General features: G+C 41.5%; 1 protein-coding gene, 1 long non-coding RNA gene and 1 other non-coding gene across 8 annotated transcripts; 1 reads left to right on the top strand and 2 right to left on the bottom strand.

Annotated features, from left to right (window-relative positions):
• Window positions 1-17257: 17257 nt before the first annotated feature.
• LOC136541583 (uncharacterized) lies at window positions 17258-29502 on the bottom strand. Of its 4 annotated transcripts, none has more exons than XM_066533520.1 (15): window positions 29097-29502; window positions 28375-28509; window positions 28180-28259; window positions 26998-27081; window positions 26115-26214; window positions 25855-26003; window positions 23844-25752; window positions 22423-22733; window positions 21567-21885; window positions 19632-19787; window positions 19382-19520; window positions 19020-19096; window positions 18741-18862; window positions 17904-18012; window positions 17258-17820 (listed from the first exon to the last, which is right to left on the bottom strand). In XM_066533520.1, the coding sequence occupies exons 1-15, from the start codon at window positions 29307-29309 to the stop codon at window positions 17647-17649; spliced, it is 4077 nt and encodes a 1358-aa protein (XP_066389617.1). In that variant the 5' UTR covers window positions 29310-29502; the 3' UTR covers window positions 17258-17646. The 4 variants fall into 4 exon arrangements, with proteins under 4 accessions (XP_066389617.1, XP_066389619.1, XP_066389620.1 ...); XM_066533522.1 differs by having other exon boundaries at window positions 21567-21882; XM_066533523.1 differs by lacking the exons at window positions 26998-27081; window positions 28180-28259; window positions 28375-28509; window positions 29097-29502 and having other exon boundaries at window positions 25855-26034.
• A 746-nt stretch (window positions 29503-30248) lies between these two features.
• Window positions 30249-35295, bottom strand: LOC136545493 (uncharacterized). Of its 3 annotated transcripts, XR_010781052.1 has the most exons (6): window positions 35186-35295; window positions 33336-33422; window positions 32703-32750; window positions 32286-32436; window positions 31310-31461; window positions 30249-30617 (listed from the first exon to the last, which is right to left on the bottom strand). It is a non-coding gene; the product is annotated as an uncharacterized lncRNA (long non-coding RNA). The 3 variants fall into 3 exon arrangements; XR_010781050.1 differs by lacking the exon at window positions 31310-31461 and having other exon boundaries at window positions 32270-32436; XR_010781049.1 differs by lacking the exon at window positions 31310-31461.
• Window positions 35296-68507: 33212 nt separating this feature from the next.
• Window positions 68508-68616, top strand: LOC136547640 (small nucleolar RNA R71). The gene has a single exon (XR_010781605.1). It is a non-coding gene; the product is annotated as a small nucleolar RNA R71 (small nucleolar RNA).
• Window positions 68617-72089: the final 3473 nt, after the last annotated feature.

Raw genomic sequence — 72089 nt, 5'->3', positions numbered from 1 at the left:
GTAATTGCATATGGATAGATTGCTAGTGCTCTAAATGAACATGATCTATACGATGATGAATGATTCTATGGAACTAAAAGTATAACATGATTTATAACAACTGTTCCATAGGGCGAAGGTGCAAATGACTTTTGACCATGTTGCTCCCGGCCCTCCATAAGGACTTATCTATCGGCAAAAGCTGGGATTGACAGTGCAACCGGGAGAGTCATATGGCTCTGACTTTAGCTCAGTAATAGGATCTTTTGTAGCTAGTTAGAGGTTACCTTTTTGGTGCAAAAGGGGCTTGCCACGTTGGGTATAGGACTGCCTCTGTTCCTATGAGTATAGCCGCGATGGATATGTGCCATAGGAAAGGGGGGTTCCTACATCTACCTGCCAAGGAAACCTAGCGGCCCTAACTTGTTAGAGAAACCTATGAAATGGCTTCATAGTGTACCCTGCTCGCTCACCTTGGCAGTGACATGGGAGTAATTAACCCGGGCATATGGGGATCACGACTCGCGGTGAATGTGCACCACCTCTGCAGAGGATAACAAACTATTATAATAGCCGTGCTCTCGGTTATGAGTGGCCCGAAAAACTCACAGAATAATTGGTTACTTGTTATTGATCATTTAAGTTGTTCTATGATGATATATGGTACACTTGACCCTGATATATGTTCTTATAGGATTATATGGGAGCTTAAGCATAATTTGATAATATCTGATAATAAAAGTGTGTCGTACTAAAAATGCTAACTGCAGTAAACCAGAGTCAACCCTTTTTGAGCTTCATAACCCCATGTTAACTTGTTAAGTACGGGATGTACTTACGCTTGTTTATTTTCTTTATTTGGATAAAAATCCCGGATGGGTAACAGATGACAACGGGTATGAGGAATTCTCGGAGGATTTTTAGGCTTGTGGTCAACCAGTTGACCTTCCCTATGATGAAGCCCATGAGAGCTTTATTATCCTTTTATTTTCCGCTGTGTGATGTAAGACTAAGTTGTATTATGGATCTGATGTGAGGACACCGTGATGATACTTTATGTAATTTATCAGCTTGTGTGTGTGATGGATCCCTGGGCACACACGAGTTTTGTGCATTCAATTTTATCCTTAAAATTGGGTGTGACAAATTGGTATCAGAGCCGTATTGACTGTAGGACGCAAGCCTAGTTAGAAAACGGTCGTTTTAGTATCCTTGCTCCTCTGGTTTCTTGCTTACTGTCTTATTCTTGTTATTTTATTAAAACCTTTATGCTTTTCATACCTTAATCTATTATTTAAAATTTTGATTCTAATTCTATCTCACTTTAAATCTATAGATGTCTCATAACCCGAAGACTGCTCGCCTCAGCACTGCCGGCTATCGTGCCCTGTTCACCCCACGTGCTCCACAGGTGGAGAAGGAGATTGTGATCATCTTTGACGATGAGGAGATGGCTACCCCGACGTCTACACCTGCTCCTACTCCAGTGGTCACGCCGGTCTATCCTGTCGTAGCCACACCTGAGGAGTCGACGGCTACTTCCCCTACACCTGCACCATCTCTAACTGTTCCCGTGGTGGATGAGGAGATTGGTTGGAAGTGCAAGTACTACTTCAAGCCAGTTCTAGAGACGGCCTACTACTACACCCTCCTCACTCACGTGCTGGACAACTACTACCCCAACTTGCACGCCTCCATCAGCTACCACTATGCCGAGTACCAGCATCCATTGGAGGCTACCTTCTGGAAGGTAGAGCTAGTGGTCACCGCCTGGAACGACATCAATAATGGACATGAGGTGGAGACTATCCACTGTGCCCCTGCCAAGAGAGCCCATGCCTTGGATGGCATGGAGGATGCAGCACAGAATGCCTACATCCACTACCATGGTCGTCGCTTTGAGGCCATGAGGGAGGATCACTTCAGGTTCCTTTTTCGCAATGATCATGAGGGTGTTTGGTAGATTTTGGCTCCACCAGAGAGTGACCCAACTCTGGAAGCAACGGTGCAGCATGTCCACACTATGCAGGGGGTGGATGAGGAAGTTAAAGGAGAACTGCGTGCATCTCAGAGGGCTCAGAGACGCCTCCAGAAGCAAGTGGATGAACTTCGAGCTCAACTTGGACAGCCTTTGATCTACAAGAAGAAGCGTCGGTCCTTTACCATGATTGACACCGCTCCATAGGTGTTAGGTGCCTTGATCTAGATTACCACGTCGTTAGTTCGTGTTTCATATTTAGTCTTGTTTGGTCTTGTGAACTTGGATGATTAGATGTTTAATTTGTGAACTTGGTTGATTTGGTATTTGTTTGATTGCTGGAAGATTGTGGGCATGTCCACAACTTCCTTAGATTGGAACCTTAAGTTTAGAATGAAATCTTAATGCAGATGTTTCGCTTTATCTTATCTCTGCTGTGCTGATTTCTGGAGTAGCCCGTGTTCTTTATCTGGTATCTCGAAATCTGGGCTGTCAAAAATTCTAAAAATTTTGTGGAGATAACTAGACTTCTATATCTTTCAAATGTCTCTGGAATCACGTCAATAGCTGTTCAGGTTTGTGAGACCTAGCTGACACAAGTTGATGTTCCTGCGCTGTCTGGAACCCAGAACAGTTTCAGTTTAACTCTATTTTTGACCATGTGTGTGTCAGAATCTGTAAAAGTGATCTAAATAAAAGTTGTAGCTGATCTCCTAATCTTTCTAACAAATCTTGGTGCACCTCTGTTGGATTTCTAAAACTCGAGTTATAATAGTTTTACTGAACTACTGAATTTGAATCTTGTCCAGAAAATTCTCAGCATTGTTTCTTATCTTTTGTAAGCTCTCTATAATTTGGAAAATCTCTAAATTTTGCACATTTATTGGAAAACAGATGGTCGCAAGAGGAGGAAGAGGCAGAGGACGTGGTTGTGGATGTGATGCTCTCATAAATCCACCACCACCGCCACCTATGACCATGGAACAAATATTGGGAATGCAAGCGCAGCTGATGCAAGCTATGATGCAGCGCTTGGACAATGAACCTGCAAGAGGACCACCGCCTGTTTAGGTCAGAGATAAGCGTGGAGAGTTTATGAAAGGTCATCCACTGGTGTTCACCCATGCCTCAGATCCTATGGAGGCAGATGATTGGCTGCGTGCTGTGGAGAAACAACTGAACATAGCACAATGCAACGACCTTGAGAAGGTGTTGTACGCTTCTGGGCAACTCCAAGGAGCTGCTCAGGATTGGTGGGAATCATTCCAGTTTGGATGTCCCAACAATGCTCCTGCTATCACCGGTAGGAATTCAAGGACAATTTCCGGTCATACCATATTCCCGATGGACTAGTGAAACTGAAGCAAGAAGAATTTAGGTCCCTCAAGCAAGGATCCATGACTGTGGTGGAGTATCGGGACAAGTTCGCACAACTATCACGCTATGCTCCAAATGATGTAGCGGACGACAAGGATAAGCAACGCCATTTCCTCAAGGGACTCTATGATGGACTGTAGCTCCAGCCGGTGTCTAATACTTACCCTAACTTCTAGTCTTTGGTGAATCGCGCTATCATGATTGACGATAAGCGTAAGGAGATGGAAGCTAAGAAGAGAAGGCTCCAAGGGCAAGCTTCTAGAAGCAACACTCGCCCACGTGCTTATCCCCAACAAGGTTTCCAGCAGAGGAATCATGGACCAACTCACCAGGGAAACCATGGTCAGTACCCTTAGCAGAACCAGTTCCAGCAACGCCCTCAGTACCAGCAACAGTTTGGGAATCAGCGTCCCCCGCAATAGACCAGCAATCCTACAATACACCAGGGAGTGTCCAACAATACTCCTATGAAGAGTGGTGCACCCAACAATCCCAACGCCTGCTATCGCTGTGGAGAAGTAGGTCACTATGCTCATCAGTGTCCTAAGAAGCAGAACCAATAAGCACCTCAGAACCAGACCAGCAATCAGAAGTTCAACGCCCGACCACCTCACACTGCGAAGGTGAACTATGTGTCATCTGATGTAGCTCAGGAGACACCTAAGGTCATGTTGGGTACGTTCAGCGTCAACTCTATCTCTGCTACCGTACTTTTTGATTCTGGTGCTTCGCATTCTTTTATCTCCCAAGCTTTTGTTAGAATGCATAGCATACCTTTGTGTGCCATGAAAAACCCCATACTAGTAAATTCCCCGAGAGGTAGTATGCCAGCTTCTTATTAGAGCCCCTCAACTAGCATTTCCTTAAGAGGGGTAGACTTCAAAGTGAAGCCTATTGTGTTGAGAACAGCGGGAATTGATCTTATTCTGGGAATGGATTGGATGAAACAACACCGGGCAGTGATTCAGTGTCAGGAGAAATCTGTGGTTGTGACATCACTCAACGGAGATAGAATCTGTGTAGAAGTGGTAGTGTAAGCTCAGCCTACAGCCATAGTGAACCAGCTAGATGGTGAAGTCAAAGAACAAGATCATGTCGTGGAGGAGTTCTCGGATGTCTTCCCCGATGACTTGCTAGGTATGCCACCTGACCGAGACATTGAATTCATTATTGAATTATTACCTGGAATTGCACCAATAGCTAAACATCCATATAGAATGGGAGTTAATGAATTAGAAGAGCTTAAGAAACAACTAAAAGAGTCGCAAGAAAAAGGTTTCATACGCCCCAGTTCTTCCCCGTGGGGGGGCACCTATGATCTTTGTGGATAAGAAGGATGGTAGTCAACGGATGTGTGTGGATTACTGTTCACTTAATGAGGTTACAATCAAGAATAAATACCCTTTACCTAGGATTGATGATTTGTTTGATCAGTTGAGAGGAGCACATGTGTTCTCCAAGATTGATCTCCGCTCTGGGTATCATCAGCTTAAGATTCAAAACTCGGACATACCCAAGACAGCATTCACTACACGATATGGATTATATGAGTACAACATGATGTCTTTTGGATTGACCAATGCACCTGCATACTTCATGTATCTGATGAACAAGGTGTTCATGGAATTTCTAGATAAATTTATGGTGGTATTCATAGATGACATACTAATATTCTCCAAGACTGAAGAAGAACATGCCGAACATATAAGGTTAGTCTTGCAAAAGCTTAGAGAACATAAGTTGTACGCTAAGCGGAGTAAGTGTGAGTTTTGGTTGAAGGAAGTCTCTTTTCTGGGTCATGTTGTCTCCAATGGTGGAATAGCAGTGGATCCAAGCAAAGTGCAAGATGTATTGAATTAGAAACCACCAACCACTATAAGTGAGATTCGTAGCTTTTTGGGATTAGCTGGATATTACAGGAGGTTCATAGAAGGTTTTTCCAAACTTGCTAAGCCTATGACAGCTCTATTGGAAAAGAATGCCAAATTTGTATGGTCTGATAAATGCTAGACAAATTTTGAAGAGCTAAAGAAGAAATTGACTACAGCTCTAGTATTAATTCTGCCAGATTTAAACAAGAACTTCTCTATATATTGTGATGCATCCCGTTTGGGCCTTGGATGTGTGCTTATGCAAGAAGGAAGAGTGGTGGCATATGCATCTAGACAACTAAGGAAGCATGAGTTGAATTATCCTACTCATGACTTGGAATTGGCAGCTGTGGTTCATGCTTTGAAGATCTGGAGACATTATCTAATTGGACATAAGAGTGATATCTATACTGTTCATAAGAGTTTGAAGTATATTTTCACCCAATCAGATCTGAATCTGAGACAACATCGTTGGTTGGAATTGATTAAAGACTATGATTTGGAAGTGCATTATCACCTGGGAAAGGAAAACGTCATAGCGGATGCACTTAGCAGAAAGAGCTATGCCAATGGACTTTAGATAACATCTATGTCAGTAGAGTTGTGTGCTAAAATGGAGTATCTCAACTTGAGCTTTGTCACTAATGCAATGGAATTGGTGATAGAGCCTACATTGGAGCAAGAGATACGAAAAGGTCAATTGGAGGATAAAAAACTTAAGGAGATAGCAGAGAATGTAGTGCTTGGAAAGGCACCCAGATTCAGAATGGATGAGTATGACACTCTTTGGTTCGGAAAAAGGATATGTGTACCTGAAGTGAAGGCTATCCGTGATGCAATTCTGCAAGAGGCCCATGAGTCTGCTTATTCTATACATCCAGGAAGTACCAAGATGTACTTGGATCTCAAGGAGAAGTATTGGTGGTATGGTTTGAAGAGAGATGTGACAGAATATGTGGCTTTGTGTGACACTTATCAAAGAGTGAAAGCTAAGCATCAAAGACCTGCAGGGTTGCTACAACCAATGAAGATTCCTGAATGGAAATGAGAAGAAGTTGGTATGGATTTTATAGTAGGATTGCCCCGCACTCAAAGAGGCTATGATTCAATATGGGTAATAGTGGATCGACTCACCAAGGTTGCCCACTTTTTACCAGTCAAGACTACCTATACGGGTGCAAGACTAGCAGAGTTGTATATGGAAAGAATAGTGTGCCTACATGGTGTTCCCAAGAAAATTGTGTCGGATAGAGGCACTCAGTTTACGTCGCAATTCTGGCATAAAGTACATAGATCTTTGGGGACAAAGTTGAATTTCAGTTCTGCTTACCACCCACAAACTGATGGTCAGACTGAAAGAATCAACCAGATTTTGGAAGATATGTTGAGAGCTTGTGCATTACAGTATGGTGATAGTTGGGATAAGAGTCTGCCATACGTAGTGTTCTCGTATAACAACAGTTATCAGAAGAGTCTCAAGATGGCACCTTTCGAGGCGCTGTATGGGCGCAAGTGTAGAACGCCTTTGTTTTAGAATCAGACTGGAGAAACTCAAGTGTTTGGACCCGATGTCCTTAGAGACGTGGAAGAACAAGTGAGAATGATTAGAGACAATTTGAGAGTGGCTCAGTCCCGACAGAAGAGTAACGCTGATACTCGTAGAAGAGAGCTGACTTTCGAAATTGGTGAGTATGTGTATTTGAAGGTGTCGCCAATGAGAAGTGTGAGAAGATTCAATATGAAAGGAAAGTTAGCACCAAGGTATATTGGACCTTTTAAGATCCTAGAGAGACATGGAGAAGTAGCTTATCAGTTGGAATTGCCTGAGAGTTTGTCAGGTGTGCATGACGTGTTCCATGTTTCCCAATTGGAGAAGTGTTTGAGGGTACCAGAAGAGCAAATTCCTTTGGAAGAACTTGCTGTCAAGGAAGATCTTACTTATGAAGAGTATCCGATAAAGATCTTGGAAACTGCCGAAAGAGTTACAAGAAGCCGAACTATAAAGATATGCAAGGTGCAGTGGAATTGATATACAGAGGATGAGGCTACATGGGAAAGAGAAGAGGATCTGAGAAAGACTTATCCCCAACTGTTTGAGTAAGCAATCACCTGAATCTCGGGGACGAGATTCATCTTAAGGGGGTAGAATTGTAACACCCTAAAATTTGCAATCTTTTAAAATAGCTAAATTGATTTATTTATGCAAATATGTGTGCATTAAAATATAGGAAAATAGTAAATTTTGTGGAATTAAAATTAAATATAAAGTTAGAAACTTCTTGATGCATACATGCTGCTGCATATCTAATTTTGTGATGATTGATCTTGATTCAAAGTTCAAATGAATTCAAAACCTATTTGAAAATGCTTTTGGAAATCTATTTGGAAAAAGAAAAATGCAAAATTCATTTTCCCCCTCCCTTCTTCATTTCGGCCCACAGGCCTTTCCTCCTGCGGCTGAGCTCGCGCGATGCGCCCTGCCAGCCCAGCTCGCCTCCCCCTTGTGCGCTGCACGGGCCAGCACCGCCGTCGGCCCAACATCGCAGCAACTGCCCTACCTCCCCTTTCCCCAGCCGCTGACGCTCGGGCCCCGCCTGTCGGCGCCGTCCCCTTCCTCCCGCGTGGCTCAGAACCGCCCGCCCACGCCTGACGCTGCTGCAACCGCCACCCACGTCGTGCGTCGTGGGAGCGCCCCCCGTGCCCGGCCTCTTTTTAAGTGAAGCCGAGCCCCCCCCCCCCCGCACGCCCCCTGCTATTCCCCGCTCCGTTTTCACCTCGCTCTCGCCTCGAAAGCCCCAGCAACCGCTGCACGGAGGAGCACCGCCGACCGAAGATCGTCGTCCGCGTCGCCGCCTTCCCTGAGCCGACTCCGTCACCGAGTTCCCCGCTGTGAGCCTCCCCTTGCTCTCCTCTTTCTCCCTAGCCTTTTTCTTTGGCATTAGATGGTTCCTAGCGCCGTAGCCGCGAGCGCCGAATGCTCTTGGACGCCGTCCATGACGACCGCCGCCACAGCAGCACCCTCCGGCCATCTTTTTGGCCAGCCATGATCCCCCGCTCCTCTGCTTCTTCCCGGTGCCCTCGGATATGCATTCCGTGGCCCATGGGGCCCTAACCGAGCTCGCCGGCAAGCTTTCGCCGCCGTTCATGGCTGAGCCGCCGCGCTGCCACTGTTCTGGCCAGCCATCTTCTTTCTCTCTCCCCCGGATCCATTTCTGGCCGCTCATTTCTAATCCGACAGCCACCAGTGGAAGATACCCCTTCGAGGGTTATTCTTCTAAAGAGCCCCTCGGTTTTCATCTATTTGAACCCGCAATCCATAGCGTATTTCCCTGAATACGCATTCTCATTTTGAAAGCGTAAAGTTCACTGCTTTAGTCTAAAATACATTTTTAGTATTTACAGAAATGTCATTTGAAATGTTTTGCTTATAAAATTGTCGTTTTAGCTCCGAATTGATCCGTTCAAATCGCGTTAGCTTCGTAATTTCATAATCTACATGTTAGAATCACTGTTAGTCAAGTTTGGAACATTTTAATTTCCTGGTTAGATTTAATTAAATATATTGCTATAGGAAATCCTGTTTAAATCATAACTTTCGCATTTTAGCTCCGTTTTTCGTGAACTTCGCGTTGACGTGATTGTAGCGAGACGTAGATTATTTTCACAAACATTTTATCTTGTTTTCTATACTGTTGGTGTACTGTTCTAATGATAGGAATGTTTGCTTTGCATGAATGCTTTTGGAATGTTGTATGTTGCTGTGTTGGTCGCGTTCAGACGGTGAGGAGAACGTTGGAGACCAAGAATTCTTCGATGACCAGCAGGACCAGCAAGAGTTTGTGAACCAAGGAAAGTATAGCATGGGCCTACCTTGTTGTCCTATTACACTTTAGTCAATTACTCATGTGCATGTGTCTAATTTTGATAACCCTAAGGACATTCTAGACACTTGATGACTTGTTCCCTCGACTCCTATGGGGTAATTGCATATGGGTATATTGCTAGTGCTCTAAATGAACATGATCTATACGATGATGAATGATTCTATGGAACTAAAAGTATAACATGATTTATAACAACTGTTCCATAGGGCGAAGGTGCAAATGACTTTTGACCATGTTGCTCTCGGCCCTCCATAAGGACTTATCTGTCGGCAAAAGCTGGGACTGATAGTGCAACTGGGAGAGTCATATGGCTCTGACTTTAGCTCAGTAATAGGATCTTTTCTAGCTAGTTAGAGGTTACCTTTTTGGTGCAAATGGGGCTTGCCACGTTGGGTATAGGGCTACCTCTCTTCCTATGAGTATAGCCGCGATGGATATGTGCCATAGGAAAGGGGGGTTCCTACATCTGCCTGTCAAGGAAACCTAGCAGCCCTAACTTGTTAGAGAAACCTATGAAATGGCTTCATAGTGTACCCTGCCCGCTCACCTTGGTAGTGACATGGGAGTAATTAACCCGGGCATATGGGGATCACGACTCGCGGTGAATGTGCACCACCTCTGCAGAGGGTAACAAACTATTATAACAGCCGTGCTCACAGTTACGAGCGGCCTAGAAAACTCATAGAATAATTGGTTACTTTTTATTGATCATTTAAGTTGTTCTATGATGATATATGGTACACTTGACCCTGATATATGTTCTTATGGGATTATATGGGAGCTTAAGCATAATTTGATAATATCTGATAATAAAAGTGTGTCGTACTAAAAATGCTAACTGCAGTAAACTAGAGTCAACCCTTTTTGAGCTTCATAACCCCATGTTAACTTGTTAAGTACGGGATGTACTTACGCTTGTTTATTTTCTTTATTTGGATAAAAATCTCGGATGGGTAACAGATAACAACGGGTATGAGAAATTCCCGGAGGATTTTTAGGCTTGTGGTCAACCAGTTGACCTTCCCTGCGATGAGGCCCACGAGAGCTTTATTATCTTTTTATTTTCCGCTGTGTGATGTAAGACTAAGTTGTATTATGGATCTGATGTAAGGACACCGTGATGATACTTTATGTAATTTGTCAGCTTGTGTGTGTGATAGATCCCTGGGCACACATGAGTTTTGTGCATTCAATTTTATCCTTAAAATTGGGTGTGACAGGGGCTCTCCCCCTCCTCTTATACTAGTGTACAGGTCAGTTTGGGGGCGGAATATTCAGGGGAATCACCGTAAATCAGCCTCCTTGGCTTTGAATGCACCGACAGGAAGAAGCTAGGCTCAAGAGGCGGCAGGGGGTGCACCCGCACCCTGGCTAGCCCGCCTCTCCACCGCCTTCGCATGGTAGGCCTCTGGTTGGGCCGGGAGTGCTTCCACGTCAGTTTGGTGCCTAGTTTGGCCAGGTAGGTGGGCCTTTCTTCTAATCCTTTGCGTAGTTCTACTTTACGCTTTGCTTGATTGCACATTTTGACTGTGTTTTCCACTGTATCCATGTATATGTCCTGCAAAACACTAATCTTCCAATACATGTGGAAACATGTTAATATAAATAACATATGTGCGTAAGTTTGCTAGTTTCTCCTCTTTTTGTGTCTTATTTGGCGGTCAGATTTGGTCATTAAGGACCACCAACAATATTATCGGTGCACATAGCCCGAAAACATTGCGATGAAGGTGGAGGCAAAGCCTTGCCTACACACCTCTTGAAGCGGCCTTGAGCTCGCGACGCTGAAATGTTGTAACGCTTAGAAACACAAACTACGGTTTATAACCGGACTTGTGTAATGACCAAATGGTCCAAGAGGGGGGTTGAATTAGGCTCCATAAAATTCAAAGCAACAACCTTAACCTATGTAAAATATAAACCCCCATAGCATGGTGGAACCTAAGTTTTGCTACAAAAGGACACTATGTAATCCTTAGGGCTATCAATCTAAATAAGACCTTAGCAAAATTCACACTAAGAGCATTATCCTTAGAATAGAAGCAAGAATGAAACCAACGCTAAGCACTCTAAAGGGACCATGAAACCAACCAAGGAATGAAAGAAAGTAATTGCAAAATAACCATAAAACATTAGGTTGGCATCAAGACTATCCTTAGGTACTTACTAGGTACTCAAGGCCATGGGTTATGATTACAGAAGAACCAAGACCAAACCATGGTGGGAGTATATGAATGTTGGCTATATGTCTGACTCTAAGTGCTATAGGGTTGAGATGGCGGACTAGAGGGGGCTGAATAGTCCTTTCTAAAAATAATCACGCCGGCTAACCGAAACAAATGTGGAATTAAAACTATTGGTCTAGCCAAGACTACACCCCTCTATCTAAGTTCACAAGCATGTTATAAAGATCCTAATTAGGCAACAAAGGTGCCGGGCTAGCTAGAGCTCACCTAACCAATTCTAGGAGCAAGGTCACACAAACCTATGCAACCAATATTTCAAGCAACCGGGAGAGCTCCTACACAATCTAGTAAGCAAAAGCACAAAGCCCCTAAGCTCACTAAGAATGCTCAATAACAAGGCTACACAAGCCAAATTAGAGAGTGCAAATTATTTAGCTACACAAACTAAGCAATGTGACTAACAAGGTTACTCAAACCAAATTAGTCATGCAAGGGAGCTACTTCTATGCTACACAAGCAAGAAGGTAACTAGCAAGCTATACAAGCTAACTAGTTACAAGAGCAACTACACAAGCACAATGTATATGAAAGTAATTACAAGCTTGTGTAAGGGGATTACAAACCAACGGGAAGAAAAGGATGACACGATGATTTTTATCCTGAGGTTCACGTGCTTGCCAACACGCTAGTCCTTGTTGTGTCGACCATTCACTTGGTGGTTCGGTGGCTAAATGGCACCACACCAAGCCCACACGTTGGGCACCGTAAGAACCCCACGAACCAAGTGAGCGTAGCTCAATGACATGCTCTACTAGAGTTGCTCTTCACGGCTTCCGAGTGTCAAGCACAACACCCCTCACAATCATTTCTCTGAAACACCGCACAATCTTCTTTGCGTGCTTTGACGGAGACCACCACCAAGCCATCTAGGAGGTGGCCACCTCCAAGAGTAACAAGTACCACCAGCTTGCAACTGGATCACCTAGTGTGACTCGATGCAACCTCACGATGCAATCGCACTAGAATCACTCACTCGTAATCGGATTGCACTCTAGCAAGCACAAGTGAGTTGGAGGGATCCCAAACACTCTCAAGCATGGACACAAAGTCCCCCCTAGATGCTCAACCTCAGCCATGACCGAGACACCCTTCTATTTATAGCCCCAAGGCCAAACAGAGTTGTTACCCCTTCACTGGGCGAGGTTCAGGGAGACCGGTCGTGCAGCATGAGGTGACCGGACGTGCTGCCCCAGCGTCTGATCGCTAGATGCACACCACACGTTCCCCGTGTTCAACGACGACTGTGCTATCCCAACGGTTACTTCGCCTCGCGCCAATGGTTAAGTGATGACCGGACTCGCTCAAGGCTGATCGGACGCACCAAAGCAGAGTCCGGTCATGCGAACCCGCGCACTCATGCGCTCAGCCAACCCCTGACCGGACACGCCTCCACGACATGATCGGACGCGCCCTAGCCAGCATCCGGTCATTTCTAGAGAGCTCCCAAGAGGGCTAAAACACGACTGGGCACGTCTAGTCAAGCATGACCGGATGCGCCACCACGTCTGTTCGTCACTACACGCCGTGCCGGCCGAGGAATAGTGGCAGCGTCGCGTCTGGTCTCTACTAGGGGCAAAGTCTGGTCGCCTCAGCCCAGCGGCTCAGCCTGAGGCCAAGGACCGGACGCGTCTGGTCCCTCCGTGGACCGCATCTGGTCACCCTAGTGACCTTCCTCTCGCCACCATTTCTTCACCAAGTTGATCCACAACAAATCCAACTTCTTCTCCTTTGCAAATGTGACAACACCACCAAGTGTTCACCATCTTGTGCACGTGTGTTAGCTTTTTACAAACATTTCCCAAAGAATTAGTCACTCAATACACCATGCCACTCGATCCTAGCAACGATGCAAAGTTAGATCACTCGAGTGGCATTAGATGACCGATATACAAATAAGTTTGCCCCTCTTGATAGTATGGCCATCTATCCTAAACCTGGTCATAAACTTCTCTACACACCTATGATCGGTGAAATGAACTGCCCTATAGGTTATACCTTTGCCTTGTGCATTCCATTCCATCTCCTTCAATGTTTATGCAACACATGCACCAACCTTGATTAACAAATGATATGATCCACTTCATATCATCATGTGACCTTGTTGGTTCATTGATCTTGACCTCAGTTGCTTTTCACCATTGCCTTCATCCATCGGCGCCAAGTCTTGATCAAGCTTCACCGCCACGCGGTCCATCGCTCCAAAGCCTCCAACTTGCCCTTCACGCTTGCAACCGGTCCATCAAGCCAAGTCTTATCTTGATCTTCTCCACCTTAGTCACATGACTCAATGTCATGTCTCATATGCAATGAGCTCCTTTATCACAAGTGTGAGCCTTGCAACATGTCCAAGCCATTTCACCTCTATGGCATGAGTTGCTCACACAAGTGTTCCTGTGGACTAATCACATGTGTATTTCACTTAAACACATATTAGTTCACCTAGGTTGTCACTCAATTACCAAAACCAATCAAGGACCTTTCAAGTGCATATAGCCCTTTAGTGGGTTTTGGTTGATTAAATGACAACACGATTAAAGGTCTAACAAGTTTACTAAGTTTTGAAAGCAAACTTGAGATATGAAATGTTGTATCATTTAAAGTGTATCAAAGGTTCAATAATAAAAGCAAATTTGAAAGCCAGAATGATGTATTGTTGTGAAGTCAATACTAGTTCAATCAGAAGACAACAATGTAAATGGAATTATTGAAAGAGCGGCGACTTTGTGGGTTATATGAGACGTAAGATCTTGCATATGGAATTGTCTCAATTAAAGAGCTTACTCAAGGAAATCAATAATGACGAAGATGGATTTCACTATATGGATTTCAATGTATGCTTAATGGAGATTCAAATCGTTGTCTTACTTGGGATGGCTTGAAAGGGTGGAAGATAGCGGCTTCAAAGGACCAAACAAGGGTGAAGGGCAAGCGGCGACTTGGGCACCGAAGGACCAAGGCTATGGTAAATAAGAGCATACATGCATTGAGTCTTGTCACTAATCAAGCTATGAAAGTTATATAGTGAGGAGAATCAAATCATTGTAGGGTCATTTGAAGAGGTAACTTGATGTCATTGATTAAACTCATATGAATGGAGTTGGATCAAGTCACATGCTCAAGGTAGGCTATGCTCAAGCAAAAATGAAGATGAACATCTTGGCACCCTCTAAGGATGAAGATTTCAAGATATGGCATTGATCGAAGAAGTAAAGCTCAAGAGGTTTGAATTCATTTTTCATTTGAACTTGAGTTAATAGGTATGTCGTACTATTAAGAGAGATGCAACACGATGATAGTTGATTGTCTAAGTGCTCAAGACAACCCATGTGAGAATTGAGTGAGAGCCTTGAGGGAACTAATTTGGTTTGATGTGGCAAGTCATATTGGACTGGACCAGTATGCATACAGGACCGGTATGAAGCAGCCTGTGTTGTTTAGGTTTCAGAATTTCTTAGGATTCCGATGGAATTCTGATTGAGGTCTCTTTGGTCGAATTAACTTTCCTTAACCGGAAATTCCGATGGGGGTTCAGAATTTCTAGAGTATGGGTTTTGTTTGAACTAACTCATGTCCGCGACTGGCCCCTTTGCGGTGGGCATTGGTGGACTGCGGTGGGTGGGCGTGAGAGATCATGGCAAAAGCCTGATCAGCGATGTCCGCGGAGGTCGCTTCGTCCTTGGAGGCGTCCTTCTCGTACCTCTCCTCCTGCCTGGCTAGGATTTGTGCGTGAAAACCCTCCCATGTTGGGCTTGCGACGGTGGCGCCTTTGGCATCGTTTCCTTCTTGAAGACGTCGCGAGGCTTTCCAGCTTTGCTCCGCTATTCCGCTCCTGCTGTCTGGCCATGGTGGTGCTTCGGGTTGTCCCTTTGGTGGTGCTCAACATCAAGGCTTTGGGTTGGTTGCCGAGTTAGTTGTTCTTGCTAGTTTTTTTTAGCAGTGTGGCATCTAGAGTTGCTTTAGCTGTGGATTTGTTAGCTGGGCCGTTATTTCGACCAAGTTGGCTTAGTGTGAGCAAGTGATTGTTAGATGTCGGTCTTTCCGAAGTGGTCGAAGTTGTTCGGGCTGAGTGTTGCACTCTTCCTAGTTGTGTTTATATATATATATATATATATATATATATATATATATATATATATATATATATATATATATATATATATATATATATATATATATATATATATTATTCTATGTTAGTATAGATATATTGATAGATAGAATGATCTTTCAATGGTCAGTAGTACGTCTAACCCTCATTGTTACAAACACTGATATTCTTATTTTTGACCCCTCTAACTGTGCTAGCAACGCGTGCACACCGGCCTCTCTCAAACTCAGGCCTCGGGTAAAGCCTGCAAACAACTCGTGAGAAATTTGTAACCCCATGAGATTGAGAAAAATAATCTCCTATATCTAGTTAAAGGGGATTGGGAAAATCTTATCCCCTTTACATCCATGACACATGGAATCCACCCGTCACTGAACCAATTTATTTTATTGAGAAAATTTTATCCCCTTTGCATCCACTAACACATGGAATCCACCCGTCACTGAACCAATTTATTTTCTTCTGCCCAGTGCCCATCGGTCTCTTCCGTACTCTCCCTGCAGCACAATTTCCTTCTCTTCCGTACTCTCCCTCAGTCTCTTCTTCTTTTTGGAAAATCTCCCTCGGTCTCTTCCGTACTCTCCCTGCAGCACAATTTCCTTCTCTGGATTCAGAGAAGTCAGAGAAACCGAGAAGAAACAGTGGAGAAGCCGGATAAGCAAACGACAAGCACAAGAAGCCACTTCCAACGAAATCCGCTCCAAGCGATATGAGCCGTTGGATCGAAGATTCAATGGGGAAGAAGAATTGGGGTGACGTGGAGGCTGCTTCTAGGCGTGGAGCCTACGCTATTGTAGACGATGCCTACTTTTCACGTTGGATTGTGTTCCAAATCACACACCAGCAAGGGCTAGCACGCACGGGGTTGCAAACAACCCGATACACGCAGCAAAAAACTCTTGGGATTGACTAAACCGATCTAGAGCCCATCCAACGCCGCAAAATCCTAGGAACGCCTCCCGGGAGGACCCGTCGGGAGGAGCATGCCTAGGGTTGTTCTAGGACCAGCAAGGCAGCCTAGAACGCCGATGAATCTCGTGGAGAGATGCAACGAACAGCAGGGGATGGAAAAGGGTAAAATTTGTAGTAGTAGATGTATTTTGACGATTAGATAGTTGAGAACTCAATCGGTCATGATCCTCTCGTTTATATAGAGGGGGTGGTTTTATCCAAGTAGAAAACAAGTCCCCAAACGTAATCTCTAAGTTTCCTACCTTCAAAATAAGTCCAAGACCGGCTTGGAAGTCAAACCGGCTCGGAGCATAAAACAGGGGAGTCGGCTAAGCCGACTGGGCACAGAAAATTACTGGCAAAAAGTTTCCAAAATTCACAATTAATTTATCCGGACTCCAATTGAGGTAATCCATATATATATTTTTTGATCAGCTCGACGAGATGAACACAATGGTGAAGTCCATTCTTGCATTTGATGAAGTTTGGGGAGTCGGCTAAGCCGACTGAGTCAGGCTTGCCCGGCTCGCTTTCTTCGCGAGTTTCTTTGGATGTTTTGTGGCGCCAATTGATCTCGGACATGTCCATGACGTCTATATAACTTGTTGGTAGTGCCCAAAATCACCTTGGGACATTTTTGAGTGTAGGCGTCGTGGACACTGGTGGCTCCCCAACCTTATAAGAGTTACGATGCTCTACCTTGCCGACAACCTTAACTAAGGGCTCGCCTCTACCTGACTCGCCATTGTGCTCTTGGGCAACCTGACTCACGGCCATACCTCACCGCTCGCTCGTCATCATTGCGTCATTGCGGCTGGTGCATCACTAATAATTGGTAAAAGGATGTGATAGAGAGCAGGACGACCGATGCAATTCATTGTTTTCCTTATTTCTCATTGAGCATACGACCAGCTGGCACAAGAGACCTAAAAAACCTTACATTATTTACGAAACAAACAAAAAGAATATCATTTCTATGCAGAATGCACCATTACAACAGTCCACCTAAAGCGGCCGATTGTATATACACAAGGGGTTCGACAAATTTGTTGCCTCCACAGGATACTCGCCACCATGAGATTTTCCAGTATTAAGCTCCAGTTGCATCATCAATCAAACGTTCTGGTAAATATCATGGCAGACTTGGGCAACCACAAAGGTCACTCAAACCTCAGTTGTGACCGTATCTCAAACAGTGAAGGTCAACCCGCTCTGATATCCAAACCTTTAGTAACTGTGATTGAAGAAACCCTCAGTTAAGAGCATAATGGATGCGCTCTAATGTTCGCAAAACCTCGAAAACCGAGAGGGGCCTATGTGGCCCCTTCCCTGGCAAAGTATGAGCAAGGATGGCTTGCTGCTGTTCACCGGTGAGCTCCAAGAATTGCACAAGCATATCACCGTCAAGAATGGGAGGCACTACTGACTGCAGATCACAAGTTACTATAAGTTATATACCACAAACTTCTAAATTAGGCAAAAGTTAAAGATATAATAGTGACATCTTACAGGGGTACCACGCTGACGAAATTCTGCATGATCATTTCCCAAGACTGGTGCAGTTAATGGGTGTACTGAGAGTCTTTCTTGGACATCTTGCAAAAGCTGATGCTCCTCACTGCAGTATCAATTTACGCATTTCAGAAACTGCATAATAATCCTTAGAGCTGTAGACGAACGTGAGTAGTTCCTTGTCCACAAATGGTGTATACAAAAACTCAGCATAAATGCACATGGAATAATTTACAAATGATTGTTGACATAAGCAGTTCTCTTTCTTGGATGAGTCTTATTTTTATGCCATATAAAAACATTCGAAAGAACACAGCGAGATTTGGGAAGAACCATATGCCCGTGATCTGCGTAGATTAAGAGGGGGAATGTAGAGATATAAACCATACTGCTCTAAGAATGATAATCTTCATATTTACATTTACCCTAGCAAAATATACTTATACAAATTTAAGCACTCGAGATCCATATATCTTTACGCCCAGTGTGAGTTACTTCAAAATGGACTGCAGTAAATCACTAGTATTCCTGACAGAAGTATTAACTAGCATGAACCAGTACATCTGCAAAAATAGGCAAAATCTCCTGCCTCAAGCTTAATCTAACGTTTCTCACAATTCAGCTTCTTAGCAAACATTAGGTGTTCATATGTTCTACACTTCATTGAATGTGGGGACCTGCAATCTTAGGAGAGTTAGTGGGTACGGCACAATTATCCTAGTCACAACCTAAGTCCAGGTCTCCAAATTGGCCAGCAGATTGGAGATAACTGGTCACTAACACTGAAAATGTCAGCTATCAGGCAGCATGGGAATGTTTTGTATCATGATATACCTTGTAAGTGGAATCATAACAAAGAGACTCCCCAGCATGGTACTTGCCACAATACAGTCGTAAACTGTCTCAAGCACTGGGTCAGTATCATCATCAATTGGAAGCCGATACCTGAATGCAGCCTACAATAAATCATAAGCATGAGTTAATGAATGTCTCAGATATGAACCATGGAAGCAGTGGATTTGGAAATTTTTAGAAGGGACCAATGCAAAAAGGCAAGGTGTAATGAATGGCAAAGCAATAAATTAACAATCTATGAAACAACAAAATACTTACCTTCTGAATGCTCATAGCTGTTTCACCCATATAAAATGAACAATTCACAGCTAAGTTCTTCTGTGGACTTTCTGAAACTGCAAGACAAGTTTAAAAAAGATGAGTAGGACTAAAAACATTCTCATGAAAAAGGAAACTTTCTGTAGCACAGTTTAAAAACTGTAAATAGTCTACAAATGTTGATAGACAATGTAGCATAAAAATAATATAATTTCGGGGAAGAAAAATATAACATAAAAACACAGGATATATGCTAGCTGAACATGAATGCTATGAACTAGCTAGCGAACATATAATTCTAATACTCCATTGGAAGAAGAAAAGGGTGGCGTTAACATTTACACCATCTGCCTAGTGCCTACCTTCCAATCTTGTGCATGATAATACAGATATGCTCCCACGTCGATCTGATACCACAGCAGTTTCGCAATTTAAAAGAGCAATATCACCCACCAATCTATGAGCAGGATCAGAATAGATCAATTCCAACTTCCGATGGCTCTGATAATAATCAGGAAATGAAGAGCCAAGATTAGAGCTAATAATAGAAAGAGCACTATTCAATCACAAAACCATAAAGAAAGTGTCATTTTAATCAGACCCAAGTACAACCTCATTATAAGAATAGAAGAGAACACCATCACGACAATCACCAACAGCAATTCGTGATGCAAATGTCTTCAGACAAGTTATTGTAAATCGTGTCCTACCAACAGCACACTTTTTCATCCTGTGGGGATTTTCATTTGTGAAACCAAATACATAAATCTGTGAAAATTAAGAAAGTAAAGAACAAATGTTAGCTTCCATAAGCAATTGCAGTCAACTAAACAAGGCCAAAGGATATTATTTCATTAGCATCGCAAAGAAATGAAACAAGAGAAATATATCATCTCAAACGAACAAAGATAGCCAATTGACATCACAAAAGTAACACTCGGTATTCATTCATTCAGAACTTTCTAAGATGGCACAGAGCAACAGACGCCTCCCAACTCCAGATTTTTTTTGGGAAGATGTCTATTTTTGGCCAGCAAACTATTGCCCCCGTCTGATTTTGGCCATCAAACTCCTAAACCTGATATCTTTGGCCATTGAACTATCAAAACTGGACAACTTTGGTCCTCAAGTGGTTCCAAAGGTGGTTTTGCCTATATATATATATATATATATATATGTGTGTGTGTGTGTGTGTGTGTGTGTGTGTGTGTGTATTTTTCTAAAATAATAAAAATATGTTTAAATCTCTAAAATCATATCTGGAATCAAAATATTTATGATAATATAATCTATCTATTGCTGCTCTTATTTAGAGTTCTTTGGATCTTACATGTTCTTGCTGCTAGCATTTTATTGGTTGTAGTCGTGGCCGTTATTTATTTAAATTATTGTTTGCGCTCCACTTTATGTTGATTGCATTATTAGTCGATTGCATGATGCCATGATGTGTACCCATGCTTATTGGAAACCTATTACCTCCTCGAGCGATAAAAATAAAGCACTAGCCGTATAATGCCTAAATAGAATATATATGCTGTGCAGCAGGGCATTTGCGAGGTTAGCGTCACCACGGTCATGACTACGACCAATAAAACACTAGGAACAGGAACAAATAAGATCCAAATAACGCAATAGAGCACCAATAGAGATATTATATTTTTAGAAAATAATTTGGGGACTAGTTTCGAAATTTTTTTAGATTTACAAAAATGAATTAGCTATGATTTTTTTTTAGAGATTTAACCATATTTTTGTTTCTTTAGAAAAATACATATATTGGCAAAACCATCTTTGACACCAGTTGAGGACCAAAGAGTTCCATGGACAAAGATACCAGTTTTGGAGTTTGGTGGCCAAAAATCAGACTTGGGCTATAGTTCGATGGCCAAAAATAGATCTATTCCTTCTTTTTAATTGAACAATGAACACAATGAGAGCTGCATCTTATATTATTATTGCATTAAGAAGCTAAGCCACAAATCTCTCCAACACTTGCACACTCTACTACTGCACATCTCATTTGATAATCTCCAAAGATCATGAGGGCAAAGGACACACAAGATCCTTATTCTCCAAGATAAATGTTGACTAAGATGTTATCCCACATTTCGTGCGGGAAGGGGTGCTGCCGCGGGGACGCGTAGGAAGGGGATGCGCAGCCGCAAAGGCACGCGAAGGCAGCAGAAGAATCACGGGGCAATCCAGACTCGTGATACCATGAAAGAGAATTAGATGGGAAATATACTAGATTGATTGATTGCAATGGGTATGGTACACATATATAGGCAAGGTCCCGGGAGGATTTATAGAAACATATCCATCAGGGAGAAATCTTGCCTGTCAAGGAAACAATCATCTATGCAGCCTGCACCCAAGATCTGGCGTAGTACAAAACCCTAAGCCCATACAGGGCAAGCCCACTAAGGGCCATATCCACTATTCTGACATTACTAATTTCCTTTTAGATATTGTCATAGGAGAGTTCAGTTCCCTTTAAGAAAAATTTTCACAAAAAAATATAGTTAAAACAGCATATAGATATCATACCGTATTACCAGCAGCTGCCAACACATAACGATCTAGATAGGGACACACAGCAAGAACTGCGCCATTCAATATAGCATGAGTCAATGATCTCAATTGTCCTGCCATTTGTTCAGCTTGGATCTGGTTGCAGCAAAACTCATCAGGACTGCTGCACAGGCTGTTACTAGAAAATTCCTCAGTTGTATATCCAACAATCTCATGGAAAGGAGAACCAGAATGTGAAGAGGGATTAAAACTAGAAGTTGGAATAAACGAACTGCTCTCACGAGGACTTCCAACCGCCTCCAAGCTTAGAACAATCAGGCGTCCCTTGATGCTGCTTCATCAATAAAGAATACCCACACTTAGCTTCATTCAACTAAAATCACGGACGATCATTGATAACAATCAATCAATAAGAATCAGACAGCTATTTAAACATATCTAGATTGCAGACTGATGAAGCTCTGTATGAGAAAAATAAAAAACTACATGGTTTATGGTTTCAGATGCTTTATAGAAATCTAAATCCTTAACTTAGGAAACATTTATACAGAACTTGATACTATGCAAACAAAAACCAGGCCAAATTGAAAGAAAAAAAAAAAACCTCAAACTTGGTAATTTTTCTGGCCCAGCATAACATCTAAGCACTGCATGAGTATCATCATATGAAGTTCATGAATGTATTAAAATCTTGACACGCCTTTATAATAAAATGCAATAACTAAGTCTAGATGAAAGGATATTCTCAATGGTTACACTCCACACAACCACAAAAAAATATGTAGTTGCGAATCAAAGAAAATATTGCTAATGAATCATGGACATATTAGAAATAAACTGTATTATTATAAACAAAAGATCAGGTGTGAACCTTTCTGCTTCACCATTTGACATCATTGGCCGTCCAGCAGACTTATTGGTCCCAACGATTAAAACTTGATCATTTCCTATTTTTGCAATTTGCATGCATTTTGCTGTTTCACCAGGTTCACACTTATATCTCGAAAGTAATACCCCATTTTGTGGATCTACTTGGACAATATCTGAAGAAGACGATGCACCACTTAGCCCAGTTCTTAGTACCAACAGTGTTCTGCTTTCATTATGGTATAGCACTTTCCTTGGAGTCCCTCCAATTGAAAACTTTTGTGCATTCAATCGCTTCCCATGAACCAATTCAACCTGACAGCAAATGACAGAAGATAAGCACACATACATGGACACACTAATACAAACATACACGAGTGAGAACACCACAGGCACACATTGTAAGAAAGAAATAGAACATCACTGGAGTAATATTTCAATCAACTAGTAGTTCTGAACCAAAATCATGCATCAGATATTGTACCAGTAATTGCCTCACATACCATATGGCAAGACCAATAACAGATGCACTGGAACTCAAGTAGTCTACTTGAAACATGAAAGAACCAACAATGGGGGGGTGGGGGTGGGGGGCTTCGAGTTGTGGGTTCCAACAAAGACTAGGAGAGATAAGCGGTACACCATTACCAATAGAGGTGATATGTGGTCATAAAGCCATTTTTTATCTGTCTAGAACAGTTCAAAATTCAAGAAAGATTTGAACATTTCACAATTCACAGATTCTTTCAAAGTGAATTGTTAAAACAAAAGGAGAACCTGAAGTCAAGTAACTAGTGAAGTTCACAAGTTCCAGACTTAACCAAGTGCAGTTAAAATTGAACAATTTAATTTTTTTTCGCAAGTGTGAATCACTTAAACAAAGGCTGAAATGCATAGTCACGTGTTGGCACTTGAGCAGTGGAACAAGAGCAGCACAATCTCAATGCTGTAAATGGTGTTCACTGGCCAGAAAAGCTAACAGCTTAAGTTGATAAACTAACCAGAGAAACTGACAGTTTAAATGGTCCCACATTGGACCATGCGATGTTGGAATTGTTGCTGCAAGTGAGAAAATAAGTATGTACCATTGCCAAATTGTTTGTCAATGAATGTGCCTAGATAAAAGCAACAAGGAGAAAAAGGAAAAGGGAAATTTATTGTCCCTTTTTTTTTTTTGCATTGGATTGCTAGTCTAATACTTCAATTCACTTTGCATTCAATGTGATTGCTGCAATAAAAATCACTAGTACTAATACGTATTTAGATATTTATTAGCATGGAATTTAATTCTGGTGATTTCTACTCTCCTATCGTGTCCAGTAACTTAGGGCGCTCAATGCATGATATAATTCTTGATCCCTAGGGAAGAAAAGCAGATGCATAGATATTTTTCTTTTGCTGGTTTTATTGGTCACAGTAACTTACCAAATGCAAACAGCTCTCAGCAACAAACAGTAGACCATTGGGGCAATCAACAGATGAAACGGGTGTGACATGAGAAGCAGAAAGAAATGAAATGGACGAATATGCCAGGCTATGTCTTGCTGCATGTAATAGCCAAGGTCTATCACTGAGAACAATGATGTCAGCATTTGCTGAATCATGTATTGGCACTAACAGTACAGGAGTAATTCCAATACGCCGTATCGAAATGAACTGAAGGAATGTATTAATAGAAGGAATAGAAGAGTCCTTGTAGAAAAAACCAGGGAGGTAATCACTTGCTTCTGACTCAAATCTGAGTAGCATTCCATTTCTCAAGCCTGCAAGAATGTAGAACCTCTCAGCAGCAACAAACCTGACATTTTCAGGTATACAACCACTCATTGGCGCACCAAACGCATTATTCACTGATATATTCCCAATAGTCAATACCCTTAATGCTTCTCCAGGTTCCAAGGAGATGATTTCCACTGAAGGTCTATGAGTTCCAATAACAGCAAACTTGCGAACATCAGCTTTAGGAGGGGAATTGTTACAAATGTCATCACCCTCTCCACAGCTGAAAGTTACATTATCATGTCTCCAATCCTCTTGTGGGATAGATATGCATGATACTTCATACTGCAATTGCACATGATGTGTCGCATACAACTCGTACTGGTAAGAAGATGATGATCTAACACCAAGGACATATAAGCAACAAGGATTTGATGTAACAACAACAACAATATTATGTCCTACAGCACCAACACTGATAGTGATAGCAGGATACCAGTCAGTGCAAATTGGAGAAGTTAAAGGGGCACCTTCAGGGTGAGCGTATACTGTAGGCAAACAGACCTTAACACCTTTACTGTAAATTTGAACAAGCAGACCATCAGCCACCAAACCACATGCTAAAGTGCAAACATCAGGCTGGAATCCCACAGCATCACTGATATCATTAAAACTTAGTCCTACTGACAGGATTCTGGTTTCCTCCACAAATGATAACACAAGAAAAGAATGGTAGGCATCAGTTGTCTTCATTCTCAAAGTCCACAAACCAGTGACACCCTGATAAATAGCTTCAGTTTTCAAAAGTCTGTCCACATTGACACCATTCCGTAAAACTCGAAGAGAGCCCTCAGGGGACATTCCACAGCATGCAAACATCTGATCCTGTTTCTCACCATGGTAATCAGCAATTGCTAGATCCAATATTGGTGCTACATTCTGAATTGTGCTTTTATGAAACAACCTACGATCGCCAAGTTTAAAAATCATGCCATCCCCCATCTCTACAAACCCTATTATCATTCTATTTTTCATCCAAAAAAGAGGTCTGCAAGGCAAACTCCTATCAATATATTCAAATTTGTACAGCTTCACCCCTTCAACATCCAAAGTAAATTCCAAAATATGAAATTCTCCATCATCCAAACAAAATAGAAGCCTTGCCCATCCACGCCTGACAGGTTCAGGTGGCTCCCAGCTCCACGAGCAAACAATCCTTGGTTTCACATTACCTCTGCTGTCAACACCATCAATGTCCATATAACCATCATCCTTCATTATGTTATTAGCAGAATCTCTCAATTCTAGCAAAGCACAAGCAGCCACATCATCATCAACATCTAATCCTGGACAGGAATCTTCAACAGTGATTCGCTCTCCAATGAGGCTAGTCATCAAGCTGATTCTTCGGATACAGCAGACGTTCCTTGGATTTCTAAGATCCAACAATAAAGCATCACCAACACGCAACAGAAGTGCAAAGCCAAACATTTCAGGAATTTCTGATATGTCAAGTGCCAACGGTCCAATTTCTGAATAACTAGAGATGTGGTCAATAACACAGCTGCTGGTGTCATATCCAAATAACGACAAGTCATTCACATCAGAGCCTTTCCTGGAATGAATTTAGTGCAACACTTAAATAAGAATATCAAAAAATAAGTAGAATTCAATTGCAAGCTACAAACTAAATGAAATGAGTTCAGAGCAAACAAACCTGTTAATTATCATTGCCAGAACTGGATAGTATTCTTCATCTTGGGGGATAGATATGAAGCGCATCGTCCAAATTGTACCACGGATGCTGGTCCTAGACGAACTTATGATCTTTGAATCCTCTTCATTTTCTGGTGGATAAAAATATTTCTGAAATTATGACATGGAACATCTTCAAAATCTGGAATAATATAGTGTAAATATTAGACTGAGCATATGATAAATGAGTCAAGAAAGTCACTAACAACATTCAACTCTCACCTTCTCAGAAATGATACCCCTGCCAGAACCACTCTGAGAAACAGAAACATGTATAAGGGCAAACTTATCCTCATATGAACTGACAGCAACAAAATTAGATCTGACAAGAGAAGATGAAGTTAAGGTCAAGAAACTTCATAATAAGAGCCCCTTAATTTTAGGTGCTTAATATTTTACTGTGTGTAAAGAGATAACAAAGCAAAACTAATAAAAGCATGCTATATAGAGCAAAAGCTTCCATGATATAGAAATGCTGATAATTAAGAAATAGTTGCTAGTCATGACCCATAGGACTCAAGCCACATAAAACCATAATCACATTCAAACACCATTTAATGTGGTTGAAATGCTTGGGTAGGATTTGACAATATCATAAGACACTAGTGTAAACTGGTATGTGATAAGATGCTTCATGCATGAGCACAGAACTAGTTGCAACTCTAACTATTCAAACCTAACACAAGCACAAAATGTCAAACATAAGCATCAACAGAATGTACAATGTACAATATCTGACAGGAAGCACGGAAATTTTTTATGCCATTTGCCATATAAACTAGAATACTCCCATTTAGTTAAGGGCAATGGTGATAGAATACTCAAGCTAAAAGGGATGGCTGCAAAATAATGCAATGTTGATGGTGGAAAGAGTGGTTAAAATTATCAATGCAACTTTTGCTCATAACAAGAATTTTTTTTTTTTTGAGCAAAAGCTCGGAACAAGAGATGGTATAACAAATGTTAATACCCAAGTAAATGTATAGCAGAAATGTACACAAAAACATCAGTGAATAATGGCAAAAAAATAGCTGTAACTTTTTCTTGCAACAGAAAAAAAACTAAGTGTAACCAAAAGGCCTCACAAGAAGAAACTTGCTCTTACTCTCGATCTATAGCTAAAATTCTTCCCAGATGATGCCTCAGATTTCCTGGTTTGGATAACTCAATATTGGCAATTGCGAAGAACCTAAAATACATACATTAATATCTATCAGTACTTGTTGAACTCTGGACTTGGTTCATTCTCAGATAAAACAGGACTACAACTGACGAATGAATTGCATGCTAAATAAAAGCTAAGTGAATTCTCATCAGGTTTAATTAATAATACGCATACAGCATGCTTCTATAAATAATGAAACTGGCAGCAGCTTTTTGGATACTACTGTATTTTTTCCTTATTTTGTCTCCATAGTTCTAAGCATGGTGCAATTATATTGGTCATCAACTCATCATTCTCATGCTGGTAGACAGAAAAGGTATTATAAAACCACAATAACATCCCTAAATGTGGGCCCACAATGCAAGGAATTAACAAAATTGTAGGCATAAATAGATTCACTTCAACTCAAGCATTTATCAGAATTTAGGAATATGGCTATTTACTCCATTCGCCTTCCAAAAGAATCTAATTAACAGTGAAAACTACACTACTACAGAACTGTTTTTTAAAAGTGATGTAATGTCATCTGGTTTCATAGATCTCTGGAAGAGCCGATGGGCTCAATTCTTGAACCATTTTATCCGATGAAGATAAGTTGTAGGCTAACTCGCCACCCATCTCTTACAAAACTATTATCTATGCTTTCACTGTAGAGAACCATCTCGACTGGACCTCCACCAGCAGTGTTGGGCTTGCCCATTTGACATGTAGAAAGCAAGGCAGAAACCACATGGATCCCAGATGTTGTGAAAAGAATGGGACTGAAAGAGAAGAGAATGAAATAGAGGGGCGATATGTCAACTATAGGTGAGCTGGCACCTCATAAGTTCAGCATAATAAGAAAACTATAAACAGTAGGGTTGGATAGTGAAAGTAATTTTCCAGTTTTAGTTCCTAAAACTGGAACCCATGATTTTTTTAACCGTCACTAGTGCCTCTTGGATATTTTTTTTCATAAATCATTAGACTGGCAGAGTACAAGATAATGGCTGGCAACATACTGCTAGATTCATAACATACAGTTGACTAAGCATTACCACAAAAAAACAACATTTAAGAACCAAAATCTAGTACCAACAAACAAAGAACAAGGGCATAAAAACAGAGCCAAATAGCACTAACCTATGCATCTCAGAACAAAAGTAAAGAAGGGAAAGCTTTCCAGAATCTGAAAGGACAACCAGAAGATCTTTGTGTTCTATCTGAAAAAGATCAACAATTAATTAATCACTCACTTCTGAACACAATTAGAGACGGACATGTAGTGTACAAAAGAACATTGCAAAGATTGCGGACTGTAGTGAGAAGAAGCAGCACCTGTGGAATTAAACCAACATGTCTAGAGTGCCATTGCAATACACCGATATCTTTTATAATCCCAAACATGTCTTGATCACATATTGACTGTAAAACACCATCATCACCAACAGCAACCAACTCCAGTGAAGTTTCCTGAAGCAGAAACCCAGTTAGATGAAACAGGAAACATGAACCAGCAAATACGTTATGTAAATTGTAAAATTGATCCGGTAGAGATTTAACCCTACATTGACACATATGCTACTTTTATATTATAGGTGAGGTGTTCCTTCTTAGATACATGTCTCCATTCAGATAACATTATTAGTTCCCCTTCATATGCAGTACCAAAACTTGTCTCCCAAGTATGCCGTGCCAGGATTGAAATCTCACCAAGATGACAAAAAATTTGAGCAGAAGATGATAAAGAATAACTCTGACAATGTTACAACTACTTAAACTGCAAATCCTCAACAACAAAAAAAGACCTTCTGGAACTGCAACACTAAACGACCTAACGGCCGGCACAGTCATGATCGTCTGGTTGATCCGGAACTCGAAATAATTCCCCTTCCTGATACCAACCAACCCTACAGTCTGCAGCGACATCAAACACTGATGTTCCACTTACACAGGGTACAGCACAACGAAACCGCAAACAGACACTCCTCGTCTCCAAATTCTCTCCCTAAACATGATTCGATCGACATCCCGTGGAAGTGTGGGGGAGCGAAGCAAACCTTGGCGAGGACGACGTCGGCGGAGTCGGGCGAGCGGAAGCAGCCCTCGGCGACGTGGAGCACGGCGCTCCCCCGGAGCACCCGCTTGGCGATGTAGTGGGTGGCGTCCGCGGTGGACGTGGACGCGGACGTGGAGGGCCCCGAAGAGGAGGAGGAGGACGCCGCCTCCGCCGTTGACGCGGAGGCGTCGCCGGCGGTGGAGGAGGGCTTCATCCGCAGCCTCTCTGCAGGGCTCGCGGCAGGTAGGGTTAGGGTTTGGTTGGTTGATTGATTCGGACACGTGCTCTCTCTCGCCTCGCGGGAGAGGGAAGGACGGGCGGGGAGAGGACGAGGCCGAGTTAAACTACTAGTGGATCCAGCAGCGAGCCAGCGATTAGCGACGCCGCTGAGCCTAACCAAACCAACAGGCAGCAAAGACAGAGGGGGCAGCGTGAAGAGAACGGCGCTGGTGTGGTGGGGTCGGGGTTGGAAGCAGAGCTACGCCATCACATTAGTTTGGCGTATTTTTATAAACCCGCTTTCTGCAAGGAGGAAGCAGCACCCTACTTTTAGAAGAAGTTTGGTTTGAGCGTTTAACAACTCTAGATGACACTCCGCGCGTTGCTGCGGGAGTTTGTAGTGTTGTATATATGTAATTAATAATTCCAATGGAACCTATTGTATTTTGTTATATGTAAATGTTAAAAAGACATGTGGAAGGTATAAAATCTTTTCAGGAATTAAACCTTGAAGACAGCTTATTGAAACTCAAAATGGTGGATTTCAAGAAGTTTGGAGAAATGAAAATTGTAAATTCAAAAATAGAACCGACATTGTCGTAGCCATTTAGAATATAGCCTGATGAATTTGAGAGGAATGAAATCTCTGTAGTAGGACGTGACACTTACGTCTGTACCTACACGTTACTATAAAAGAAAAAAAAAAGCAAAAGACCAAAGGCCGTATTATCTTGACGTCGCCTGTATGAATGGATACATTAATTGCATCTGAGTAGCAGCCAGTAATTGGAACCTGTGCATGTGCTAGCGTTGAGAAAATAATTGCACCTTGGTACCAACTAGTGGCGGGGCGCGCGCGCGCGTGTGAAAAATCTGAGAGAAGTAAGGTGTGACGATAAAGGTTTTTATCTGGTTTATGGTGTGGTAGCATTATAACAGTGAATAAATATTGTTCTAGGTATTGAAATAGATAGACACATAAGTTTAGTTCACACCCACATCGCTGTACCTTAGGAATACTCGTCGTGACAGTAATAGGCTAGATATTATACATTCAACAGTTTGGAAAGGAAGCAAGTAAGTTTGTGTCTTGTTATTAACTAACGATAGATGGGGGTGCAATAACCTGGCTATTATACAGTAGGGCTACAGGATTTGCAATGCAAGAATATCTATTGTGCTTTTTTTTGTGTGTTTTCCAGTGAATGCACGCAGCAGAACGTGTGGGCGATGCAGCTGCTGGTCTTGCCCTGCCTCTCCTGGCGCCATGACAGAGGAGACCTTCGTGTCCTCCCTCCTGGACCTATAGGAAAGCCAATTAGGAAGTTCTGTTAGCAAGCTGTGATCAGCGGGTAGGCCAAATTATTGATGAATGGATGACAATACTGAAATCCAGAAAATAGGACAAGGTATTATTATTTGTTTGCAAACTAAATTGAAGAATAATGTGTGCACGGTAAACCTAGATTGTAACGAAACATGATATTGTGGTCAAAATCATGTTAACAGTGGGTAAAGCTGGGCAGAGTTAAATGTACCTGTTATCCTAAACTTAGTTGATATATATTTCTCTTAAATCTAAAAAAATAGAAACCCGAGGAAAAGCGTCGAATCTTAAAAATATAGGATTCGAATTCTAACAGAAAGCATGATACGTTTCTCGATCCAAGTTTGATTGATATATTTGTCTCAAATCTCTTATTGGACGAGGCACTAAAAAACTCAGTGACAGAGTATGTTTCTGGAAGAACCATTGAAAAAATCAAACTGGCAGAGCACCTGTCCATGAAAAGGATCATGGCACTATATGTATGGTTAATAAAAAGAAATGAGCATATACGGTAAGAAATTAACATCAAAGAAACCGGATAGCTTAGAATGGGCTACAAATATCATCAACCCGAGACCCTGATAAGGAAAAGAACCTGCATATCAGCAGGCATAAATAGGATGAGACCACTATATTTAGTCCAAGGAACACAGCTGCTAATGCACCTGATAGGAACTCAGACTCTTCCCTGCTTAGGGCGTAGGTTATAGGAGTCGGAGATGAGAGGTCGTGGCTTGAACAGGGAAGAACGGCGTCGGGGCGCCATGATCTCGCGCGAGAAGAAGAAAAGTTGTGGCTAGGGCAAGCTCCCGGCTCCCTGAGGGAAGCCAGAAACAGTTATATTGTTTCTGCCTAATTCCACAATAATTGTCTTACAAATATTTCTAGTCTCCGGCTAATAATAATTTATAAATAACCCCTTCCTAATATTATAAATAATATAACTATGGCCCTTGGGCCCTCTAATGCCGGCAGTCTCCTTAGCCACGATTGGGCCTCCTGCGCTGATAATGGATGCCGGTCATAACATCACCATTTAATGGTACAAAACTAATGGAAATGCATACCACTTTTTATCTGTATGAGCACCTTTAGTTACTCAGTAGAAAGCAGAAGCAGAACCATACTGCAATTATTCCATAGAAGCACACACATGTTTCATTTCAGGATTTTCAATTTTATACTGAGGAAATCTCCACCACCACCTTGCTCTAGAAAAGTTAGATCCTGAATTCTCTTTAGGCCCAAGGTATTGAAGGCATAGAATAATGAATGGAGGATATGAAGTAGTTCTTTTTTTTCTAGAATGAGTTTTTTAGTAACCTGCACAGTATACTATGGAGGTTCGTCACAATATATTATTCTATCCAGTGTAAGTTTAAGATACACACTGAACCATGGCCACATAGGAATAGAGAATGCTATTTTGGTGCACATAGGAGCACTAACAAAACTAAATATAGCATTATTAACTTTTGGCGTCGTGGTGAAAAATAGACCCCCCCTCCTTGTTTCCTAAAAAAATAGACCGGCTTTGATCTAGATACATCTTTCCTACCGCAGCCGTATGGTAAATAAAGGAAGTAACAATTCCTGCAGAGCAGTAAGGATTTATGAAGTTGCACCTGCTGATGTGTGTACCTTGGCATAGCTGTTTGGTCCACTGAATCTTCAACTATATCCATGCTTCAGTAATCAGGAAGGAACACTTATGGTTGATCAGTGCAGTGTGTACGTGGGTATGCGTGTGTAACCGCTGCTTCCAATCCATTATCAGATTGTATTGTTTCACCTAATTTAGGTAAAAGAAGATCATCATGATCAACATTAATCATTGTCAGACATAGCTAGTGCTGGACTGAAAGAATTCAACACTGCTATTTACAAAAAGGTAACTATCCTAATTGGTATCATACATTATTCTATATACAGAAAAAATTAAGAGAATTGGAAGCTGACCTCACACAGCTGCATCGCAAGGATACGAATGACAGCACTGACTGCTGTAACATTAGGAGGAAAGACATTCAGAGATACAGAAAAAATCTTCATAGATACCTGAGATACCTAAGGTCTCCATCAGCTTCCTCACTGCCTCTTGTTTCTCTAAAAAAATAGAGCATACCACCATGTTATCAAATTACTGGAACCAACACACAAGGCTAGCCTGTCTAAACGAAAAATGCAATCCGCTCAGAAGAGACATTACTGAAATAGCACTTCAACCAGCTGAAGAAATACTCCATACAATAAACCGACATTAGCAGTTAAACAGTGTCCTGAAGAGGGAGCCTCAAATCTAAGTGTGAGTAAGCACAGGAAACACAATATTTCAGTGAATGTACAAATCAACATGGATTTTCTTCTTTTAATACCAAGTTTGTAATGAATAAATTGCTTCTTAATGTGGTAGACAAATCTAGAACTACTAATGGAAATTCAAGATCTGTAATATGAACTTCTAATATGTGTGAACTTCTAATTTATACTATCAACTTCTAAGGTTCAGTCAGTTAATAGTCTGAAGCGGAGATTGCAGCAGGAATCATAGCAGACCAAGCATTAGCAGGATTCATAAGAGGGCCAACAGATGAGCCTACGAATAATTCATTTCAGTAAAACTGTAATTCCTAAGAGGTGGTACTAAGGAGTTCAAGGCTTGCTCATATTTTTTTAGTTAGCCAAACTAACCGTCTTTGTGAACAACAAAGCCAATGAACTAAGGTCCATGTCGATGAAAAATAGTTAACAAATCCATTAGCAGGCGGATGACGAAACCTGTAGAAAAGGCAAGTAAGGTTACTATTGAGTCCCAAAGCACATTAATCTAATAAAAATATGGTTCGGACAACCATTGAAATGAACATAAAAAGGGCAATCAAACTGAAGAGACCATACTACTTTTTTTTGTTTTTACTATGCTAAGGCAGATCTAGCATACATGGTGTTAATTATATGTTGAGCTATAATTCATACATATCACTGGCAAACATAATTAATAAAGTCAATTGTTGACAAATAGTATAAGGTGTCTAATAACAGTTAGCAGATACTTTGGACTTTTTTGTACTATCGTAAATAGAGAGAGCAGGATATATGAGCATCGACATAAGCTAAAAAGACACAAGACATGGGCTTTTTTTTACTTTCCTAAGGCAAATCTAGCATACATGGTGTTACTTGTATCTGAAGGTGGATTCATAAATATTGCTGACAAATATAATTAACAAAGTCATGTGCTGATAAATAGGATAAGATATTTAATAATAGTTAGCAGATACGTTGGATATTTTGCTAGCCTCCTAAATAAAGTGAGCTGAATATATGGGCATCGACATAAGCTAAAAAGACATAAGGCATGGCGCTGTCTAAGATATTTTAGACTTCTAACCGCGACTATAAAAAGAAGGAAACATTATATATAGGTGTGTACAAGGCCTAAGAGACACCATTGAACCGAGATGCAGCGGTAGATCGGTTTGATGTAGTTGATCCATTAGACATTTAGGTACGAACATAGAGTAGAAAATATGAGCACTGGGATCAACATTTAGGTACCAATATAGAGTAAAAAATATAAGCACCAGGATCAATTAAAGAGGCACAAGGCACAACGTGTGTTTAATATATTTTAGATTTCGAACTGCCACAATAAATAAACAAAATATTATAATAGGAACAACCCCTTGTTTAATACGCCTAGTAGTCTTGTTATATCTAAAAACAAATAAATTGAAGCCCTCGACTATCAATCATATGCCAAATTAAAAAAAACATGAATGTAAGACCATTGATCAAAAGCACATGGAAGTCGTAGAGCATACCAGAGCACCATATTTTAGCACATAAACTTGGCTCAAAATCCTAAACCTACAATAGCTATGAATCAAAGAGTAGAGAACCGCAAATATCGAACTGTAGGGAAGGGGAGGCAGAAGAGAAAAGAGTGCACGGCGGGGTCTAGGGTTAGGCCCATCCGGAATGGTGCCTAAGTTTTCACCGGCCAAAGGAGCACACGTGCCCTAGCGAGACGAAGCATCAAGAGGCCGCACAGAGGATGGGGAAGAGGAAGGGAGCCGCCGGCTCGACCAGCCGCCACGATGCTTCAAGCGGCGCAGCTCGAAGCAGCGCCATGTCCTTGCGCCCGCCACCATCTCGGGAGGTAAGCGGAGAGAGGAGGATGAGATGGCGCCAGCATCTCGGGAGGTAAGGGGAGAGAGGAGGATGAGATGGCGGAGGAGGGCGGGGAGGGCGGCAGAGGAGGAGGACGACAGCAGTGCGGCACGGTCTCCCCACGCCGCCGCCCCTGTGGGCGTCGGGAGACGGGAAAGAGAGCGAGAGGGAGGTTTTTTTTCGGGATGGATGGATCGGGACGGGCCGAGAAGTTTCTGCTTAAGGGAAGAGAAGGGAAGCTGAGTATATATTTAGTTTTTACATATTCTAATGAGAAGCAAGAGCAAGTCGTTTCTGGTAGAAGAGACCAGGTAGAAGCTAAGCAGTAAAATCAGAAGTTGATCTCAGTAGAATCAAATGAAAACAACCTGAGCCGTCGATGGTCAAGATCCAATGAACGGTAGAATTTTGGGCGACGTGGACGGCGCTCCTGGCGGAGGAGCAGGCCGGCCTTGTTTGGATTACTTCCTGTTCACATGATATATAGATTTATATGTTCAGAAACAAAACATAAGAAGACTGGCCACACATTATATTTAAGTAAGGTGGTGGCAAGTGGTGTGGTCTGTGATGAAGCAATGCCTACATATACAGAAGCTAATCCTTGCAAGCTTTTTAACATTTCTAAATTGCTTCAGACTGGTAGGCACTCTCTTAATATGCTACAGGTAAACAAACTCTCTCTCATCATTGCCTTCTCTAATTCGCATTATCCAAACCAGGAGAAGCGAAGTCGAAGAGTATTACAGCTCTAGTGCAATAATGCATAGATAAGTTTGCAAAAGAGGGAAAATATGACATGGCAATTCGCAAGAGAATAGCTATCGTTGGTATAGTGTTTAAACGATCCTCTAAAAAGGTAAAATCGGAGAACACAGGTAAGTTTCTGATAAACGCAACTATTTTATAAAACAAAGGTTGCTCCGATGGCAATAATGCATAGATAAGTTTGCAAAAGAGGGAAAATATGACATGGCAATTCGCAAGAGATTACTGAATTCATTGGGTTTAATTTTCCTATGTGTAGGCAATTCTGTGCAAATACTTAATGAATTGCCAACACAGGTAAGTTTCCCTCTTTTGCAAACTTATCTATGCATTATTGCAAACTTATCTATGAATTCAGTAATCAAACAATCTCTGTAAACTAAAAATACTTTTTCCTACATTATAAAAAACGCAACTATTTTATAAGCACGGCCATCGGAGCCTTCATCGGAGCAACAAAATATGAGTCAAAACTTTGTACCTGATTGCCAAAAGGGTTTTTTTTAGCCATTAACAAAGACGATGCTAACACTGTGTTTCCAGCACAACCATGGTAATACTATGAAGGTGGGAAAATGTATGGGATAGAATGATAAACCGAAAGGAACTTGCATTTCCATGATTGAGAACTGAGAGTGGAAATAAACGGTTGATACCTCCATATCAATGACCGATTGCATGTATCCTGACATTTGTTGCCTGTTTGCATCGTATCATGCTTCATGCAAAAGAAACACACACCAAACTGCCATGAACATAGGAACCCTAGAGTATGAACCAATTAAATTGGAGGAGAAATCAGAGAAATCAAGTGAAATTAGAGGAGGTCCGAGTACCTGCGAGGCTGAGGGAGCGCCTGCCTCTGGAAAGGTCGCTGGGCTCAGTAAAGGTCAGGGCGGAGGGAAGAAGATGCAGCTAGGGTTTCGTGGGGAACAATAGCAGACGTGAAACGGCGGGAGGAGGCAGCGCCGGGAGCGCAGGCTCGCCAGAGGCCACTAGCGGCGCCCATCCGCGAGTCGCCGGCGACGGCGACGGCGGCGGCTGGGGCCCGTGCTGCGGTGGCCCGGACGCGACGACACGCCTAGCCAGCACCTCGCGCGATGAGCCGTCGGCGTTGGGCCGGCAGGCACGCGGCGACGCAAGGGGGAGGAGGAGGGCGAGGGCAGGCGCCGCCACCGCCTCCTGCTGGTGCCAGCCGCCGTCGCCATGCCCGTGGCCACGTTGGGGAGAGAGGGAGAGAGGGATCCAAGAGGAGAGAGAGAGGAAAGGAAGAGAAGAAGAATCTGGAATATGAAGCAGAAGCAAGTGTATATATTTGTTTGCCTGGATTATGACGAGAAGCTAGAGAAGCCGTTTAGAAGTCGAGGAGAGGCCGGAGAAGGTAAAGAGAAGCTGCTTCCGGACGATCCGCTTCAACCGATCTGGACCGTTAAATCAAAGATCTGACGGTGCAGGGAATTTCGGGCGACGTGGACGTTGGTTCTGTCGGGAAACCATCTCCGGCTTGTTTGGGTAAATGACGGAAAAATTCTACTACTTAAAAAAAGGGAAAACTCTTCGAGTATCTCTTAGCTGCGTTCGTTGTCTAGGTATAGTTGTAGATTTGTTCGTATACCGTGTGTGTGAGGTGTGCGTGTGTGTAGTGATGTGTGTCTGTACCCAAACATATTCTATAACTGTACTTAAGATGAGAGGAAAAAAAAAAATCCTTTCCCACCGACGACACCGAGGCTTCCGTCCACAACTGTGCGAGCGCATATGGCGCATGTCTCTCTCTATCCCCTTCCCTTCCAAAAGACACCCCCCGCCCTAGTACAGCAAGCTCAGTCCTTCCCCGTCCCTTGAAGACATCGTCCCTGTGCGGACATGGCTGCAGGCGGTGGCCGATGGGTTGCACCACGGTAGCCGGCTAGCCACCGGATGCATGGAGGCGGCAAGATGGCCGGCGATGGCGGTGTGGACCTGAAATAGTACTCTGCGTTTGTGATGTTGGTGACTGGCGTCCTCATCGTCCCCACCATCGATGGAGCCTGGGCAGGACCATGATGTTGGGCGGAGCGCCACCATCACCGCTGCTCTCATCGCCCCAGCCAAGCACAACGATATATGGCCACGTACGCTTGATCTCACAGATGCATGCGTGGTGGCTCGTGGAGAGGTTTCGATGCACGCGTGATGATGGTTTAGTGGAGAGCGCAGGATAGCTGGAGGTGAAGACCAAGCGATAGTTAGTGCCGGATGGATGGAAAGCTGATGACGTGGCTTAATGAAAAGCTAGGAAAATCACTTAGTGAGGTTCTCCATAGGAGATACCCTGAACTGATAACGATGCTTTCTGTTTGAGAGTTGTTGCATGGGACGCTGCCACAGGCCCGCGACTGAATACGAAGGAAACTAATTTAAAAATAAAAGCAGCAGTAAAGACAACCTACACATGATTGATGGACGTGCTCTGAGCGAACCACGATGACATTTTCACGTGTCCGCATGCACGCAGCAGCAGGACCAGCGGGCGGCGCGGTCACGCGCACCAGCAGGCGCCGCGGTCACGCGCCGCATGCACGCAACAGTAGAAGCACCAGCAGGCGGCGCGGCCACGCACGCATGGACGCAGCAGCAGCAGCACCAGCAGGCGCCGCGGTCATCCATGGCGGCACGGTGACCCACGCAGCAGTAGGAGCACATGTTGCAATGACCTAAGCAACGACGACACCACGCCATTGCAACATGTGGTCCTCCGAGATCTGCTTTCGAAACATCCAAATAAAACACTTGCAATGTATGTCTGAAACAAATGAAACACTTAAAATATGCGTGTATAGCCATAGCAACATATGCAACGTCCAGATCTAGTTTTGCAACACTCGGATGAAATACTTGTAACATAAGTCTGAAACATCTGAAACACTCGAAACATACGCTCGAAACATACGTATATAGCCGTAGTAACACATGCAACATCTAGATGAAACACTTGAAACATACGTCTGAAACACTTAAAACATACATGTATAACCATAGCAACATATGCAAACATTCAGATAAAACACTTAAAAACATATGGAACACATGAAACATAGGCTTGCAATATGAGCATATTATCATTGCAACACATGAAACATCCCAGATCCACTTTTACAACATATATTGGCCCCGTTTGCTTCGCTGAAAAAATAAGCTGAAACATTGTTCCGAGTGATTTGTTGTGAGAGAAAATTTTGCCTAGGAATTTGAATCTCCTACAACTAAAAAAAATAAAAGTAAGACAATTTTTTGGGATCGTTCCTCCTTCTCGTCCGTGCGATACCACATCACGCGCTCCACTCCATCCCCCCCCCCCCCCCGCCGCCAGCCCCGCACTCCCGCAGCCTCCCTCCACGGTTCGATCCCTCCTGAAGGCGTTATTTTTTTCCGATCTGCGCCGCCGCCAGCACGCACCGTCGGTCCACGCGTCCTATATCTAGGTCTCCCACACCCTCCCCCATCCGCTCCTCCCTGTTGTCTACGCCCATGCGGCCCCGTCTACACCACCGTCGCCATCGCTGCATTGGCCGTGGATGATATATATTTAGTTTAGAAGTTTGGAAGCGACTTAAATATTTGAGGGTTTTAACCACAACAAAGAATCTTATCGACGCATCCATGTTTCTGCTTCCATGCTCCAACCACATGGTCAGTGTACATCCCAACCAGATATCAGTAAGTTAAGTGTCTAAGTAATCTCATCGACATGAGGTTGAGGCACTACAATTATTAATTTTCTAAATAGCTAACCTTCAGAACCACAGTATTTTATCAGGTGTAGGATCAAAGCATGCTTGCTGAAAAAACAGATCAATCCTATTTCAGTTTCAAGGCTGGCTGCAGAAGGTAATAATCTGAGCATCGTTAATTTCATGGTTGGATGGTTTGCTAATCAGGATTTTAGTCGCCACATCATTATTATTTTTCTGTTGCCATAGAAAATTGGACCATTCTGTTGCCTTAAAAAACTACAATGACCTCTTTGTTTTCCTGTATGTATGGTTCCGTAGCCTGTTGCTATAAGAAATTGGAACATTCTGTGTACCTCTTCCACTGCCATATTCAACTCCCTAATTAGCTATATATCTCGATTTTTATCATGTGCCATGAAGTCCCTAACAAGCACTACATCCTTCTCATAATCATTGTGTGATACATTATTAATTTTTTTGTGTTACCCATAGCAAAGGTTTCCTTAACTGTATCACAGTTATTACATCATGGACATAATGACTATACTGTATCCTAAATTCCTAAACAATTATATTATGATAGCTTCAATGTGTTCAGCTGCCGAAGTTGTGCTATACTCTTTATACATGATCATTGCAAGATTATATTGCAAAAAAATTTCTGGCGGCTCCACCTGAGCAGTTAAATTACATCATACACATAATTATGCTACTGTTTCATTTGTTTGCTACATCTAACTTATCTTTCCCTATGCTTCTATAAATTATATTTTCCTATGGTACCTGTATTAATATGTAGCATTCGCCATTATGAACTCAGCACGATTTTGTGGGCATAAATAATACTTTCTGAAGTTATCCCACACCTGATGTCTCCTCTATTTACATGACTCAGGTGGTGAGGCACAGCTAACAGTTCACCGTACTAGGTCTGTTCGATCGTCACCATAGCTACTGGATGCCCGCCATGCTCCGCAGACATGATTAATGTAGTGCGTCCTAGATCTTCGACAACAATGTAGCGATTAGTTTCTTTGTGTAAGGTTATTGATATTCTTTCCATTTACCCACATGTTCTCCACACTGAAATTGGATAATATAAGCATGTAAGGAGACATTCTTGGCACCAATTTAACTGGCTGTTAACCCGGGACAACGCGCGGGGTACCTGCTATATAAAAATACATCATAATTAGGGTTTGATTCAATCAGCTAAATAATTATCGCTATTTTTGTTTGGTTAATGAATTGAACATAACAAATCTAAATGATTTCGTTATTAGTGCTTAGAAAACTAAACTGAGAGTATATAATACTTTTTTAAAAACAAAGTAGAACAAAGATAATACAATTTTATATAGTAATATATCATTTCAGTTCTAAATTAACGACATCCATGTTTCATATACCTTAATTACAATCATAAAGTGGGATGGAGAAAATAATGAGACCATTGAAGCCAATTACCCTAACCGTGGCACTTCACAGTCTATAAAGTAGAGTTTGTAAGCCTGTGACGCCGCACTCTCCGTGACTGTTAATTTCACAAACTTTGCCTTTTAGATTAACTATAACTTTAACATTGATATTTAATTTTTACAGTATTGTTATCTTATCGTAAGATCCGTGTGTTTTTAATACAAAATGTTCGTAGCAACGCACGGGCACGCGGGGCACAGTAGTAATAATAAACTTCATATAGCTCTTAGAATCCGCGTGTTGAGAGCGATCTGGTTACTATTTTATTACTATTCACCAATCGTATGCAACCACATGGACTCGTGCGTGTGTAATCCTCGATTTGGTCTCGCTTCGTTTAATTGGGCGGGCCCTCCTGCTGACCCTCGCTCTCTCCGTCCGTCAAAGTAAAAAAGAATTCCTCACCCGGACTCTAGCGTCGCCGTTTCCGTCTGTGCTTCTTCTTCCTCTTCCTCTCCCTACTTACGGCAGCGGCCGGAGATGCGGCGTCCTTCTTTGACGGAGGCTGCACACGTGGACCGCTTCAGCGCCTCTTCCTCTCCCCTAGCGGCGGCGGCGGGCGGCCAGCCTTGCCAACGGTTGCGCGTCAGACCAGCTGAGGAGCGGCTTCCCACCCCGAGCTTGCAACCATGGTGAACGATGCCACCCATTTGTTCCTCCCTACTGTTTAGCGCTCGCTCGCTTTCGTGCAGATCTGGACCGCCGACGCGCCGTTTTTGCTTGGCCGGCATAGCTCTGCCGCTCTTTCTGTCCTTTGCTCTGTTATTCAATTCCATATAACACGCTCAAGCGGATCTGCAGAATTTTTTTGGGTCCTACGCACTATGACGGTTGCCTCATGGTCTCCTATCCTACGACCTTTTGCAGTAGTCGCTTCGTACCCTGCGTATGTCTCCTTCGACCATGGCGACCTCCATACACGAGCAATCCACCGCCACGACCTCGAGACCTCCACGAACCGCGCCGCCTACAACAGCAGGCATGAACCAGTGCCGCCCTTGGCCACGTCCTCCTCTGTGAGAACCCTCGCCATTTGGTATGTTGTGACAGAACCTCCTAAATTATAGGACCCACATGCACTTGTCACTGTCCCACGACATTTGATAACTATGCATATGTTCCTAGTAACTTAAGAAGTCTGTCGGGTGTCCTCGGGGAACCCCGAATCATCCACGATTTCTGAGCAGGATCACATTACAAAGTCATTACAGTATTACCACATTTATTCAAATATCAACACCAGAGTAAAAACAACGAAAGTCTTACGATAACATAGTTTACAAACCAGTTGTTTCAAACCTTACAAACTAAGTTCGATAATTATTACAAACCATAGTAGTAGTGGAGTGGCATAATTAACATATACATAACACACAAAATAAACATCCTGCCCAATGATCACACATTTACTTCTCATCGTCAGAACGAACAATAGTCATGCAGCACGATCCAAAACAGATCTGCTCATGAGGCTCACCTGCAACAAGGGTCAACAAACCCTGAGTATAAAAGTACTCAACAAGACTTAACCAAAATAGTAACTGATAACTTAGGAATGCAGGCTTAGGGATTCAAGGTATAGCTTTAACAATAATCAAAGTTCTTTTGCGTAAAAGCTCTTTAACAAAATTCTTTGTATAGAAAACTTCATAAAATCATATACAAAGCTGACACGATCCTTGTTGAGATCATGAAACTTCATATTCAACACCTTCACAAGCCTTATTCGAGTTCCAGTTATTAGTACTACGATGATGAACAGAGAAGTGAGTCTCCATAACCGAGGAGCAACGACGATTCGAACCGATTACAAACCCAGCTGGGGATTCCAGACCACACGACATATGCAGGTCCCCGACCTACATATACCAACCTACTCTCGGATCCTCTAAAACAAGAACGGGTCCACGCCACTCGAGAATACAATACTCCACCATTCTAGCCCATGGCCACGTGGGTACACGCTACTCTCGCCATCTCTCCACTCCCAATGCGCGAGTAGCCATTCTCATAATAGAATAGCCGAGTTAAGGCTTACCGGAGTATGTGGTTAGTACTACAAAGTCTCACCGCACATAGTTCAACAACGGACGGACCTTAATCGATATAGGCGGAAAGAGCCCGCTCATAAGACCTCCATGTCTTGCGGCTCACACACACCGAGTCCGCCCGGTCTAGATTTATTACTCCACATCCCCATATCACATGATAACATATGTAACCAAGGTTCCATTTAAAACTTGCAGGTGGCAGGTAATCACCCGACTTTCATCGTTCTATGCATGGCTAAGCAAAACTAGGCATATATGAATTTAAAACTGGTAATATGGTAAATATGGAATAACAAGAGTGGTAATGCACCAATTAGGTTCTTAACTCCTAATTACTTAATGCAGTAACAGAAAGCAACAGCAAAATTAATTTGTAAAACACAAGGTAGGTTTATATGCATCCGGGGCTTGCCTTCGTTGACAAAAAAGTCATGTTCCTTCGACGTTTCACAAGTATTCGATCCGATCTCAACAGACGGATTAACCTCCTCAACAACTTGATTAACTACCACATGTTCACCTTCGTTCACTATATGTAATAACAATGCCATGTTTAACATGATGCAGAATACGAAACATGATGCTCGATGATGGATGCAAAAATTAACAAGTTGAATCCAACTTTCCTTCGCGGTACAGTTGCAAGCCAAACAAACTAACTCTTTTTCGTGACACATACATCAATTGTCAGGGATCATTATCAACTAATGACCCAAGATCATCACTCAATCCAAAATTCCAAACAAAAACCTAAATCATTAAAGCTTATTATTTGCTTTTATGAATTAATTATTTAATTCAAAATTATGAAATAAATCAACTTATTCTAATTGAGCTAAAAATTTTAGTACATGTTCATTACATGATAAGTAAGTGGCAAAACAAATTTCACAATTTTTGGACAATTAAACAAGCCTAGAAAAATCAGGGAAATCCATTTATTAATAAATTGAGCAATTTTTATCACATTCAAAAAGTGCTGAAAAACAATATTTCATATTTTTATTAAATAATATACATCACATAGAGGTCACACAGAAATTTTCATAATTTTTGGAGCTCTAAATAAATCTACACAAAAATAACAAATTACATTACTATTCATTCAAATCTGAAAATAGAAAAATCCATTTGAACGTTGAGTCACTGACAACGGGTCCCACATGTCATCCCTAACCTCGCGCGTTTGACCACGATGGCGACGGTGCTAACCGACGTAAACTCGTCGACAGTGAGTCCAACGGCGACGGCCAAAGTACCAAAACGATCACCAAGACTAGGCGCATCGATTGATGTCTCTATCAGCACTGATTACATCCCTATACTAGCTCGACGTCGGCCATGGCGGACGCGGTGGCACGGCAGCGTTACGCCGACGACATGAAACTAGTAGAACACAAACAAAGGATCCAGGAAGCACCAGTAGCTCACCCCGAACGCGTTGAAGCAAGGAGCGAGGTCGGAGAAGCAACGGAGAGGCGTGACGACGACCACGGTGATCACGGCGGAGCAAAGATCGTCGGTGAGGAAGAACCGGCGACTGCAGTGATCAAAACGAGCAAGCAACACATGATTAAACACCACAGCATCGAGACAAAGCCGTAGGTACACCGATCAAGGCCAATGGCTCACCGGAGTAGGATGGCCGCGGTGAAACGGAAGCTCGAGTGAGGTTGTCGGCCGCGAGGAAGAAAGCGACGAACGGCGAACTCACGACGAAATCAATCAACCAGAGCTAGCTGGCTGGGTGCGCAAGGAAGAGGCGAAGCTAACTAGCACTATGCCGCGACAGCGCAGACGCTGGTTCGACGGCGAGGACTCAACTGAGCAGCGGCGACGGTGACTGGAAAACAGAGGAGAAGAGAAAGCGAAGAACGGCGACGGTGGCTGGCTTATAACGCGACCACGGAAGCGCAAAGAAGACACGCAGAAGCCTTCACCGTGCCAACGTGACGCCCAGACGGCCACGCGCGCGACTGGAAGCTAACCGAAGCCCGCCGGCAGTGTAGCACAAGCGGTGAACACTGTTCATCGAAATTACAGAATTGCCATTCACCAAATTTCACAAATTACTCCCAAATTTTCATAACAACTCAAAAATCTCCAAAAACAAAAGTTGTTCAAAATCAAAAGTTCTACAACTTTGCTTTTATAACCAACCCCTAATTCAGTCTACATTTTGAAATGATCTTTTAAATTCAAATAGAGGATATTTAACGAATTACGCCTTTTTGAATTACTCCAAATTTTTCTAAACAACTTGAAAAACTCCAAAAATAAACTTTGTATAACTTGTCAAGCTCTACACTTTTGCTTTTAGGCTCAACCCCAAAATATGCTTAGATTTTGAAATGGATTTTTAGGGTAGGGTTTAAATAATGAAAATCAGGGTTTTCGGAATTTCAAATCAATACAAAGATTTCAAACTTAATTCAAACAATACCAAGCAATGCTTATAACATAAATGTAAACTTATTTTAGTGAATGCATACAAAGTTTTTTTAATATGACCAATTGCCTTGCAATGCATATGATGCTATGGCAGTTTTAGTATTTAAACACCCGGGGTGTTACAATCCTTCCCCCTAAAAGAAATCTCGCCCCGAGATTCAAAGCCATAGGGTAAGTAATGGAAAAGGAAATGTGTCGCGAGAACACATACAAAATCTATCCATAAAATAGCTGAGGTCCCTTTACAAAACACAATTTGTAACAACCGAGCGCAACTCTATTCTATATTGACGCTAGAAACTTTGGAAACTTTTCTAACAAGTAATCTTCTGATTCCCAAGTAGCTTCCTCTTCTGAATGTTGATTCCATTGTATTTTATAGAACTTGATTGTCCGTCTTCGAGTAACACAGTCTTTCTAATCTAACACTCGGATAGAATATTCAGAATAAGTTAAATCCGGTTCTAGTTCCACTCCTTCAATTTCAACATTCTGTTCAGGCACTCGGAGACACTTCTTCAATTGAGAAACATGGAACACATCATGCACAGCTGCGAGATGTTTAGGTAATTTCAAGCGATATGCCACTTTTCCATACCTTTCCAAAATTTGATATGGTCCAATATATCAGGGTGCCAACTTTCCTTTAACATCAAAACGGGTAACTCCTTTTATTGGTGATACTTTCAGATATACAAAGTCTCCTTTGTTAAATACCAATGGTCTCCGTCTTCTATGATGAGAACATGGCACCTTCGGATATGAACAATGATTATAAGGTGCGCTCGTTCCTACATTTGCATAGTGGCTTTGGTTATAATTCACTTGGTTCCATATGTACATGTCACTATTTGATTGTAGATTCAAATGTGTTTCATAATGGAAGTTCATCAAAGTTGAACTTTCGGTTCGTCGGCAGCCCGATAATGCCTCATTGGGAAGGCCATAACTCATCCATCCGGAGTGCGATCGAGGTCAATGAGCACTTGATGGAAAGCTTGTTTGATAAGCTTTCAAATGGATCTGGTTCCATCTCAATATCACGTCGGCAAGGCCTCCAAATCACCAATATATTTTGTCGCTATTTCTGGCAGGAGCTACACTGTCATCATGGGCTTATTAGACATCCTTGGGACCCAGGCCCAAGTTGGAGCATGCCCCAAGAAGATAGAGAATGCCTAAGAGATGGCCTTGGACGTCCTCCTTCTTGGCCACCACTTTAGGAGGCCAGCAAGGACGTCCAAGCCAAGCCAGAGGCTCAGTCCAATCCGAGTTCGAGTCTGCCTCGGCTATCAGGACCAGTCTACAATAAAATGGACGCCCAGGACGCATCTAAACTCTATTTTTGATGATCCACATATGGATAGAAAGATAATTTGATAAAAAAGTCAATCCAAGTGGTTTCACATCAAAAGCTCTTCGAAATCAACGGGAATCATTGAAACAAGTCAGCGTCCAGAATCTATCAGGGTGCTGCGACATCTTCTTTTGGGCCATTAGGCCTTGTAATGTGTTAGGACACCTTTAGGACGTGAAGAGGGATCCTTGGACATCCCTTAGGCTATATAATCAGTAGCCACCACCTACTTTAGGGTTTGAGTTTTGTTTTAGATCAATCTGTCATTGAACAGTCGCCGTTATTGGTTTGCAAGACCCCAACTTCGAGTGCTTAATCATTCATCTGCAATTGTCACTTTAATTGAGTTGCTTTTATCTTGTTCTTGCTTGTGTTCTTCGATTCGCAGCAGGGATTAGCCTTCTTGGCGAGGTCAACCGGATTGTGACACGGTTGATAACTAGAGGAGACGTGATGCTAAGGTTGTAGGGTTTTGGTCTTTGTGATCTGAAGCCGGATCGGTGTGTGGCTCTCCAAACAAATCATTGTTTATCTTGAACCTGACGAAAGATCGAGATCCCGAGCCACACACCGATCCGGCTTCAGATCACAAAGACCCAAACCCTGCAACCTTAGCACCACGTCTCCTCTGGTTATCAACCGTGTCACAATCCGGTTGACCTCGCCAAGAAGGCTAATCCCTGCTGCGAATCGAAGAACACAAGCAAGAACAAGATAAAAGCAACTCAATTAAAGTGACAATTGCAGATGAATGATTAAGCACTCGAAGTTGGGGTCTTGCAAACCGATAACGGCGACTGTTCAATGACAGATTGATCTAAAACAAAACTCAAATCCTAAAGTAGGTGGTGGCTACTGATTATATAGCCTAAGGGACGTCCAAGGATCCCTCTTTACGTTCTAAAGGTGTCCCAACACGTTACAAGGCCCAATGGCCCAAAAGAAGATATCGCAGCACCCTGATAGATTCTGGATGCTGACTTGTTTCGATGATTCCTGTTGATTCCGAAGAGCTTTTGATGTGAAACCACTTGTATTGACTTCCTTATTAAATTATCTTTTCATCCATATGTGGATCATCAAAAATGGAGTTTGGATGCATCCTGGGCGTCCATTTTATTGTAGACTAGTCCTGATAGCTGAGGCAGACTTGAACTTGGATTGGACTGGGCCTCTGGCTTGGCTTGGACGTCCTTGCTGGCCTCCTAAGGTGGTGGCCAAGGAGGAAGACGTCCAAGGCCATCTCTTAGGCGTTCTCTATCTTCTTGGGGCGTGCTCCAACTTGGGCCTAGGTCCCAAGGATGTCTAACAAGCCCATGATGACAGTGTAGCTCCCGCCAGAAATAGCGATAGAATATATTGGTGATTTGGAGGCCTTGCCGACGTGATATTGAGATGGAACTAGATCCATTTGAAAGCTTATCAAACAAGCTTTCCATCAAGTGCTCATTGACCTCGATCGCACTCCGGATGGATGAGTTATGGCCTTTCCAATGAGGCATTGTCGGGCTGCCGACGAACCGAAAGTTCAACTTTGATGAACTTCTATTATGAAACACATTTGAACCTATAATCAAATAGTGACATGTATATGTGGAACCAAGTGAATTATAACCAAAGCCACTATGCAAATGTAGGAACGAGCGCACCTTATAATCATTGTTCATATCCGAATGTGCCATGTTCTCATCATCCTCCCCTTCTTGACAACAAACCGTCCTCGGTTTGGGATTAGATGAAGAAAACATTGTTGGTAGTAGCCAACATTGCTCCCCTTCTTGAAATTTAACATGTTTCTTTATAACAAAACTAGGGGAAATCGACATGACAAGATTATAGCAATTGCAATCCTTTGGTTGATCATACTTTTGCACAATATAAGGAGATTTTAGATTTGAACAAATATAGACACGATACACCATATACTCTCCTTTGCAATTATATTTTTCAATAAAATGATATGTATGTCTAGAGAACCATGGCAAATCAGCATATGCATAAAGTTTCTCCTCTAAAGAACTAAGATTACACAGAATATCAAATTCAATGTAACCCAAAGTATTTAAAGAAGACAATAATTTTAGCACATCAACTTCACTAGCATTATGAATAACAAGTCTATTTTCAGCGCACATATAGCGTGATCATTCTTCAATGATTGCATGGGTATAACATAAATATCATCATATAAGTCATCTTCGTCATAAGAAACATCAAGCAAATCATCTTGTGACAAAGGTAAATCAAGCGAATGCTCTACTAAAATTTACTCTATCATAGCATGATTGGTGGAAAAATTCAGCACATCAAGAGAACTCTCACCTTCTGTGAGTTTAGCATCATGGGCATTACCTTTGCTCTCATGTTCAGCAGGGGTAATAGTTGATGGTTCTGAATTTTCACATGAGGCTGTGAGCTTCTCATTTTCTGTCACGTCATCCTTGCTCTTTTCTACATTGTCCTGCAAAAGGTTAGACATAGCAGGAGGAATAACAACCGACTCTTCCTCTAAATGGTGCACCTCATCATATGAAGTCAAAACAGGAGGTGGATTAACAAAGGTTTCTCGCATAAGAAGTTTCATATCATTCCAGGTTTGAGGCTTATCAGAAGGATCTAAAGACTCCCACTAAGATAAAGCAGAATGTCGCAAAACACTAGCTGCATTTTTTACCTTCCTCCTTGGACACATAAAGCGAGTAGCAAATATGTTGTCGATGGCAATTTCCCACTCCATGTACTCATCAGCACCTATACCATCATAAGTCAGTGGATACGAACAACCTATCATTGTTAGAAGACAGCAAAAGACAATACAAAAATATTATCCCTATCAAATGACTACGTGGTTGCAGTGGTGTCACTTTTGACAGTAAGTGGAAGTGTCTTACCAAGCTCTTACAAAGTTCTTACCAATGCAAGCAGTGGGCGGTACAACCGGTGGCTGATTCGTGATACCTATGAGGCAGTGGTACCGAGATTGCAAGGGTCTTTTTCTGTACCGATCTGAAGTATATGTGGAGCTTGGGAGGCATGAAAAAGAATAAATATATATATGTGGCACACAAGTCAGTGACAGACAGCAATATTGAATAAATGTCCAGAGCACTTATCCTAGTTGCTGGCCTATACGTGTTTCTATCACCAGTTGTGATAAACAAGAGAGGAAACAAGGATGAAAGAAAATAAGTATTAAAAGTAGCAATGGATATGAACAAGGCAAAAGATACCACAAACAATAGAGCTATTGAGTGTTCCTTATGTGCTCCTTTTCGATATCTTCTATTCTCTTTTACTATTTTTTTTCTTTTATTTTTTTGTCCTATCTTTTTTTCTTGCTTTTGCTCTTTTGATATTTTTTTCTCAGCAAGGAGCACACAAGAATAAACCACAAAAAATTTGAGCTCAATTGAATAAAAGATGTGGCCTATAAAAAAATTAGGACTGTGCTAAAAAGCATATCAAAACTTGTGGGCCCAGAAACTCAATTTTCCTAATCGAATTTCGCAAATTTAATTTTTGCAAACCCAGCAATGCTGGGATGAAATAGATCTAAAATTTTCTGGCGTTCTCCGTAGATATAAAATTTTCCCCGTTTCGAGTTCGGATGCAAAAGTTATGACTGTTTTAAGGAAGCTGCTCGAATCAGGGTTTTAGTGGACACAAGATGCAAACCGATGGTGATACAGAATAGCGGCGGGTGAAGGGATCAACACAAACTAGAAAAGAACACAATCTAAACCAGCAACAAGACTTTGACCTAGGACACAAACTCAACAAAGCGGACTCTGAAACTGAAATATACAAAGGCTATGGCGCGGAAGGTTCTAGGACAGGAAAAACAAGTATGGCACTGGACTATGGGACGAATGCGAAACACTCAAACGAGGGAATAAATGTGAACCTGACGGTATACCTTAGCTCTGATTACCACTTAATGGAGACGGGGATCCCGATCTTCCGTCAGGTTCAAGATAAACAACGATTTGTTCGGAGAGCCACACACCGATCCGGCTTCAGATCACAAAGACCCAAACCCTGCAACCTTAGCACCACGTCTCCTCTGGTTATCCACCATGTCATAATCCGGTTGACCTCACCAAGAAGGCTAATCCTTGCTGGGAATCGAAGAACACAAGTAAGAACAAGATAAAAGCAACTCAATTAAAGTGACAATTGCAGATGAATGATTAAGTACTCGAAGTTGGGGTCTTGCAAACCAATAACGGCGACTGTTCAATGACAGATTGATCTAAAACAAAACCCAAACCTTAAAGTAGGTGGTGGCTACTGATTATATAGCCTAAGGGACGTCCAAGGATCCCTCTTCATGTACTAAAGGTGTCCCAACACGTTACAAGGCCCAATGGCCCAAAAGAAGATGTCATAGCACCCTAACAGATTCTGGACGCTAACTTGTTTCGATAATTCCTATTGATTCCGAAGAGCTTTTGATGTGAAACCACTTGTATTGACTTCCTTATCAAATTATCTTTCCATCCATATGTGGATCATCAAAAACGGAGTTTGGATGCGTCCTAGGCGTCCATTTTATTATAGACTGGTCCTGATAGCCGAAGCAGACTCAAACTCGGATTGGACTGGGCCTCTGGCTTGGCTTGGACGTCCTTGCTGGCCTCCTAAGGTGGTGGCCAAGGAGGAGGACGTCCAAGGCCATCTCTTTGGCATTCTCTATCTTCTTGGGGGTGTGCTCCAACTTGGGTCTGGGTCCCAAGGATGTCTAACAAGCCCATGATAACAGTGTAGCTCTCGCCAGAAATAGCGACAGAATATATTGGTGATTTGGAGGCCTTGCTGACGTGATATTGAGATGGAACTAGATCCATTTGAAAGCTTATCAAATAAGCTTTCCATCAAGTGCTCATTGACCTCGATCGCACTCCGGATGGATGAGTTAATTTCTTCCCAATGAGGCACTGTCGGGCTGCCAACGAACCGAAAGTTCAACTTTGATGAACTTCTATTATGAAACATATTTGAACCTATAATCAAATAGTGACATGTACATATGGAACCAAGTGAATTATAACCAAAGCCACTATGCAAATGTAGGAACAAGCGCACCTTATAATCATTGTTCATATCTGAAGGTGCCATGTTCTCATCATTCTATCCGCATAACTCTTTTGGCGGGACTTAGCTATCTTCAAATTACTCTGTATTTGCCTAACATTGTCTTCTGTTTCTTTCACAAGGTCAACTCTAAAAATCTTCTCTCTCTAGGCTTAGACCAACTCAATGATGTTCTGCATCTACGACCATAGAGTGCTTCAAATGGAGCCATTCTAATGCTTTCCTGATAACTATTGTTGTATGAGAACTCGACCAAAGGTAAGCATTCATCCCACTTATTAGAATAGTTAAGGACACAACACCTTAACATATCTTCAAGTACTTGATTGACTCTTTCAGTCTGTCCATCAGTCTGTGGATGATAAGCTGTGCTATACAGAAATTTGGTACCCAATGAAGAATGCAACTGTTTCCAAAAGTTGGAGACAAACTGTGTACCCCTATCTGACACAATAGTCTTGGGTACTCCATGGAGACTCACAATTCGCTCTAAATACATCTTGGCATACCGTATAGTGGGATATGTATTCTAAACTGGAAGAAAATGTGCTGATTTGGTTAGTCGATCTACAATAACCCATACTGAATCAAATCCCTTTGATGTCTTGGGTAGACCAACAATAAAATCCATACTTATATCCTCCCACTTCCAAGATGGAATAGGTAATGGTTGTAATTCACCAGCAGACCTCAAATGTATGGCTTTTACCTTTTGACAAGTATCACACTTTACTATATATCTAGCAATCTCTATTTTCATTTTAGTCCACTAGAATCTTTGCTTCAAGTCATGGTACATTTTGTTGCTTCCCGAATGGATAGATAACCTAGTAGCATGTGCCTCTTCTAGAATTGACTGCCGCAACTCAGGAACTTTTGGTACCACCAGGCGATCCTTGAACCATAACACATCTTCATCATCTATGCTAAAGCATTCTGCTTTTCCATTCTTGACTCTTTCCTTGATATGGGCGATACCCTTGTTCTCTTTTTGAGCAGCAATAACTTGATCTCGAATAGTGGCTTCAACAATTATGTTGTTCAAACTTCCTTGTTGAATTACTTCTACATTTAACTTCTCCATTTCTTGACATAAATTCAAACCCATTGTTCTCACTGTCAGACAATTGCAATAACTTTTGCGACTGAGGGCATCTACAACCACATTTGCTTTACCAGGGTGATAATGTACTTCCAAATCATAATCCTTAATCAGTTCTAACCATCTTCTTTATCGCATGTTCAACTCTGACTGAGTAAATATATACTTTAAGCTCTTATGGTCTGTATACATATGGCACGTATTACTAAGCAGGTAATGCCGCCAAATCTTTAGAGCATGAACAATAGCTGCTAACTCCAGATCATGAGTCAGATAGTGTTCTTCATGTTGCTTAAGTTGCCTAGATGCATAGGCAATGACTCGGCCTTCTTGCATCAACACACATCCAATACCAATACCTAAAGCATCACAATAAACATCAAATGGCTTCTCGATATCAGGTTGGGCTAACACTGGTGCAGTAGTCAATAGCCTCTTCAAAGTCTAGAAAGCCTCTTCACAATCAGACGATCAGACAAACTTAACTTGGTTCTTCAACAATTCAGTTATGGACTTTGATACTTTAGAGAAATCTAGAATAAACCGACGGTAATACCCCGCCAAACCCAGAAAACTCCGAACTTGATGAACTGTGGCTGGTGGTTTCCAATCAAGCACATCCTTCACTTTGCTGGGATCAACTACAACTCCTTCGGCTGACAGGATATGTCCAAGAAATTGCACTTCCTTAAGCCAAAAATCATACTTGCTGAACTTGGCATATAGTTGATGTTCTCTCAAGCGGGTAAGAATAATTCTGAGATGTTCCGCATGTTCTTTCTTATTCTTGGAATATACTAAAATGTCATCAATAAACACCACTACAAACTTGTCTAGCTCAGGCATAAATACTGAGTTCATTAAATACATGAAATGGCTGGAGCATTTGTCAAACCAAAAGACATTACCAAGTATCCATATAATCCATATCTTGTGGTAAATGCCGTTTTGGGAATATCTTCAGGCTTTATCTTGATTTGGTGATATCCAGACCTCAAATCTATCTTGGAGAAAACTTTGGCTCTGGCCAATTGATCAAAAAGCAAATCTATCCAAGGTAAGGGATACTTATTCTTGATGGTCACTTCATTCAACGGACGATAGTCGACACATAACCTCAAGGTCTCATCTTTCTTTTTCACAAAAATTGCCGGACATCCCAAGGTGAGGAACTAGGTTGGATAAACCCCTTCTCAATCAATTCTTGTAACTGAGTCTTCAACTCGGCCAATTCCTTAGGTGGCATCCTATAAGCTCTCCGAGAAATCAAAGCTGTTCCAGGTTGTAACTCTATATTAAACTGTATATCCCTATCAGGTGGTAGACCGGGTAAATCTTTAGGAAACACATCTGGAAATTCACACACTACCGGGATATCTCTAATCTCTTTGACAGTAGTTGCACAAATCTTGCTCACTGATCTTCTTAGGGTTGGAAGTTGGATGAGAAGTTGAGAATTACTATCAGACAAACTCACCCTTAAGGTCCTATTCAAAGCATCTATAACAACCTTATGCTGATACATCCAATTCATTCCCAAGATTACGTCTATATCCTGATCCTTAAGGATAATCATGGTAGTGGGAAAAATATGCCCACCCAGGTTTACGGGTACCTGGTATACCATCTCCTTAGTACACAGACGTCCCCCGGGCGACTGTATAAAGAAACTTTCCTTTGTTGCCCCAATTGAAATTTCATACTTCACGACAAATGTTCTATTGATGAATGAATGCAATGCGCCAGAATCAAAAAGTATAACTGCAAGGTGATTGGCAACAGGAAACATACCCATCATCACTGGCTCCCCTTCCAGAATTTCTCTAGCTTGAATATAGAACACCCGTCCTATCTTCCTCTCATCTTTGCCCTTCTAAGCATTCAGATTGGGGTTCTTGTTTGGTGCCTGACCCTGTTGTTGATTTGCAGGGGCCTTCTGATAATTTTGATTAGTCTGTCTAGGATATGGACATTTCCTGGAGAAATGACCAGTACTTCCACAATTGTAACATGGATAGTTGTGACCCTAGGACGTTGGAGCATTGCCACCAGGAGCATTGGTTGACTATGAATTCAGATAGGTTATAGCAGGACGGACATTTGACTGTTGCCCGGCTTGAGACTGTGGCAGACGGTAAGAAGGACGATTATGATGTACTAGATGATAAATCACCCTCTGCCTCTTCTAATTTCCCCTAAAAGATCCAGACGGCCTACTCTTTTTCTTTTTGAGCTCCTTATGCTGCCGATACTTTGACTCTGAAGCAATTGCAATATTTACGGCCTCATGATAAGTGACATTGGTGCAAGTTGTCATCATTGTCTACAACTTGGTATTTAGGCCTCTCATAAACCACCTTTTCTTCTTTGCATCAGTATTGACATGTTCTGATGCATATTGGGACAGGTGATTAAATCTTCCCACATATTGCATCACAGTTTGATCTCCTTGCTTCAAAGCAAGGAATTCATCTAGCTTCATAGCCATCACTCCTTTAGGGATATAATGGGCTCTGAAGGTAGTACGGAACTCAGCCAAAGTTATTGGAATGCCAGCTAGTTGCATAGCCACTAAGTTTGCCCACCAAGCACTTGCTGCTCCTCTAAGTTGCTGGGCGGCAAACGTAGGTTTCTGATACTCCGTGCATGGAATAAGGTCAAATTTCTGCTCCATGGTTCGAAGCCAGTCATCAGCCTCCAATGGTTCATCTGCCTTGGTGAACATCGGGGGTCTTGTGTCTGTAAAATCAACATATGTAGCCTCCTGTCTGTTATGGTGGCGACCACGGTTTCCTTGCATCTGATTCTGATTACTTAGAGCGATCTCATGAAGCAAACAAGAATTTTCAGCCATCACGTTGACAAGTGTGGTTATAGCATCAGCTAAATTTGTTGGAACTAGTGGCGGATCTAGAATACCATCCTCATCTTATGAAGTTCCTAGAATAAACGAACCCCGCGTACGACGCATCTACTCATAACAAACCAAACTTTATTCACAAGTCTTTATTGAATTGTACCAAAGTTTACTCTAGACACATTACATAGAGTTTACTAATATAAATACAAACCCGCGAGTATGAAAACAAAACTACATAACTTAACTAGAGCTACTATTATACAACTCTACTCCTCTCCTTAATTACTTCAAACTTCAGGCTCGGTATCCATTCCAGAATTATTACCGCCTTCGTTATCACTTTCATCGATCATTACTAATTCTTTAGGATCTTCTTCTTCTTTTGATTTATCATCATCGGCAAGGATGACATCGGGATCCATGGCATCAACTTGAGGCTCATGATTTGGATCTAGTAGATTGCTAAGCCTATGAACTTCCTCATGTAGATAAGTATTATGTTCTTCTAAATCTTCTACATAGAATTCTAGCTCATGAGTTCTAGCTCTAGCTACATTTTCTCTCTGCCAAGCTTCATTCCTTACTTCCACCGTATGAACCAACATACGTTCACAGTTCCTATGCGTGGTGGTGGTACGCCTCAATTGATCCTGTAATTCTCCTACCTATATAGCATCCAAAGCCCTATCTCTAGTAGCTTGTGCTAACTCTGCAGAAATCCTCTATATCTCTGCCTGGGGACCAGGCCTAGAACTGCTACTGCTAGCACCGTCATTTCTAGGGGCAAGTTGGTGACGAGGAACTCCTTTAGGTCCAATGGACTTACGGGGCGTCATCTTGGCACGAGCCATACTGTAGGAAGCTAATTTAATCTAAGTAAGACCATTTGATTAAAGTCTAAAGAGCAGCTAAGATGGATTACATTACTCAAACCAGACTCACTAGTCACTACTCAACTCCAGACTAAGAGGTGAAGGAAGTAATGAGTGAATTAATCATGATGCATGAATCGTTCTTATGAACAAAAACATCAAAGTTTATAATGCACATAAACAACATTTATTTTTATATAGGGCATAGTAAGATTACTACTCCACCGCACAAGACCTTTTTAATCAAATAAGGAATGGCGAGAAAGAAATAAGATAAGTCAGAAGTAATTTGGACCAAATTATCAAGTTAAATTTAGTCATCCCAAATCATTTTGAAGTTTTTTTTGTAAAACAATACCACAAAAACCTTGTAACGATCGCTTTGATACCATTCTGTGGTAGAATCTCCTAAATTATATGACCCATATGCACTTGTCACTGTCCCACGACCTTTGATAACTATGCATATGTTCCTGGTAACTTAAGAAGTCTGTCGGGTGTCCTCGGGGAACCCCGAATCATCCACGATTTCCGAGCAGGATCACATTACAAAGTCATTGCAGTATTACCACATTTATTCAAATATCAACACCAGAGTAAAAATAGCGAAAGTCTTACGATAACATAGTTTACAAACCAATTGTTTCAAATCTTACAAACTAAGTTCAATAATTATTACAAACCATAGTAGTAGTGGAGTGGCATAATTAACATATACATAACACACAAAATAAACATCCTGCCCAAGGATCACACATTTACTTCTCATCGTCAGAATGAACAATAGTCATGCAGCATGATCCAAAACAGATCTGCTCATGAGGCTCACCTGCAACAAGGGTCAATGAACCCTGAGTACAAAAGTACTCAACAAGACTTAACCGAAATAGTAACTGATAACTTAGGAATGCAGGCTTAGGGATTCAAGGTATAGCTTTAACAATAATCAAAGTTCTTTTGCGTAAAAGCTCTTTAACAAAATTCTTTGTATAGAAAACTTCATAAAATCATATACAAAGCTGACACGATCCTTGTTAAGATCATGAAACTTCATATTCAACACCTTCACAAGCCTTATTCGAGTTCTAGTTATTAGTACTACGATGATGAACAGAGAAGTGAGTCTCCATAACCGAGGAGCAACGACGATTCGAACCGATTACAAACCCAGCTAGGGATTCTAGACCACATGACATATGCAGGTCCCTGACCTACATATACCAACCTACTCTCGGATCCTCTAAAACAAGAATGGGTCCACGCCACCCGAGAATACAGTACTCCACCATTCCAGTCCATGGCCACGTGGGTACACGCTACTCTCGCCATCTCTCCACTCCCAGTGCGCGAGTAGCCATTCTCATAATAGAATAGCTGAGTTAAGGCTTACCGGAGTATGTGGTTAGTACTACAAAGTCTCACCGCACACAGTTCAACAACGGACGGACCTTAATCGACACAGGCGGAAAGAGCCCGCTCACAAGACCTCCATGTCTTGCGGCTCACACACACCGAGTCCTCCCGGTCTAGATTTATTACTCCACATCCCCATATCACATGATAACATATGTAACCAAGGTTCCATTTAAAACTTGCAGGTGGCAGGTAATCACCCGACTTTCATCGTTCTATGCATGGCTAAGCAAAACTAGGCATATACGAATTTAAAACTGGTAATATGGTAAATATGGAATAACAAGAGTGGTAATGCACCAATTAGGTTCTTACTTAACTCCTAATTACTTAATGCAGTAACAGAAAGCAACAGCGAAATTAATTTATAAAACACAAGGTAGGTTTATATGCATCCGGGGCTTGCCTTCGTTGACAGAAAAGTCAGGTTCCTTCGATGTTTCACAAGTATTCGATCCGATCTCAACAGACGGATTAACCTCCTCAATAACTTGATTAACTACCACGTGTTCACCTTCGTTCACTACACGTAATAACAATGCCATGTTTAACATGATGCAGAATACGAAACATGATGCTCGATGATGGATGCAAAAATTAACAAGTTGAATACAACTTTCCTTCGCGGTACAGTTGCAAGTCAAACAAACTAACTCTTTTTCGTAACACATACATCAATTGCCAGGGATCATTATCAACTAATGACCCAAGGTCATCACTCAATCCAAAATTCCAAACAAAAACCTAAATCATTAAAGGTTACTATTTGCTTTTATGAATTAATTATTTAATTCAAAATTATGAAATAAATCAACTTATTCTAATTGAGCTAAAAATTTTAGTACATGTTCATTACATGATAAGTAAGTGGCAAAACAAATTTCATAATTTTTGGACAATTAAACAAGCCTAGAAAAATCAGGGAAATCCATTTATTAATAAATTGAGTAATTTTTATCATACTAAAAATTGCTGAAAAACAATATTTTATATTTTTATTAAATAATATACATCACATAGAGGTCACACAGAAATTTTCATAATTTTTGGAGCTCTAAATAAATCTACACAAAAATAACAAATTACATTACTATTCATTCAAATATGAAAATAGAAAAATCCTTTTGAACGTTGAGTCACTGACAACGGGTCCCACCTGTCATCCCTAACCTCGCGCGTTTGACCACGACGGCGACGGCGCTAACCGACATAAACTCGTCGACGGTGAGTCCAACGGCGACGGCCAAAGTACCAAAACGATCACCAAGACTAGGCGCATCGATTGACGTCTCTATCAGCACTGATTACGGCCCTATACTAGCTCGACGTCGGCCATGGCGGACGCGGTGGCACGGCAGTGTTACGCCGGCGACATGAAACCAGTAGAACACAAAAAAAGGATCCAGGAAGCACCAGTAGCTCACCCCAAACGCGTTGAAGCAAGGAGCGAGGTCGGAGAAGCAACGGAGAGGCGTGACGACGACCACGGTGATCACGGCGGAGCAAAGATCGTCGGTGAGGAAGAACCGGCGACTGCAGTGATCAAAACGAGCAAGCAACACATGATTAAGCACCACAGCATCGAGACGAAGCCGTAGGTACACCGATCAAGGCCAACGGCTCACCGGAGTAGGCCGGCCGCGGTGAAACGGAAGCTCGGGTGAGGTTGCCGGCCGCGAGGAAGAAAGCGACGAACGACGAACTCACGACGAAATCAATCGACCAGAGCTAGCTGGCTGGGTGCGCAAGGAAGAGGCGAAGCTAACTAGCACTATGCCGTGACGGCGCAGATGCTTGTTCGACGGCGAGAACTCAACTGAGCAGCGACGGCGGTGACTGGAAAACAAAAGCGAAGAGAAAGCGAAGAACGGCGACGGTGGCTGGCTTATAACGCGACCAAGGAAGCGCAAAGAAGACACGTGGAAGCCTTCACCATGCCAACGCGACGCCCAGATGGCCACGCGCGCGACTGGAAGCTAACCGAAGCTCGCCGGCGGTGTAGCACAAGCGGTGAACACTGTTCATCAAAATTACAGAATTGCCATTCGTCAAATTTCACAAATTACTCCCAAATTTTCATAACAACTCAACAATCTCCAAAAACAAAAGTTGTTCAAAATCAAAAGTTCTACAACTTTACTTTTATAACCAACCCCTAATTCGGTCTACATTTTGAAATGATCTTTTAAATTCAAATAGAGGATATTTAACGAATTACGCCTTTTTGAATTACTCCAAATTTTTCTAAACAACTTGAAAAACTCCAAAAATAAACTTTGTATAACTTGTCAAGCTCTACACTTTTGCTTTTAGGCTCAACCCCAAAATATGCTTAGATTTTGAAATGGATTTTCAGGGTAGGGTTTAAATAATGAAAATCAGGGTTTTCGGAATTTCAAATCAATACAAAGATTTCAAACTTAATTCAAACAATACCAAGCAATGCTTATAACATAAATGTAAACTTATTTTAGTGAATGCATACAAAGTTTTTTTAATATGACCAATTGTCTTGCAATGCATATGATGCTATGACAGTTTTAGTATTTAAACACCCGGGGTGTTACATATGTGCTCTCGAACAACCAAAGAATCATGGAATTAGATAAGGATAATCAACGTGGAATGACTCAGTCATGTGAGGATTAGTTAGCATCCTTGGTGATACCAGCACGTGCAGTGGATTTTAGTAGATTTCTTCTAGAAATTTATCCATGGAATGCTATTGTCTCCTTCTTTCTTTTCATTCAACGACCAAGATTAGAATGGATTTTTCAAGGTGCTACAAACGTGTCTCTTTTAGGATTGCTGCTCGCCTGCTCCTGGTCCTACTGTTCACCCAATGAGGCCTCCCGGTCCTCTCCAAGAAGGTGACCTTATCTGATAGGCTATTATAACATTATTGTTAGGTCAAACATTCATCTTAATTTGGAGATTTGTCAATAACCTCGGTCCAATAATATTTTGCTTCAGTAGGATCTGCAGAATGGAATGCGTGGCCTAAAATCAGGGCTCATTTTTTTTTATTCCATATTTTGCATCCTGTTTTTAGCAATAATTCATTATCATTGCCATTTTTTATGCAGCACGCTACTATGGCTTGCTTTGTGTAAATAACTAAGCAGCGTGTGTACATGACCACAAAATCACATAAACGAAAGATCAGGACTTAGGTTAGGTTCTTGCGTGTCATTTTGCATGGAAGGAATTGACAGCTTGATTTCTCCTTTTAGTTTTAATCGCAGAGAGGTCAGCATAAATCTCAGAGATGGGAATGCTGGCAAATGTAAATTCAGTTCTGACATTGAACTAGAAAATTTATGTTCATGATGCATGACTTTTTTTATCATGAACTTGTGGTTCAGTTTAGCCTCAGATTCCTAGGTTCCATCACTTAGATTGGCTTTATGAAGCCTGGATTGAACACTAAAACTGACAATATGTGTCATGTTCAAGCAATGTTACATGCCAATGGCGTTGCAGTCAAGGAAAACTCCATTTGCGGAGTGTCAGAACGATTTCATGTGAGTAGTTGCAGCACCATCTCTTCATGGTTGTATGGAGAGACCCTGATTTCAATGCCTTTGGTCTCAAGGTTCAAACATGGTGTCCCTGTTGGTCTGTGCATATTTTGAGTTCATACCAAACATTGCTAACCGATTCTTTTGCAGGACCCAATGGCCCAACGAATTGCTACGTTGATGCTGAGTTTTCTATATACTCCTTCATATGGTTAGGCCCTTTCACTTCTCAAGTTCGTGCTATGAATTTTAGTATTTTTTGTGTGTTAAGGTTGTGATAGAGTCCCAACTGCATGCGGTCCTAATAAATTGGTGGATGAACCAAGCGTGAAACATCAAAGCAAAAAATAAAAATAAAAATACTTAGGTGTGCACGAGGATTACATTGAAAAGTACGTTTCCAAACATAGGTCCATAATCCTATCACCATGCCTAAACTGATTTACATGACAACACCGGTACAATGTCTCATATAGTACATGAATTATATGCAAAACTTACTGCAACTTAGCTTCATCATGTCACCATGTTCATTTCAGTACTCGCCGGTAATCTCATATTTTTAATATTGATCTATCCTTACGTACTGAGAAATGCTATGTGCCATTATTTTTTATGGTGCAGTACGTTGTTTACTTGCCATTAATATTTTTAGGATTTACCTGTATCCAACTATCTAACAGTGAAGGATATAAATTCTTACAGCCTTACAGGGTTTTCAGATGAATCATCTTTTGCAAACTATAACAAATACCCATGAGGCTACGGCGGTCGTGTCGTCACCAGGTACTAAGCTGAACAACACTTAGAACTGATGAAGATCACTACTTTTCGTCTTTGTCCTACAAGCATGTGTACTGCTTTTGTTTTCCCTCCCCATTTTAGCTTTAGTCAGTGCTTCCATGGAGGCTTCCAGTTGTTCAGTGTCCATAGCTAACAGACCTAGAGATTGCTGAATTCTATATATAATGATACTCCTGTTAGCGAGTAAAAACAATATACAAAGAAGCTGCTCATAGAGCACGCGGTTAAGCCCCAAGGGTGGGAGTTGCCCGATAGGGATCGATCCCTGATTCCTACAATGGCTTCCAAAGAAGGCTGGGTCAAGTGGTCCTTTCAAAAATAAAAGTAAAAACAATATATCTGATCAAGTTTGGTGATTTATCATTGATTAAAAAATCAATGGATATATGTTTGGTGCTAATTCTTCAACATTTTCTGCAACGAACAGGTTAAGGATCGATCTTACAATTGGGAGGTATACATTTTGCATAGTGATCAAACTGCAGTACAATTTTTTTTTTTAAACTTACAGGATCTTAATTAAGTTAGATGAGTAGAAAGCGGGATGCAAATTGAAAGCAAATTTAACTGGAACAGTTTTTCTTCTTTTGTAATTTTGGTTCTTACAGAGTTTTATTGTACACAATATGCCAAGATAACTCTCCTCCTTTGGATGATAAATTGATTGATTTATTCGTCTTTGCTGAAAAGTGTCATGTGAAGTTTGAACATGAATAATTGCCCTACTACTCATCATAAGGGGAAATAATTAACTACTCACAAAGTTCTCTTGAGAGTTGAGATACTTTTTGTGTATTTTAAACGAAAACAAAAAGCACATACTTGATCTCCTCCGTTAGGTAATAGATTAATTTATTATTATTTTCTAAGATGTTTCATGCAATAGTTTGATCAACCCTGTGATGATGAGAATTCCTCTACTCTTGTCCTATATTCAGGGAGTGGACTACAAAGGACTCAACGGGAGTGTGTGATCTACCACATGACCCGGAATATAGGGTGTATCCGCAGGTAAACAACGTATAAGCACCATGCTTATACAATATCGACCACTCACTCCGTGTACACTAGAGCGAGCGCTATATGAACCTATGCATGAATATGTTGATAATCTAACTATACTAAGCACATAATCAAAGTAGACTATGAACATGATAATGAGGAATATCAATGATATGAATGATATTATCATAACAATTATAGCAAGCATATAAAAGTAATGAGAGATACAAAAGAGAGAGAGGTACAAAGATTATATCAAACCACGCTCTTGACACGATCAAAAATCCAAGCGAAGCCTGCTTGCCTTCCTCTAGACCTAGCCTAACTAGCTATGCCCTAGAATATAGTGGAGCTCTAAGGATGATTAGGGTTTCTATCTTCCAAAATGATTTTAATGCCTGAGGGAGGGGGGTAGGGGCTGGTATATATAGACCGGAGCGTCAATCCTAAGCCTTCGAATAAAACCGACTTGAATAAATGACATAGATACAATGTCGGAGGCGGTGGAGAACCGACATAGCAACAGGGGGCTGACAGGTGGGCCCTAGGGGCTGGTCAGCCTGCAGGTAGGGCTGGCTAGCCCCACCTAGCAGCGCCTCGCCCTCCGCTTCAGTGTGGAGTCCTCTTGAGTCTTCTGGAACCTTCTGGGGTTGTTTTCGCTGTGGATAAGCATGATTAAATCTGACATCTTGATCCACCTTGATGGTTTTTTAGATAAACCCTACATAAAATATAGATTCATCAAAACTTGTGGAATTTGTTAGTTTAAACCCCTAGACCTTTGTTGGTGATTATATTTATGCCCTTATGCATGTTATATTGATGGTTTATAATGGTTGATAACTACCATCAACAAACTCCCCCAAGCTTAACCTTTGCTAGTCCCTTAGCAAAGCAAAACTCAGTAAATGGATCAGGAGTTGCTTCAATGCTTTCACTCCTCAAAAGTACACATGCGTTCAAACAAGAATTTTTCTCCGGATTAGAATAAACCAATCTGACTTTTAAACTTACCCATATTACCTTCAACCATAGGGCTTCTTAGCCTTCCCCCGGTTCTTAAGCAATTGAAGGACAGAACGATCAAGTCAAGCACTATGTCTCAAGTTCTTTGCTCAACCATTATTCTAGAGTTTTTATAGGTTTTCAAAATAAGACTCAGAGCTTCCATTGTATGACACTCTCAAGTCTCTCAATATATGTGGTATTTGTGGATCCTCACCAAGGCAATAGTGGTGTTATGCCTTTCTCTTCCTACAACTAAGGCTTATGTGGAGCTCATAGGAGTGAAAAAAGCATGAAAGAGCAAGCTCATAGGAGTGGAAAAAGCATGAAAGAGAATACTTGCAATACATATATTGTAAAGTCAAACCTCGGATCCAAAGAGAGTTGTGTTATACAATTAAATCAAGATGTGAATGTGTGTGGATGTATGGTGGATATATATGGTGGCCAACTTAATTCTACTATGCTCCTTGAAAACATATATCTCTTTTAGAATTTAGAAACAACTTTGCAAGTAAACATGGGCTATCTTATTCATCTTTTCTTTTTTTTCAAGCAGACATCTAAGTACCCATTGTTTTATATATCTCAGACACTTGTCCATTTTATTTCATCTCTTTTTTTCTTTTCTCTCTTTTTTTATGAATAACTTTTGCATAGCCCAATACTTCTTTTCTGCAACAAAACTTTTGAGAGATAGCAACAAGAACTTGAAGCAGTTATTTGATGGATATTCTACCAAGAATATTTTTGGTGTTTACTTCGAGTGTAGGAGTAAAACATTTTTGGGTGGATCTAGATGGAAGGCATATTTTTGCGCCTACCCCTAGTGTAGGAGTAGTGCATATATGAGTGGTGTGTACGTGATCTTGATTTTAAGAGCATGACAAACCTCTCATAAGGGTCAACAAAGCTTGACTAAACTCAATGCAAAACAAGCAGCATATATATGGAAGTTTTTCTATTCTAAATAACATATATGGCTCTGGTAGAAATTCAAGCTTTGTCATACAGGAGCTCATCATGTAACATTTTATGTTTTTCAAAAGATAAATTTCTAGAACTTTAGTATCAATTGTAATAGGATAAATAGCAGCTCAGACCTTCTCATATCATATCTGTCAATTACCTAGACTTAGATCAAGCACATGCTACCCACGAGTTTCAAGTTCAGAGTAAATTCTTATATCAAAACAGTCGTATCCAAAACTCGGGAGAATTCAAGGCTGAAAACTAGGTACTTAAAAAGAATTACGATAGAACAACTATTCATCATTTCCATTACAAGGGATTATCCTCAGAGTCCATTTATTTAGCTCTTAAAAATCAAACTTTGAAGAATTCTAGAAACATACTTTTTATTTTATTTTCTCATTTTTTAGATCACACCTTACTAATATAACTATCACAGAGATAATTTTTTATTTTGTGTTTAGTTATCCATCTTTTTATTTTATTTAGTATATAGTATGAAGCAAACTCACTTAATAGTAAAACCAAAAGGAAAAAAATACTTAGCTACATACATGGGGGATGCTTTTCCCCCAAGCTGGATGTTGGCATGGTCGAATACTGAAGTTGAGTGATCCTTCTCAGAGTAGATTTACCAGCGGATGCCCTTCTCGTCCATGAATGGAGCGAGATGAAGACGACCAGGTGAACTTGCTCTTGATCATATCATCTGACAAAATACCATCAAGAATACCAAAACTCATGGAACAGGTTAGGATAAAAAGGTTAGCGGCCAGCCATTCGGAGATTAGTCATTCTTGAGGTTTAGAAATATTTCTGTTTTGGTAGAATTTTAGCAGGATGTCTATCTAATAATTTTGGATTTTCTAATTTTTGATATGCAGAAACGAAAATATATATGCATCGTATTTTTTATTTTTGTACCACCACAGTGAATATTCCCATGAGTATTTACACCATAGATCTATTCACATGGGGCTTAGGATGCAATGATAAAACTTTTTACTTTCTTTTATTAAATGTAATGCTAATGCAAAAAAGTAAATATGCTAAAGTGAAAAGAATTCATGCAATGCTAGAAAGTAAATATGGATAACTACCGATGTTACCTCCCGGTGAGGGTTCGGATTTTTAAGTCCTTCGATCAGGACTTGACTGGAGAAAGTCCTTTTATTCTCTAGGTGCATCTGTCGGACCCGAAGATGGAGACCTTGATGGTTGCACCTCTTGTGATGGTGTCTCTGATGATGCCACCTTTTCCTTCCACACCTGCTTGGTCTGTGGATTCGCCTTTGGCGGAGTAGGTTCATTGTTCACATGTTCTTTATCTTCCTCCTATTCATTCTTGGGGGATTGATTCTTTCGGTGTTGGGATGATTGATGTCTTATCCTAGAGCGGGACTTCTCGGGCTACTCATAAGTAGTGTAACTATTGAAATAACAGCGTACCTTTTCTCTAGGGAATTAGAAGTGGACTTGTCCAGATCCAACATAGATGATCATGTTGGTGGTGTTAAGGAATGATCTTCTAAGGATGATGGGTGTGTCATCTTCTTCTTCACCCATGTCTAGAACCATGAAGTCGGCAGGGGCATAGTGATAATGTATTCTTACCATGACATCTTCCGCTATTCCCTCCAGAAATTAGATTGATTGGTCTGCCATCTGCAATTGCATATATGTAGGGAACAAAGGTTCATCATCAAACAAATATTCATACGTTACCTTAGACATTATATTGACACCTGACCCAATGTCACAGAAGGTCTTGTGGAATATTCTTTGTCCAATGGTACACTCGATTGTGGGTACGCCTAGATCATCCTTCTTAGCAAGGAATGGTGAAGCGAGAAGGTGGTCGTACTCTGATCTAAGTGTGTTGATCATTTTAACTGACTCTTCTTATGGCTGCCTGACCTTGTTCTTCTTCCTTCTCCTATTGTTCTTCTTCTTGGTCACTGTTGTCTCTTCGGGCAGGTACGACATTTGTGGATGTCTAGGAGATTGCAAGATGCGATTCTTGAAAGAAAACTTCTCCTTTTTATCCTTGATTGTGAAGCAGATCTTGGCACTATCTGCGTAGATGATAGCTTTCGTGGTGCTTAGGAAAGGTCGACCCAAGATAATGGGTGCTCTTACATCTCCACCTGTTTCCAAAACCACAAAATCTATGAGAACATATGATTGTCCCACTCGAACAATGGCATCTTCAAGAACCCTCTTGGGGTAGCAGAGTGACTGATCTGCAAGCTACAAATGCATATTTGTGTACAACAAAGTATCTCTATTATTTTTATCATAAATTACCTTAGGCATAATGTTGACACTTGCTCCGAAGTCATAGATAGCTTCTTGGAAAATGTGAGGTTCAATGGCGATGGGGATGACAGGTCTCCCTAGATCGCTCTTCTTTTTCGGCAAGGTATAATCTATCCACCTTTCCATCGATGGTTGTGTACAGTAATATGTTGTATTGTAAATATCGACAAGATTTGTAGTTTCTAGATCTTCCGGTTGCCCTAAAATCTTACCTTTATCGGTCGGAGGAACAACAACAGCTAGCTAAGCTATTTGCGATTCTATCATTTTATTAAAGCCATGCTGGTTCTTAGTGGCAGAGGAGAGGTTATCCATTCTATTATTTATATTTTCTAAAACTCTATCATTGGAAGCTAGTTTTCTAGATAAACCCTCCACAATTTTAGCTTGTCCAGAAATTAATTCTCTCAAGGGTGATTGATTGAAATTATTGAAATTACTACCTTGAGGGTTGCCTTGGTAGTTTGGCCTCTGTTGCTGATTTCATCCTTGATTTTGTTGAGGACAAAAGTAGTTGTTGTTGACGAAGTTCACATCCTCATGAATTTTAGGGCAGTTGTTCCCTGAATGTCTAGTGTTTCCACACTTTTCACACATCATGCGAGAATCATGAATGTGCATGACTTCTTGCTTCTCATTGGCTCGGTCTTCGAGCTTCTTTATGAGCAGGTCCATCTTGGCAGACAACATGTCTACCTCCTTGAGTTGATGCATACCTCCACCTTTCTTGTGGGTTTGAAGACGTTCTTCTTTCCAACCTTGATTTGAGGCCATCTTCTCCACAAGAGCTATTGCAACTAGTATGGTGAGTGACAGGAATGCACCTCCAGAAGCAGCATCCATAGTCTCACAGGTACTATTGGTCAACCCATAGTAGAAAGTCTGCATGAGTAGCCAATTTTCCATCCCATGATGAGGACATTCTGCTATGTAATCTTGAAAGCATTCCAATGCCTCAGGGACAGATTCATCAAGTTGTTGTTGAAAACTTGAAATTCTCCCACGTAGAGCATTGGCCTTGCCTGTGGGAAAGAACTTCGCTAGGAAGGCAGCGAAGCAGTTATCCCATGTAGTATTTCTATCTTTGTTGGCGTAGAACCATTGCTTTGCCTTCCCCAAGAGTGAGAATGGGAAGAGGCAAAGTAGTATGGCATCTTGGGTCACTCCTTTGATGGTGAAAGTGCTATAGATCTCTAGGAAGTGTTGAAGATGTGCACTTGCATCTTCATGTGCCTTTCCACAAAACTGACTTGCTTGCACCATGTTGATGAGGGCTGGCTTGAGCTTGAATCCATTGTCTCCAATATTGATTGCTGGTCTAGTTCGGATGTTGGCTGTAGTTTGAGTAGAGAATTCACGGAGAGTCTTGTTAGTCGTGGTTTCAAATTTTGGTATTAAGCTTCGTCTTATCTGGTTGTCTTCTGATTCTAAAGCTAGGACTTTCTTGAGTTTAGCTCTAGTCCTCCTGATTAATGCTTCTAGATCTTCAATGTAGTTTGTCAGAAGATCAAAACTGGTCATACATTACCCTGCATAAGATACACAAGTAGACAAAATAAGGGTAAGCCTATTTGAGCAGAGGTCAATGGTTATCTCGATCACATCAATAAGTATAAGTTTATCAATACTTCCTTTGCCTAGCTACCTTCCCCGGCAATGGTACTAGAAATGCTTGTTAGTATTTATTAACTTGTCACTTGTTTACTAGTCACCTAATATATGTCTACACCTCTTAACATTACTTTACTAGGTTGTCATCCCTAGTGATGATGCTAGAGATGCTTGTTGGTACTACCTAATATTACTACTAGAGTACTTCTTTATTAATTTATGTGACTAGAAAGAATATATAAATATATATGAATGAAAGGAATCTGTAAGCGCATAGATAATATACCATTGTAGCACTTAACCTGGGAGTATTCCAGGTATCGTTATTTATATTTTTACCACAGGGAAGGTCTGACATGGACATGTATTGATAATTTATACTATTGATGGAGAAGTAAACCATAACCAATATTATACTCACAACTGGGTTAAGTCAAGAGGCAAATGTATATATGAATGGTACATAATAACTAATCATTGATCACTTAGAGTACTCCTTTCTATGGCATTAGCATGGTCAAATAGAATATTAGAGGAATAATTCCTAAGTCATTCTTAATTACATTGATTAGCGCAATTACACTTAGTAATCATGGCTAAGATCACTTCATATCTACACATAAGGTATATTACTAAGGAAGATTAAGAACATCGCTTGTCTTCCTTCATAACTAGATCCTACTTGTCCTATATTCGGGGAGTGCACTACAAAGGACTCAACGGGAGTGTCACATCCGTGATCTACCACATGACCCAGAATATAGGGTGTATCCGCAGGTAAACAACGTATAAGCACCATACTTACACAATGTCGACCACTCACCCCATGTACACCAGAGCGAGCGCTATATGATCCTATGCATGAATATGTTGATAATCCAACTATACTAAGCATATAATCAAAGTAGACAATGAATATGATAATTAGGAATATCAACGATATGAATGATATTGTCATAACAATTATAGCAAGCATATAAAAGTAATGAGAAATACAAAAGAGAGTGGGGCACAAAGATTATACCAAGCCACACTCTTGACACGATCGGGAATCCAAGTGAAGCCTGCTTGCCTCCCTCTAGACCTAGTCTAACTAGCTATGCCCTAAAATATGTTGGAACTCTAAGGATAATTAGGGTTTCTATCTTTTCAAATGACTTCAATGCCTGAGGGAGGGGGGTAGGGGCTGGTATATATAGGCCATAGCGTCAATCTTGAGCCCTTAGATCAAACCAACTTGAATAAACAGCGTAGATGCAATCTAGGAGGCGGTGGAGAACCGACATAGCAACAAGAGGCTGACATGTGGGCCCCAGGGGCCGGCTGAACTGCAGGTGGGGACGGCCGCTTCGGTGTGGAGTCCTCTCGAATCTTCTAGAACATTCTGGGGTTGTTTTCGCTGTGATAAGCGCTATTAAATCTGATATCTTGGTCTACCTTCATGGTTTTCTGGATAAACCCTACAGAAAATATAAATTCACCAAAACTCATGAAATTTGTTAGTTTAAATCCCTAGACCTTCGTTGGTGATTATATTTATACCCTTATGCATGTTATATTGATGATTTATAATGGTTGGTAACTATCATCAACAATCATCATGGGCGGATCGTACTGCAAGCGACGATGACCATGCCCTATGACCAGACGGTTCATACACTGAAGTGATGGTGATGTTTGCCTCGACATAGGCAGGTCACGCTCTAATGTGACGGAATAAGGATCTAATCACGGATGGATCATAAGCCATGTGACGGTGTTAGTGTATACCCACATGCGCGGGTCGTGTTTCAATGCGACAGAAGTAAGAACCTTATCACAGATGGATGATAAGCTAATACGACGGTGTAGTGTACACCCCAGTCGGTCTTAGATACCGACGGTGATGGCTATGAGTATCACTGCCGACAGCTTATTATCGAGGCCAAAATTGGACTGCGATGTGGGTTACGATGCGTCTATGAAAGGTACGAGTGTAGTAGTGCTTGATTAAATGGTATAAAGTCAAAATGACGTGTTCTTGAATAAAAAATCTAGTTTAAACATAAGACAACAATGCAAATGTAATTCATGCAAGGCTAATTTATTACGGGATTTCTATGATTTATTATAAAGCAAGCACGTTGAGAATTAATGAGACATGAGTGATTGCATATGGAATGGTCTTATATTTGAAGCTTGCTACATTGAAAGACAACTATACAAATGAAAGGATGGATTATGAGCTTGATGGATGATTCAACTCAAGGTGTGACTTAATGGCTTGAGATGGTGAAGATAGCAAGGAAAGACTTCAAGGTACTAAGCAAGGGTGAAGAACAAGCGATGGCTTGACGGCCGAGGAACCTAGCTAGGGTGAAGAAGAAAGTACTTGCATTTAATTGAAGTACCAATCAAATTATGATGGTTGGCTTTGAAGGAAATCAACTCAAGAGGTTTAAATTTCTTTTTCATTTGATCTTGAGTAAATAGGTATGCCATACTATTAAGAGGGATGCATCATGTTGATAGATGATTATTCATAAGTGCTCAAGCCAAACTATGTGAGGTTTGAGTGAAAGAGAGACTTAAGAGCTAACTCGCCTGCTGTGGCTGAGCATGATCACAACAACTTTTTTTGGTGTTCTCGAGTTTGGTTTGTCGGAAAATTCGGCAAGAGTCGGGAGTTTCGGGAGTCGGAAGTCCTGGCAAGCATCGAGAGTTCTGATGCCTCAGGCGCCTTTTAACACTCTAACTCTGGTGCTGTGCTGGTCATATCGGACGTGTCCGGTATGCACCAACTGCCTATAACGGCTACTTTTTCAAAGGGGTTTTAAATACCCCTAAGCCTCCACCTTTGGAGGCTGCTGATTCTGCTGATACTCCCATATGTTTT

Source organism: Miscanthus floridulus, chromosome 3 (assembly GCF_019320115.1).
Source record: "Miscanthus floridulus cultivar M001 chromosome 3, ASM1932011v1, whole genome shotgun sequence".
NCBI lineage: Eukaryota > Viridiplantae > Streptophyta > Magnoliopsida > Poales > Poaceae > Miscanthus > Miscanthus floridulus.
The sequence above is the reverse complement of the archived record's forward strand: the minus strand, read 5'-3'. Positions and strand labels throughout refer to the sequence as shown.

Coding starts and splice junctions, on each gene's coding strand:
- LOC136541583 (XM_066533520.1), bottom strand. CDS start 29,309: ATGAAGCCCTCCTCCACCGCCGGCGACGCCTCCGCGTCAACGGCGGAG. Junction 28,510..29,096: donor CCGACGTCGTCCTCGCCAAG/GTTTGCTTCGCT, acceptor TTTCTGCTTCAG/GAAACTTCACTGGAGTTGGT. Junction 18,863..19,019: donor CAGCTATGAGCATTCAGAAG/GTAAGTATTTTG, acceptor GATTTATTGTAG/GCTGCATTCAGGTATCGGCT.